A 72,089-nucleotide genomic window follows, 5' to 3' on the forward strand; every position below is an offset into this window, starting at 1 on the left:
GGATGGGGGAGAGATCCCACAGGAGGAAGGGGGATGGGGAAGACATCCCACAGGAGGAAGGGGGATGGGGAAGAGAGATACTACTGAAGGAAGGGGGATGGGGGAGAGAGATCCCACAGGAGGAAGGGGGATGGGGCAGAGAGATCCCACAGGAGGAAGGGGGATGGGGGAGAGATCCCACAGGTGGAAAGGGGATGGGGGAGAGAGATCCCACAGGAGGAAGGGGGATGGGGGAGAGAGATCCCACAGGAGGATGGGGATGGGAAGGGAGATCCCACAAGAGGAAAGGATGAGGGAGAGAGATCCCACAGGAAGAAGGGGGATGGGGGAGAGAGATCCCACAGGAGGAAGGAGCATGGGGAAGTGAGATCCAACAGGAAGAGGGGGCAAAGGAGCTGAGGACTCACAGGAGGAAGGGGTTAGGAAAGAGTGATCCCTCGGAAGGAAGGGTGATCGGGAAGAGAGATCCCTCGGAAGGAAGGGGGATTGGGAACAGAGGCCCAACAGCAGGAAGCAGGATGCGGAAGAGAGATACCTCAGGATGAATGTGTATGGAAAGGACAGATCCCACAGGAGGAAGGGGGATGCTGCAGAGAGATCCCACAGGAGGAAGGGGGATGGGGGAGAGAGATCCCACAGGAGGAAGGGGGATGGGGGAGAGAGATCCCACAGGAGGAAGGAGCATGGGGAAGTGAGATCCGACAGGAAGAGGGGGCAAAGGAGCTGAGGACTCACAGGAGGAAGGGGTTAGGAAAGAGAGATCCCTCGGAAGGAAGGGGGATCGGGAAGAGAGATCCCACTAGAGGAAGGGGGATTGGGAACAGAGGCCCAACAGCAGGAAGCGGGATGCGGAAGAGAGATACCTCAGGATGAATGTGTATGGAAAAGACAGATCCCACAGGAGGAAGGGGGATGGGGGAGAGAGATCCCACAGGAGGAAGGGGATGGGAAGGGAGATTCCACAAGAGGAAAGGATGAGGGAGAGAGATCCCACAGGATGAATGTGTATGGAAAAGACAGATCCCACAGGAGGAAGGGGGATGGGCAGAGAGATCCCACAGGATGAATGTGTATGGAAAAGACAGATCCCACTGGAGGAAGGGGGATGCGGCAGAGAGATCCCACAGGAGGAAGGGGGATGGGGGAGAGAGATCCCACAGGAGGAAGGGGATGGGAAGGGAGATTCCACAAGAGGAAAGGATGAGGGAGAGAGATCCCACAGGATGAATGTGTATGGAAAAGACAGATCCCACTGGAGGAAGGGGGATGCGGCAGAGAGATCCCACAGGAGGAAGGGGGATGGGGGAGAGAGATCCCACAGGAGGAAGGGGGATGCTGAGGAGAGATCCAACAGCAGAAAGGGGGAGTGGAAACAGAGAGCCCAGAGAATGAATGGGGGATGGGAACGTGAGATCCCACAGGTGGTTTGCTACCCGTGCCACGTGATGGTGAGGCTAGAAATAATGCAGCTAAATACGTGGCTGAGGGGATGGTACATGATGGAGGGGTTCATGTTTCTGGACAATTGGGCTTTTTCCAGGGGAGGTGAGACCAGTTCGAATTGGGCAGTTTGCACCTGAACTGGAGGGGAACTAACATCCTTATCGGTAGGCTAGCAAGTTCTGCTCTGGGGGTTTTAAACAAGGTTGCAGGGGGACGGGGCAGAGTTTTAGAGCAGATAGTGATGTGGAGGAGGATAATGGTCTTGCGAGGACTGCCTGTTTCGATGGTTGGTACGTGATAAAAATGTTCTCAGGTGCATCTATTTCAATGCAAGGAGTATTGTGTGTAAGGCAGATGAGTTTAGGGCGTGGATTGACACATGATGATCTCGACATTATTGCTATTAGTAAGACTTGGTTTGCAGGAGGGGCAGGACTGGCAGCTTCATGTTCCGAGGTTATGTTGTTTCAGACGTGATAGAGGGGGAGGGATGAAAGGGGGAGGAGTGGCATTACTCGTCAGGGGAATCTCACAGCTGTGTGCAGACGGGACAGCCCGGAGGGCTCGTCTACAGAGGCCGTATGGGTGGAGCTGAGGAACGGGAAAGCTGTGACCACACTAATAGGGTATTATTATATAAGGCCCAATCGGAGGAGCAAGTCAGTTGAGAGTTAGCACACCAATGTAAGAAACAGAAATTTGTAATCGTAGGGGATTTTAACTTCCCACATATTGACCTGGACTCCCACTCTGTGAAAGGGTTAGATGGCGTGGAGTTTGTCAAATGTGTTCAGGAAAGTTTTCTAAATCAATATATTGAGTTACCAACAAGAGAGGGTGCAGTACCTGATCTATTAGGGAATCAGACAGGTCAGGTGACAGAAGTATGTGTCAGCGAACATTTTGGGTCCAGTGACCATAATGTCATTAGTTTTAAGATAATTATGGATAAGGATAGGACTGGTCTGCCAGTTAAGGTTTTGAATTGGAGAAGGGTCAATTTGGTGGAAATGAGAGAGGATCTGTGAAGAGTGGATTGGGATAAGTTGTTTTCTGGCAGTGATGTATTCAGTAAGTGGAGTTACTGAACTGCGCTTACATCCTGAGTTTGCATGTTACTGCCAGGATTAAAGGCAAAGTTAACAGGGATAGGGAACCTTGTTTTTCAAGGGATATTGGCGATCTGGTTAAGTAGGTGTTTAGCAGGTACAGGCAACAAGGAACAAATGAGATACTTGAAGAGTATAGTGAATGTAAGGGAATACTAAAGAAGGAAATCAGGAAGGCAAAAAGAAGACATGAGGTTGCGTTGGCAGATAATGTGAAGGTAAACCCGAAGGGTTTCTACAAGTATATTAAGAGTAAAAGGATAGTAAAGGACAAAATTGGTCCCCTAGAAGATCAGAGTGGTTGTCTATGTGTGGAGCATCACGAGATGGGGAAGATCTTAAACAGTTTTTTGCATCAGTGTCTACTTAGAAAACTGGCATAGTGGATATGGAATTAAAGGAAACAAACAGTAGTGTCATGGAACGCGGCCAGTGAGTGAGTGGGCCAGTGAAGGAGTGGAAATATGAGGCTTTGACTTGAGAGATTCTGGCAGTTTTGGCAATTGGACTGTGCAAATCAAGACAACCAAGATTTGAATAGCTCAGACTCAGCAGAAAACAGCTGATTATCCAAGCAGTTTGAAAAGCTCGAACAAATAAATAGAGGGGTAGCTCAAGCTGAGCGGCCCGTGGAAAGTGGCCAGTGAGTGAGTGGAGATTTGAGGCTTTGACAGGTCTTTACAATGCCTCCTGAGACGGTGATGTGCCTCTCCTGTGAGATGAGGCAGTCTTGGGGAAATCCCCTCTTCTGCAGAGTCACATCTGCCAGAAGTGCTTGCGGCTGGGCGATCTGGAAGACCGTGTGAGGAATCCGGAGCCGCAGCTGGATGACCTTCGACTCATAAGGGAGAATGAGGCTGCCATAGATGAGAGCTACAGGGGGGTAGTCACACCTAGGCTGCCGGAAGCAGGTCGTTGGGTGACAGTCCGAGGCGGGAAAGCGAAGGAGAGTAGACAGGTTGTGCAGAGCACCCGTGTAGCCATTCCCATGAATAATAAGTTTACCGTCCTGGATACTGTTGGTGAGGACGACCGACCAGGTGTGAGCCACGGTGGCAGGGCCTCTGGCACTGAGTCTGACCCTGTGGTGTAGAAGGGTGGGACGGAGTGGAGGAGAGCTGTCGTCATTGGAGACTCTATAGTCAGGGGAGCAGAGAGGAGATTTTGTGGACGTGAGAAGGAAACCCGCATGGTTTGTTGCCTCCCGGGTGCCAGGGTCCGGGTTGTCTCTGACCGGGTACATGACATCCTGGTACGAGAGGGAAAGCAACCAGAAGTCGTGATACATGTTGGGACCAACGACATAGGCAGGAAGAGGGATGAGGTCCTGAAGTGTGAGTTTCGGGAACTCGGCAGAAGGTTGAAGAACAGGACCTCAAGGGTGGTGTTCTCAGGATTGCTGCCGGTAATGCGTGATAGTGATGGTAAGAATTGGAGGAGATGGCAGTTGAGGAGTTGGTGCAGGGGGCAGGGTTTTAGATTTTTGGACAACTGGGATCTCTTCTGGGGAAGGTGGGACCTGTACAGATTGGATGGGTTGCACCGCAACTCAAGGGGGAGCAATATCCTTGCTGGTAGGTTTGCTAGCATGGTTCGGGAGGGTTTAAACTAATTTGCAAGGGGGATGGGACCCAGAGCGATAAAGTAGTGAAAGAAGTGCATGGAGTAAAGCCAGATCTGACACATAGAGAGGCTTTGAGGAAAGGGCAGCAGAATAAAGGGTATAAAGGCAGTAACGTAGAAGGGCTAAAGTGCGTGTACTTCAATGCAAGGAGCATGAGGAACAAAAGTGATGAACTGAGAGCTTGGATATTTATATGCAATTATGATGTAGTGGCCATTACGGAGACTTGGCTGGCACCAGGACAGGAATGGATTCTCAGTATTCCTGGATTTCAGTGCTTTCAAAGGGATAGAGAGGGGGGAAAAGGGCAGGACGGGTGGCATTACTGGTCAGAGATACTATTACAGCTACAGAAAGGGTGGGTAACATAGCAGGATCCTCTTTTGAGTCAGTATGCGTGGAAGTCAGGTACAGGAAGCAAGCAGTTACTCTACCAGGGTATTCTACAGGCCCCCAGGTTGCAGCAGAGATACCGAGGAGCAGATTGGGAGGCAGATTTGTGCCAAAATAACACGGTTGTTATCATGGGTGACTTTAACTTCCCTAATATTGATTGGCACTTGATTAGTTCCAAGGGTTCAGATGGGGCAGAGTTTGTTAAGTGTGTCCTAGATGGACTCCTGTCACAGTATATTGACAAGCCGACGAGGGGGAATGCCATACCAGATCTAGTATTAGGTAACGAACCGGGTCAGGTCACAGATCTGTCAGTGGGTGAGCATCTGGGGGACAGTGACCACCGCTCCCTGGCCTTTAGCATTATCATGAAAAAGGATAGAATCAGAGAGGACAGGAATATTTTTAATTGGGGAAGGGGAAATTCTGAGGCTATAAGACGAGAACTTGCGGGTGTGAATTGGGATGATGTTTTTGCAGGGAAATGTACTATGGAGATGTGGTCGATGTTTAAGGATCTGTTGTCGGATGTTAGGGATTAATTTCTCCCGCTGAGGAAGATAACGAATGGTAGGGTGAAGAAACCATGGGTGACAAGTGAAGTGGAAAATCTAGTAAGGTGGAAGAAGGCAGCATACATGAGGTTTAGGAAGCAAGGATCAGATGGGTCTATTGAGGAATATAGGGTAGCAAGAAAGGAGCTTAAGAAGGGGCTGCGAAGAGCAAGAAGGGGGATGAGAAGGCCTTGGAAAACCCCAAGGCATTCTTCAATTATGTGAGGAACAATAGGATGACAGGAGTGAAGGCAGGACCGATTGGAGATAAGAGTGGGAAGGAGTCCCTAGAGGCTGTGGAAGTGAGCGAGGTTCTCAGTGAATACTTCTGTTTGGTATTCACCACTGAGAGGGAACTTGATGACGGTGTGGACAATGTGAGTGAGGTTGATGTTCTGGAGCATGTGGATATTAAGCTCGAGGAGGTGTTGGAGTTGTTGGGATGGATAAGTCCCCGGGGCCTGTCGGAATATTCCCCTGGCTGCTCCACGAGGCAAGGGAAGAGATTGCTGAAACTCTGGCTAGGATCTTTATGTTCTCGTTGTCCACGGGAATGGTACGGGAGGATTGGAGGGAGGCAAATGCTGTCCCCTTGTTCAGAAAAGGTAGTAGGGGTAGTCCGGGTATTTATAGACCAGTGAGCCTTACATCTGTGGTGGGAAAGCTGTTGGAAAAGATTCTTAAAGATAGGATCTATGGGCATTTAGAGCATCATGGTCTGATCGGGGACAGTCAGCATGGATTTGTGAAGGGCAGATTGTGCCTAACAAGCCTGATAGAGTTCTTTGAGGAGGTGACCAGGCATATAGATGAGGGTAGTGCAGTGGATGTGATCTACAAGGAGGTTAATAAGGCATTTGACAAAGTTGCACATGGTAGGCTTAGTCAGAAAGTCAGAAGGCATGGGATCCAGGGAAGTTTGACATGTGGATTTAGAATTGGCTAGCCTGCAGAAGGCAGATGGTCATGGAGGAGGTAGAAAAATCAGATTGGAGGGTTGTGACTAGTGGCGTCCCACTAGGATCTGTTCTGGGACCTCTACTTTTTGTGATTTTTATTAACGACCTGGATGTGGAGGTAGAAGGGTGGGTTGGCAAGTTTGCAGACGACACAAAGTTTGGTGGTGTTGTAGGTAGTCTAGAGGATTGTCGACGATTACAGAGAGACATTGATAGGATGCAGAAGTGGGCTGAGAAGTGGCAGATGGAGTTCAACCCGGAGAAGTGTGAGGTGGTACACTTCGGAAGGACAAACTCCAAGGCAGAGTACAAAGTAAATGGCAGGATAGTTGGTAGTGTGGAGGAGCAGAGGGATCTGGGGGTACATGTCCACAGATCCCTGAAAGTTGCCTCACAGGTAGACAGGGTAGTTAAGAAAGTTTATGGGGTGTTAGCTTTCATATGTCAAGGGATAGAGTTTAAGAGATGCGATGTAATGATGCAGCTCTATAAAACTCCAGTTAGGCCACACTTGGAGTACTGTGTCCAGTTCTGGTCACCTCACTATAGGAAGGATGTGGAAGCATTGGAAAGGGTACAGAGGAGATTTACCAGGATTTTGCCTGGTTTAGAGAGTATGGATTATGATCAGAGATGAAGGGAGCACGGGCTTTACTCTTTGGAGAGAAGGAGGATGAGAGGAGACGTGATAGAGGTGCGCAAGATATTAAGAGGAATAGACAGAGTGGACAGCCAGCGCCTCTTCCCCAGGGCACCACTGCTCAGTACAAGAGGACATGGCTTTAAGGTGAGGGGAGGGAAGTTCAAGGGGGATATTAGAGGAAGGTTTTTCACTCAGAGAGTGGTTGGTGCGTGGAATGCACTGCTTGAGTCAGTGGTGGAGGCAGATACGCAAGTGAAGTTTAAGAGACCACTAGTCAGGCATATGGAGGAATTTAAAGTGGGGGTTTATATCGCAGGCAGAGTTTGAGGTTCGGCACAACATTGTGGGCCGAAGGGCCTGTAATGTGCTGTACTATTCTATGTTTTATGAAACATATAGAGATTAAAGAGGAGGAGGTGCGTACTGCCTTACAGCAAATAAAGGTAAATAAATCCCCCAGGCCTGACATGATATTTTCTCGGACCTTGGGAGAGACGAGAGTAGAAATTTCAGGGGTCCTGGCAGAAATATTTAAAATGTATTTTGCCACAAGTGCATTGCCGGAGGATTGGAGGGTAGCTCATGTTGTTCCGTTGTTTGAAAAAGTCTCCAAAAGTGCACCAGGTAATTACAGGCCAGTGAGCCTGACATCGGTATTAGGTAAATTATTGGAAAGTGTTCTGAGAGATCGGATATACAAGGATTTGGACAACCAAGGGCTGATTAAAGATAGTCAGCATGGCTTTGTTCATGGAAGATCGTGTTTAATGAATCCTGTAGAGTTTTTCGAGGAGGTTACCAAGAATGCACATGAAGGAATGGCTGTGGATGTTGTCTACATGAACTTTAGTAACGCTTTTGACAAGATCCCACATGGGAGGTTAGTTCAGAAGTTTCAGACAGTAGGTATCCATGGAGAGTTTGTAGATTGGATTCAAAATTGGCTGTGTGTGAGAAGACAGAGAGTCTTAGTGGATCATTGCTTCTGAGACTGGAGGCCTGTGACTAGTGGTGTGTCTCAGGGATCTGTGCTGGGACCATTGTTGTTTGTTGTCTATATCAATGTACTAGATGATAGTGTGATAAGTTGGATCAGCCAGTTTGCTGATGACACTAAGATTGGAGGCGTTGTGGACAGCGAGGAAGGCTTTCAAAGCTTGCAGAGTGATCTGCACCAACTGGCAACATGTGCCAGAAAATGGCAGATGGAAATTAATGCAGACAAGTGTGAGGTGTTCCATTTTGTAAGGACAAATCAAGGTAGGACATAGACAGTAAAGGGTAGGGCACTGAGGAATGCGCAGGAAGAAAGGGATCTGGGAGTTCAGATACATAATTCCCTGAAAGTGGCATCACTGGGAGACAGGGTTGTAAAGAAGGCTTTTGGCATCCGGGCATTCATAAATCAAAGTTGAGTATAGGAGTTGGAAAGTTATGGTGAGGTTGTACAAGACATTGGTGAAGCCAAATTTGGAGTATTGTGTGCAGTTCTGGTCACTGAACTATAGGACGGATATCAGTAAGACTGAAAGTGTGCAGAAAAGATCTGCGAGGATGTTGCCGGCTCTTCAGGAGTTGAGTTACAAGGAAAGATTGAACAGGTTAGGACTTTAATACTTGGAGTGCAGAAGAATGAGGGGAGATTTGATAAAAGTTTACACAATTACGAGGGGCATAGACAGGGTAGATGCGAATGGGCTCTTTCCACACGGATTAGGAGAGATAAATTACAAAAGGACTTGGCTTCAGGGTGAAAGGGGAAAGGTTTAGGGGGAACGTCCTCACTCAGATCCCTAAGAATCGAAGGGGGATTGGGATAAAAAGTCCCACAGGAGGATTCCAAGGGTAAACGATAATCCTACAAGACGAGAGAATGCAGAAATTTTTGTATGTGTGTTGGGTCTGAACAGAGACCCAGAGGAGATGCGGCCTCGCTCTCTGTGTATCTGGTAGTGAGCAAAGTCACAAACAGGAAAGGGCAGGGGAGGGCAATCTGACAATGGTATTTCTTTCCTTCTCACTGGGACAGTCTGCAGACGGTCTCTTGTCCCTCACCGGGAAGGGGGTGTGAATCTCTGACCCACCTCCTGCAGTCAGTGTCGGTCTGGGTGTCAGTAACAGTGAGAAGGAACATTGTCAATGGACGTGTCACAGGCAGCAGGAAACACGGCCATTCCTGTGATTTACTACCATTAAACCAATGGTCGTTGTTCACTGACCTGATGAAGTCTCCAACATCCCTTCACAAGGAACCACAGAACCCTCCCGTCCTTGGGGAATTACTGACCGATCCCCTGGCCATTTGTCACAATTCTTCACAATCTGATTTATCACAGTTTATCCGAAATCCATTTACATTGAAATGACACAATAGAACAGTTTCACTGTTCCGAGTGAGAGATAAATCAAGTTACCTCAACTCCTGGCACTTGTGTAGCCCGGATCCCAGCCGCTGGATTCCTTCACACTGAATGTGGCAGTCCTGCAGGTTGAGGTGTTTTATTGTATCACAGAGTACGATGGCATGAGACAGGACCGCGCAGTCAATCGGGGTCAGTGTCATTCCACTGAATGAAAGTGTTTCCACAGATCCCAGTGTTTCCTGAGCCAGTCCACGATTCTGAGACTCAAACAGGTAGTGCAATGTGTTCAGGAGGCTCCTTTTACCAGCTTCACTCCCTGTGTTTCCAATCTGACGTTTAACCTCCTCCTTCACCCAGTCAATCACCCGGCAGGTTGTTTCATTTGGAAATGGACCCAGAAACTCCACCAGGCCCCGAGTTGTCATTGGGGAGGAGAGACCAGCAAAAAAACGGAGAAATACCTCAAATTGTCCATCTCTCCTGTTGTGGGCATCAGTAAGGAATTTCAGGATTTCCTCGGGATGTATAGTTAGGAATTGTGCGACTGCAGCTACAAACTCTTGGATGGTGAGGTGTGGGAATGTGTACACCACGCTCTGGGCAGAATCCTCTCTCTCCAAAAGCTCCATCAGGAACCCGGACAGGAACTGGGAAGGCTGAAGATTGTACTTGATCAAATCTCCATCTGTAAACACAATCTTGTTCTCGGACACTCCTCTGAAGGCCATCTGACCAACCCTGAGTAACACATCACGGGGTCTCTCAATCTCACGGCCGTGGTTTTTCAGGATGTTGTAAATATAGTAGGAGTACAGTTGGGTGATGGTCTTGGGAACTCGCTGTGGGTCCCTGACTCTTTGTGTGAAGAAGGGGCCCAGTGCCAGAGCGAGGATCCAGCAGTAGGAGGGGTTGTAGGTCATGGTGTACAGGATCTCGTTCTCCTTCACATGTTTGAAAACAGCTTCCGCAACCATCTGATCTTCAAAATGTCTGATAAAGTATTCCTTCCGTTCCTCATCAACAAACCCCAGGATTTCAGCCCGGACACTGATATCCGCCTTTTCCAATAAATGTAACGCAGTGGGGCGGGTGGTCACCAGCACTGAACACCCTGGGAGCAGCTTGCCCTGGATTAAACTGTACACAATGACAGACACTTCACACCTCCACTCGGGATCTGGGCACTGGTGCTTTGGTTCTGTATCTCTCCGACTGTCCGCAAAATCGATTTTGTGTTTGAATTCATCTAAACCATCGAATATAAACAGTAATCCCTCTGCGTTCTTCCAGACTTCTCTCAGGAAATTCCCAAAGTAAGGATACTGATCCAGAATCAGTTCCCTCAGGTTTATTCTACAATTAATGGTGTTTAAATCTCGGAATTTGAAACTGAAGACAAACTGGAACTGTTGGTATATTTTCCCCATGGCCCAGTCATAAACAATCTTTTGTACCATCGTTGTTTTCCCGATCCCCGGGACTCCGGCCACTGCTGCTGAGCTCCCAGATTTGGATTTACTCCGGGAAAAACTGCTCTGGAATAACTGATCAGTACGGATTTTTTCCAGCTGTCTGCGGAGTTGTTTCTCTCTATATTCCTCATGGTCTCTGCCTCTTGCCAGCAGCTCATGTTCCACCAGTCTCCGATCTCGAACAGTAGAAATGACCGTGAGCTCAGCGTAACGATCAGCCAGCTGGAAAACCTTCACCTTCTCCGTCATCAGGATCGTGTTCACTCTCAGTGTTTCAGTTCGTGTCCGCAGAGTCTCCTTGTGTTTCTGTTGGACATCTTCCATGGGAACAGAGAACATATTCAAAACGTTAAATGGCTCATCTGACAAAGAACTTTATAACGGTATTTCAGCATTCAGTGTTTGAGATTACATGAATCAATTCAATGCTTCCATGGATATTAGGACAGAAAGTAAAATTCTGTTCGCAGACACGGAATTGACAGCAATGGATGTCCCTGAAAATGTCCAATCCTCAGGTTCTGGTTCTAGTTATTTGTGAAGGTGAACATTCCCCTGATTGCACTTTCTCAGGAAGCTTAAACAAGCATCACTCCCCACTAACATCTTAACTACATTCTACAGAGGCGTGGTTGAGAGTGTGCTGACCTTTTGCATCACAACCTGGTACTCCAGCTGCAGTGCTGCCGACAAGAAAGCCTTGCAGGGGGTGGTTAGGGGAGCAGAGAAGGTTATTGGTGTCTCCCCACCTTCTTCCAAGATCTCTTTCAGAGTCGATGCCTCCATTAGACACGGTACATAATTAAAAACCCCTCACACCCTCTCCATGAACTGTTTGTTCTTCTGCTATCAGGTAAACGTTACAGGAGCATCAAAACTAAAACCACAAGGCTGCTAAACAGCTTCCTCCCACAGGCAGTCAGACTGTTAAATAGCTGCTCTATCTGACTCTGCTTTGGACACTTTTAACTTGCATCGGACACTTATAACTCGATTTAAAGCAACATGTGGCTGTTGTGTTTTATTATTTATTGTTGTGTTTATTATTTAGTGTTGTGTTTGTTATGTTATGATTGCACTGCTCCTGGGAAACGCTGTCTCATTCTACCCTGCAGAGCTGATGTACGGTTGGAACGACAATAAAGTTTTTGAATCTTAAATACCCTATTGCAATCCTGACTGCACTCCCGTTACAACAATTCACTATATTTAAAGCATTGTTTGACTCATTAACAGACGATGTTAATGTTGATCTGGTTTGGAACTATGGAGAGCAGGTCACTGTGCATTTTGGCAAGGCTGCACACTGGGGAGTCACAGGTGTCCACTGCTCTTGCATCAAAACAGGAGCAGAATACGCGGGAAATACTCAAGTCGGGCAGCGTCTGGGGGAGAATCACAGTGAAGTTGTGGATCGATAACCCATCGGAATGACAGTAATGAAAAAGGGTAGTTTTCAATCGCAGTGATGGAGGATTGGTGGAAAGATGGAATCTCTGTTAATGGAAGAAGCCACAAGGGTCTGTCTCAGTGATGTACATCGTGTCTGTGGGAGAGGGTGGTGAAGTCTTGGCAACTGCTACTCATCAGTCTTGCTGTGGGGGTGTGGGGCTCTGTCTAATGAGGCCTCCGTCTGTCAGAGTCGACCATGGATGTCCTGCCCCTGCAAGCCGGGACACTCCGATATGGAGAGGAAGCTTCTGCCGAAGTAGCAAGCTCCCTCTCTCCATGCATCTGATGTGCACAAAGGAACAGCAGAGACTGACACAGCTTGGCACCAGAGGTGTCGCAGGAGATGCCAGTCTGCGTTGAACACCATTTAACACTGACTCAGGGACTCCAGCTCCAGGCTTTCCCACTGGGTTTACTCCCAAGCTCTTCCCCATGAGGGGTTACAGTTGCAAAGCAGTGGAGTTTTGAGATCAGAGTTTTCTTGTTCCTGGGTGAGCTGCCAATCACAGCCGACAAGCCCCATCTGCCCAAAGCGACTGGTTGTAAGGCACCAGTAACCCACCTCTGCCCCTTCTCCTGTCAGAAGAAACGCTTCCACCGGGATTAGTGGCTAAACCGCACGTGAAGGCCAAGAGCTGGACAGAGGCTACTCGACACAGGGAGCATTTAATAGGTCGTGGCAGCTCATCCGCACTGTCACCCCCCCTCCCCCCCCCCCGGTTATAACAATCTTAAGCAACCGAGGGGCGCTGTATTATTGACAACGAATTGATAAATTGGTTTATTATTGTGACATGCACCACTGTAAAATGGAAAACTTTTCTGCATGCGATCCAAATAGATCATTACATCACATCGGTGCAATGAGGTTGTACAAGGAAAAATGGAACAGAATAATTCAGGGAAACAGTGTTTCAGTTGCCGAGAAAATGCAGTGCAGGCAGACGATAAGGTAGAAGGCTAAAGGATCATTGGGAGGTCAGCGTTGAGTTTTTTTGGGACTATGTTACTAAACTGTAGAATTCAACAGCTTAAACTACAGTACTGTGCAGAAGTCTGAGGTGTATATTAGGACTGACACATTCTGTCTTTTGTTTTCTAGTTTGCACGTTATCCCGTTGTGATGCGGTTTGAACGGCATCGTCTGGATGAAAGGTGCTTTATAAATAAGTCATTATTATTATTATTATTATTATTATTATTATTATTATTATTATTATTATTATTATTATTATTATCTTAGCCTAAACTGGTAAAACTTGAGGCCCAGGCATAGCCAAGCACACTCATGTCTCAATTGATAGGAGATTTCAGACTATTCTCGTGGTGTATAATGCTATGGGTTTGCGAAGATTTACACGAGTATCGCCGTGTGGGCCTAATTTATTAACACTTTTCTGTAAAGCCTTTAGGATGATACCAGTTATCGATATTACGATTGGGATAAATAATACCCTGTTCGTGTTCCATAGTCTTTCATTTTGCCCTTTCAATTCAACATATTTCTGGTATATTTTTTATACTAATTCATTTCTGTAAGTTTGTGTGTTTGGAATGGCTATATCTATTTAAAAGGTTGCTTTTGCTTGTTTATCCTGTAAAATTACATCCGAACACAGATCATATATTATCCTATCTGAAATAATGATTGGATGCAGTATGATATGAAGGACTCCAAAAGTGGAAGAGGCTTGTATATTTAGTAAATTATGGGGTTTTTCATCAGTTGCAGTTTAAGCAACGTTTTTGTGAATGTTGTTCGCCATTTTATTTTGCTTGTGCAAGTAATGAGATTCAGTTGAACTACTGCAGGATCTTTTAAAGTCGGATTGTTTGTAGTTTCTCTTATAATTTTCAGCATATATCATCATGGACCTATTAGTCGTTTATTCTGTATTATTGATAACTACATGTGTAAACAACCTTGTCCTGTATTGCTACAGTGATCTCTTCTGTTTCTGGGAAGAAGTCTCCAACTCTGAGCCAGGAGCTCGACGCTTCCTTGTCGACATCTATGTCAATGGAGCTAATTGTGGATTTCAGAAAAGGCGAGATGAGGGAGCACGACACACCAGTCCTCACAGAGGGATTTGATGTGGAAAGAGTGAGCAATTCCAAATTCCTGGCTGTCAATATCTCCGAGTATCTAACCTGGACCGAATATATCGATACAGCTACAGGGAAGGCACAACAGTGGCAATATTTCATCCGGAGTTTCCAACATCACTCGAATATTTCTGCAGATGTAACTTGCCGAGCATTGTAACTGGCTGCATCACCGTGGCAGTCCGAATGGACATTGAACCCATCGATACTGCCTCACTAATCTCTTTTTTAAATTTCTATTTCTGCACTACTTATTTAGTTTAATATTTCACATAAACACACAGACATGCACAGCTATATATGTTCAACATCCAGGCCCTGAAGCCACTTCGCTGCTCAGCCAGATCCACCGTCTGACAGGCCACATGTCTCGCATGGACAACTCCAGGTTACCGAAAGCAGTACACTACGGAGAACTCTCTCAGGGCAAGAGAGATCGTGGTGCCCCGCGCGGGCGGTACAAGGGCCAAATTAAGCAGAGGCTCTCTCAGGCAAATATGGAGGTCAACGAGTGGCAGCCGCTGATCCACGGAAAAGCCAAGAATTTTGAGGAACCCCGAAGAGCTACTGCTGAAAAGAAGAGGCGATACAAGAAGGATCCAACTACCCAAGCGCCTGCATCCCAGCTGTTCCTGTGTCCCAACTGCTCCCGAGTCCACAGATCCAGAATTGGCCCCTACCGTAACCAACAATCGTGTTGTCATCCAGTAACACTACACACACACACACACACACACACACACACACCTATTTGGGAAGAGAACAGGATTTAGGGTATGTTTCATGATCATTAATGCTTGGTGGAACCCCGGAATGTCCATGCCCTCAAACCCTTTTGTTCCCCGGATCTGGAGTACCTGGTGCTGCTGTGTAAACCTTTCCGGCTGCCAAGGGAGTTCCCGGATGTTATTATCACAGCTGTGTAATAACAACATCCCCCAGTTGTGTGTTATTGTCACAGAGGGGAGATGATTTCCTTCAGAAATCGGTCAGGACTTTCCAAACCACAAAATTTGTATCAACAGTTCCGTGTGAACAGCACTTGCCGTGTGACCGACTGGTTACATTGCCGGTGATCAGCAGGAGCTCAAGAAATTCAGCTCCGATCTGTGTAAAGTCATCCAGGCAGCGAAACGACAATACAGAGATCGTATTCAGGCACAGCTCTCCACCAACAACACACACAGCTTATGGCAAGCTCTGCACCCCAATGCAGACTTCAGAGCTAAGTGCAATGGTGCTGCCAACATCGCTGCCTGTCTCCCAGAGGATCTAAGTCTCTTTACGTTCGGTTCGATATCGCCAACACTGAGACCCCGGGGAGAGCCGACAAAGCGACCTGCACATTGGTCATCTCTGAGGCTGAAGTTCGCAGGTGTTTCCAACGAGTGGACAGTCGCAAGCCTGCGGGACCGGACGGCGTCCCAGGGCGGGTACTCAGGATGCGCGCGCCACAACTGGCAGGTGTATTTACGGATATTTTTAATCTCACCCTCTCCCAGTGTAGAGTTCCCTTCAGCTTCAAATCATCCACCATTGTTCCTGTACCTAAAACAACTAAGGCAACATGTCTGAACGTCTGGCGTCCTGTCGCACTCAACTCAATAATAAGCAAATGCTTTGAGAGACTGGTCAACGACTGCATCTGCAGCTTGTTACCACCCACACTGGATCCCCTACAATTCACCTACCGACACAACCGATCAACAGATGACACAACAGCCACTGCTCTGCACACCTCCTTAAACTTCTGGAGAAGAGGGATGCTTGTGTGAGAATGATGTTATTAGACTACAGTTCAGCATTCAATACCATCATTCCCTCCAGGCTTGACAAGAAGCTCAGAGACCTCGGCCTTCACCCTGCCTTGTGCAGCTGGGTCCTGGACTTCCTGTCAGATCACCGGCAAGTGGTAAGAGTGGGCTCCCTCACCTCTGCCCCTCTGACCCTCAACACAGGTGCCCCTTAGGGCTGTGTCCTAAGCTCCCTCCTTTACTCTCTGTATGCGCATGACTGTGTCGCCACCCACAACTCCAATCTGCTAATTAAATTTGCTGAGGATACTATATTTATTGGCCAAATCTCAAATAATAACGAGGCAGCCTACACAGAAGAAGTCATCACCCCGACACAGTGTTGACAAGAAAACAACTTCTCCCTCAATGTCGCAAAAACAAAGGAGCTGGATGCAATGTTTGAAAGACAAGAGGAATGGAGACGGGCCAACCCCTATTGACATCAATGGATCTGGGGATGAGAGAGTGAACAGCTTCAAGTTCCTCGGCATTCACATCACTGAGGACCTCATGTGGTCTGTACACATCAACTGTGTGGTGAAAAAGGGCACAACAGCACCTCTTTCACCTCAGATAGAAACATAGAACATTACAGCACAGAAACAGGCATTTTGGTCCTTCTTGGCTGTGCCGAACCATTTTTCTGCCTAGTCCCACTGACCTGCACCTGGACGATATCTCTCCAGACCCCTCTCATCCATATACCTGTCCAGGTTTTCCTTAAATGTCAAAGTGATCCCGTATTCACCACTCCATCTGACAGCTCATTCCACACTCCCACCACTCTCTGTGTGAAGCAGCTCCCCCCTTAATGTTCCCTTTAAATGTTTCCCCTTTCACCCTTAACCCATGACCTCTGATTTCTTTTCTCCCCTAGCCTCAGTGGAAAAAGTCAGCTTGTATTCTCTCTATCTGTACCCATCATAATTTTATACACCTCTATCAAATCACCTCCCATTCTCCTACATGCCAGGGAATAAAGTCCTAACCTATTCAAACTTTCCCTGTAACTCTGTTTCTCAAGTCCCGGCAACATCTTTGTAAACCTTCTCCGCACTCTTTCAACATTATTAATATCTTTCCTGTAATTAGGTGACCAAAACTGCATACATTACTCCACATTCGGTCTCACCAATGTCTTATACAACCTCACCATTACATTCCAACTCTTATACTCAGTACTTTGATTTATGTTTTATGATTTATAAAGCTCTCTTTATGACCCTATCTACTTGTGACGCCACTTTTAGGGAATTATGTATCTATACTCCCAGATCCCTCTGTTCTACTGCCCTCCTCAGTGTCCTACCATTTACCTTGTATGTTCTAACTTGGTTTGAGCTTCCGAAGTGCAATACCTCACACTTGTCCGCATTAAACTCCATCTGCGGTTTTCCAGTCAATTCCTCCAACTGGTCCAAATCCCTCTGCAAGCTTTGAAAACCTTCCTCATCGTCCACTACACCTCCAATCTTTGTATCATCAGCAAATTTGCTGATCCAATTTGCCACATTCTCATCCAGATCATTGAGATAGATGACAAATAACTGGACCAAGCACTGATCCCCATGGCACATCACTAGTCTCAGGCCTCCACTCAGAGTAGCAATCCACCACTACCACTCTCTGGCTTCTTCCATTGAGCCAATGTTTAATCCAATTTACTACCTCTCCATGTATATCTAGCGACTGAATCTTCCTAACTAACCTCCCATGCGGGACCTTATCAAAGGCTTTACTGAAGTCCATGTATACAACATCCACTGCCTTCCCTTCATCCACTTTCCTGGTAACTTCCTCGAAAAACTCTAATAGATTGGTTAACCATGATCTACCACGCACAAGGCCATACTGACTTTTTCTAATAAGTCCCTGTCTATCCAAATACCTGGAGACCCTATCTCTTAGTATTCCTTCCATTAATTTACCTACTACCGATGTCAAACTTAGCAGCCTATAATTTCACGGCTTACTTTTTGAGCCTTTTTTAAACAACGGAACTACATGAGCTATCCTCCAATCCTCTGGCACTCGATCCGTGGATATCGACATCAGGTCATGCGGATTTATCTACTCTGATTTGCCGCAAGCACCTCCTCTTATTTAATCTGTATAAGTTCCATAACCTCCCTACTTGTTTGCCTTGTTTCCATAGACTCCATTCCATTTTCCTTAGTAAATACAGATGCAAAAAACCCATTTAACATCTCTCCCATTTCTTTTGGTTCCATACATAGCCGACCACTCTGATCTTCAAGAGGATCAATTTTATGTCTTATTATCCTTTTGCTCTTAACATACCTGTAGTTCTTAAAATTATCGTTCACCCTGACTGCCAAAGAAACCTCATGTCCTCTTTTAGCCCTCCTGATTTCTTTTTTAAGTATTTTCTTACTCTTTTTATACTCCTCAAGCATCTTATTTCCTCCCTGTTGCCTATACATGTTATACATCTCTCTTCTTCTTTATCAGAGTTCCAATATCCCTCGATAGCCAAGGCTCCTTATTCTTATTCATTTTGTCTTCAACCCTGACAGGAACATACAAACTCTGCACTCTCAAAATTTCTCCTTTGAAGGTCTCCCACTTACCAATCACAATCACAACCTGTCCCAATCTACGATTTTTAGATCCCTTCTCATTTCTTCAAATTTGGCCCTTTTCAGGTTTAGAACGTCAAGCCGAGGACCAGATCTATCTTTATCCATGATCAAGTTGAAACTAATGACGTTATGATCACTGGAACGAATGTGCTCCCCTACGCACACTTCCGTCACCTGCCCTAACCCATTTCCTAATAGGAGATCTAATATTGCATCTTCCCTCGTTGGTACATCTATATATTGTTTTAGAAAACGTTCCTGAACACATTTTACAAACTCTAACCCATCTAGACGTTTAACAGTATGGGAGTCCCAATACTTGTGTGGAAAATTAAAATTTCTGTCTCCTGCAGTTGTCTGTTATCTCTCTGCAGATTTGCTCCTCCAATTCTCTCTGACTATTGGGTAGCCCATAATACAACCCTATTAATGTGGTCATACCTGCCTGTTTCTCAACTCCACCCATATGGCCTCAGTAGACAAGCCATCTAATCTGTCCTGCTGAATCACTGCTGTAATATTTTCCCACCACCCACCCTTCATCCCTCTGTCTCTATCACGTCTGAAACATCGGAACCCTGGAACACTGAGCTGCCAGTCCTGCCCCTCCTGTAGCCAAGGTTCAGTAATGGCTATGATGTCATAATTCCATGTGTCAATCCAGGCCCTCAGCTCATCTGCCTTTCCCACAATACTCCTCGCATTGAAATAGACACACCTCAGAAGATTATTACCAACACACACAACCTTGCTATTTGTGACTTTGCATGAACTACCAACATCATTTATTTTTACCCCCGTTCCACTATCGACTCTGGCACTCTAGTTCCCATCTAGTTTAAACCCTCCCCAATAAAACTAGCAAACCTCCCTGCAAGTGTATTGGTGTCCTTGTAGTTCATGTGTAACCCGTCTCTCTTGTACAGGTCCCACCTGCCCCTGAAGAGGTCCCGATGATCTAGAAATCTGAAACCCTGCCCCCTACACCAGTTTCTCAGCCACGTGTTCATCTGCCAGAGCATCGCACTCTTACCCTCACTGGCACGTGATCCAGGCAGCAATCCGAAGATTACTACCCTCTATCTCCTGTTTTTCAATTTCCTACCAAGCTCTCTGTCCTCACTCTTCAGGACATCCTGACTATTTCTACCTATGTCATTGGTACCGATGTGTACCACGACATCTGGCTGATCACCCTCCCACCTCAGAATGCTATGCACGCGATCAGAGATATCCCTGACCATGGCACCCTGGAGGCAACAAACCATCCGGGAGTCTCTGTCACAACCACAGTATCTCCTGTCTGTACCCCTGACTCTGGAATCCCCTATCACTACCGCTCTCCTCTTCCTCCTCCCTCCGTTCTGCACTGCAGAACCAGACTCAGTGCCAGAGATCTGGCTGCCGCAGCTTGTCCCAGGTAAGCCATCCTCCCCACGCCCCCCAACGGTATCCAAATTGGTATACATATTTTGGAGTGGAATGGCCACAAAAGAACCCTGCATTAACTGCCCTTCCCCCTTCACTCAACTGACGGTAATCCAATTACCTGTGCCCTGTTCCTTAGGTGTAACTACCTCCTGGAAGCTACTATCTATAACCTGCTCAGTCTCCCGAATGATCCGGAGGTCATCCAGCTCCTGCTCCAGTTCCCTAAAGCGCTATGTTAGGAGCTGCAGCTGGATGCACTTCTTGCAGGGATCATTGTCAGGAACACTGGAGGTCTCCCTGACTTCCCACATCCTGCAAGAGGAGCATTCCGACATCCTGCCTGGCATATTCTCTCATCTGAACAAAAAAAAACAGAAAAACAGTTCGGTGAGATGGTTGAGGACGTTGGGATGGGCCCCTAAATGCAAACGATTTTCTATAAGGGCACCATTTTGTGTATCCTGACTGGCTGCATCACTGCCTGATATGGGAACTGTACTTCTCTCAATTGCAGTACTCTGCAGAGAGTGGTGCGGACAGCCCAGTGCATCTGTAGATGTGAACCTCCTACTACTAAGGTCATTTCGGACGGGGTAAAAAGGGCCCGAAGGATCATTCTGGACCCAAGTCTCACCAAGCACAAACTGTTCCAGCTGCTACCATTCGGGAAATGGTACCACAGCTTAATAGCCAGGACCAACAGGCTCCGGTACAGCTTCTTCCACCAGGCCATCAGACTGATTAATTCACGCTGATACAATTCTATTTCCACAATTGTGTACATAAATACAGACTCACTGCACACACTTTACTGTAATCGTGCTGATGGCGCAGAAAAACAACTTTCACGACATGTGTCCATGATATTAACCCTGATCCTGAAAATTTTTATCTGGCTGCTGTCTCATTTTTTTTAGAACTGTTATTCATCATCCTCATACTGTCCTCATTGATATCAATCCAAGTGCACTCCAGTGCACATGGTGTTTTCCAGAAATTGTTATTTAAATTCTTATTTTTTTGCATATTTTCCAGATCTGTTTCAGAGCAGGATAATTTACCAAAATTACACATCAAAATGGGCACAGTGAGTGTTTACTACCTTCGTTATATTTTTACTGTTCAGCTCTGTTTGGCAGATTTTCTTGATCCTTGATGTAAATTCAAAGTTTGTTCAGCCAAGCAGTAAATTCAGATTTTCTTCAGCCTTGAAGTAAATTTTGTTAGAAGGTTTTCCTTTATCACACGATGATCTATTTTCTTTGCTTATTGATATCCTAAATATCCGTTTCATATTCTGTTGCATTGCATCCCGATGCTCTGTTTGATATTCTACCGGCTCTATTGCACCTTTCTTTATGTTTAATCATGTTCTGTACTTTCCTAGTCTGAAGTTCATGCTTATATATTTGGAAATTAGTTCCAGTATTTGAAATGTTTGTTTCAGCTTTACTGATGCAAGAGCAAATAATTTCAAATCCTCAATGTATAGCTGTGTCAAGGTAAAATTTGTATTTTTTTCTGATTAGATACCTGATTTTTGTCTGTTTCAGTAAATTATGAGTGGGCTTAAAACCAGACAAAACCACAGTGGGCTTAGTGAGTCGCTCTGGAAAACCCCTCCATTTATTTTGATAGTGGTCGTTGTTCCTCTGTGGTTGTTAATAGGACGATTATTTTATGCGAATGCTTCATCAGTTCTAGAAATTTCACAAGCATTGTATGAATTTTATATATATTTGGAACTTCTCTTAAACACACGAGGAACAGAATCAGATGTGTTTTTTTAATTGACAATATAACACTGTAAGTTTTCTGCTTTCCACAGTGTTTGAAATAGAATTACATAATCTGTTATCTGTTGTTCAAACCCAAACGGTATTCTGTCTGCTCTCCTGTGAGTATATTGTGATTATCGAAGTTGTTATCTGAGTTGTTATTAGTTATGAGATGTACGATGCTATCATTTTAGATATAAAATTGTCTTATTATTGTTAAGAGCCAATAATAACATAGTAGGTGACCATTTAGCAGTCTTATGAATGCAGAAAAAAGCTGTCTTTGAGGCTGGTGGTATATACCTTCAGCCTTTTATATGTTCTCCCCCATGGGAGTATGACAGAGAGGATATATGAGGCGGTTTGGGGTTCAGTAGCAAGGCTTTGGTTCGGGTTTGTGTCTTGCCAGCTTGATTGAGCTCCTCCAGGAGGTGACAAAGGTGATGGATGCAGTTACACATGGATATTGTCTACTTGTATATTGGTAGAGTGTTTGACAAAGTTCCACATGGGAGGCTCATACAGAATATTGACATGCTTGAGAACTGTGGGGAATTGTCCTGGCTGCCGGGGACACAAACTGGGAGAAATTTCTTGGCAGCCGGGTGGTGAATCTGTGAAGTTATTGTCATAGACGGCTGAGTGAGGCACTTGATTGAATATATTTAACATGCAGCTCGATATGTTCCTGATTATGAAGAATGTCAACGTTTACTGGGAAAATGGGGTAGAGAGGAATTGAAGAATAAATTCACTGAGCCGAATGGCTTAGTTCTGCTACTAGGTCTTATGGTTTTAGTGAACATCGGGAGTCTTGTGTTCACTTCTGATTGTCCAGCTCTTGGAAGGATTGGAGAGGGTGCAGAACAGGTTCATCAGGATCTTGCCTGGAGTCGGTGACATGTGCTACAAGTAGAAGTTCGATAAACTTGGTTTGTTTATTCTGGAGTTAAAATAGAGATCTGACAGAGGTGTACAAGTTTGAGAGATGAGAGTTTGGTCGACAGCCTATATTTTGTTGTTTTATTTTTACATATGACTGGTGTCTGGTACCAGAGGGCATTTGGTTAAGGTGAGATGGGGTAAATTTACAGCAATTGTGAGTAGTTTTTTAACATAGTTGTGGGTGCCTGGAATTTACTGTCTGAGTCAACATGGCTTTGTGAAGGGAAGGTCGTGCCTCACGAGGCTAATTGAGTTTTTTGAAGAGGTAACAAAAAGCAATTGATGAAGGTACGGTAGTAAATGTGGTCGACATGGAGACACTCACGAGAGACTCATCCAGAAAGTCATGAGGCACGGGATAGGTGGAACCTTGGCTGTTTGGATAAATAATTGGCTTACAGGAAAAAAGCAGAGGGTAGTAGTGGAAGGAAAGTATTCTGCCTGGAGGTCTGTGACTAGTGGAGTGCCGCAGGGATCTGTCCTGGGGCCCCTTCTATTTGTGATTTTTATAAATGACCTGGATGTAGAGGAGAAAGAATGGGTGAGTAAATTTGTGGATGACATGAAGATTGGAGGAGTTGTGGATGGAGCTGTAGGTTGTCGAAGGTTACAAGAGGATATAGACGGTGCAGATTTGGGCAGAAAAGTGGCAGATGGGGTTCAATCCGGATAAGTGTGAGGTGATGCATTTTGGAAGGACAAACCAGAATGTTGAGTACAAGTTTAATTGTTGGTTACTTAAGAGTGTGGATGAACAGAGGGACCTAGGGGTTCAAATCCATACATCCCTTAAGATCGCTGCACGGGTTGACAGGATAGTTAAGAACTCCTATGGGATGTTAGGCTTCATTAATTGGGGGATTGAGTTCAAGAGTAGAGAGGCCAAGATGCAAATTTACAAATCTCTGGTGAGACCGCACTTAGAGTATTGTGTTCAATTCCGGTCACCTCATTATAGGAAGGATGTGGAAGCTATGGAGAGGGTGCAGAGGAGATTTACCAGGATGTCGCCTGGTTTGGAGAACAAGTCATGTGAAGCAAGGTTAGCAGAGCTGGGACTTTTCTCTTTGGAGCGTAGAAGGTTAGAGGTCTAATGAATTATGAGAGGCAGAGATAAGGTGGATTGCTGGAGCCTGTTTCCCAGGCACCAATGGTCAATAATATAAGAAAGGATACCAAAGTATATTTTTTTCTTTCCCGGTTATATAAAGAGTGAAAAAAGGGAGAGGGTCGATATCGCACCACTAGAAACTGCTGTTGTAGTTGCAGTAACGGGTGAAAAGGAAATGCCAGACAAACTCTGTGCAAGTCACTGGCAGAATTCCAAAAGGTAAAGAACATCAGCGAACAGAATTGCATGTAGTGCTATTACAAAGGAAAAGGGGCTTGAAAGATTAAAGTTCTGAAGATAGAAAAGTCACCTGGACTGGGTCATACAGTGCATCAGGAGTCTGCCTAAGGTGTGTTGGGATTCCCAGAGCGTTAGGACCTGGAGTGAAGGCTTCAGCAGAACCAACAGCTGGATTAATAGAAAAATATATTGTAGAATATTCAGGCTGCAAAGAGACACTCGTTGAACTGTTACTAAAATCCAGAGATCAGTGAATGATTAATGGCGAACTTTGATTCCCAGGTTTTGCCAAGTCACAGACTAACACTTGAGATGTGGTTTGAACTGTGCATTTCATCACTCACCTATCAGCTGAGTGGGTAATTCAGATAAACCTTGGCCGATGTTGAAGTATTCTTGTGGATCAGGACCTGTTTAAATATGAAAAAAAATCCATGGAAACAGAGCTAAAATAATTAAAATAACTAAAATGTTTATCTCAATGTGCCTTTGTGTTCAGTGCGTGGTTTTAACATACCGAGTTCCTGTATTTCCCTCAGTATTCTGTCCAACTTCGGTAACTCAGTCCTCCACATCAGAAAGGATTCCCACATCGCCCTCCGGGCCCGGGAGCCTTTGCCATTCACCAGACTGAGGAAGAGTCTGGAACTCTCTGCCCGGTTTCCCTTCTCTGTCAGTTCAGTGACTTTCTACAAAAGGAAACAATGAATTTATTGTGGAGCAGACAGACATACATGGAGAATGTGCAGGAAAGTATCTGTTCATGGCCCCCGTAGCTTCAGAACAGATGCAGTCACTGGGCTGCTGCCTCATCCTCTCTGGGTTCAGTCATTAACAGAGAAACAATAACTGAAGGAAATTCTAAATCAATAGTGTGTAAGAATAAGGATTTCCTGACACCCTGCAGTAGATGCAATGGATTAATTTCCTCGATCTGTCAATGTGCAGCATTACATCAACAAGATGTGACAACAAGAACGGGAGAGAGGGGAGAGAGAGAGCAAAAACAAATGGATGGCGGGCATCACTGAATCGTGGCTGACAAAAGTTTATAGTTGGGTGCTTAAATCCAAGGATAAATATTTAATCGAAAGGATACGCAGGTAGGTGAAAGTGTTGGGTCGAAGCTGCTGTCATTAAAAATGAAAAGTCCTGAGAAAGAGGTGATGTCGGATTAGACGATGTGGATGTTAAGTAACTGCGTAGGTAAAATGACCCTGATGGAAATTATATACAGGCATGTTAACAGTAGCCAGGATGTGGGCTACAAATTACAACGGGGGAGAGAAGAGTCATTCAAAAAAGTCAATGCTAAAATTCTCACGGGGAGTTTCAATATGCAGGTAGCTTTGGAATATCAGTTCAGTGCTGAATCCCAAGTGAGGGAATTTGTAGAATGCCTATGAGATGGCTTTTGAGAGAAGCCTATGGTTTTTTTTAAAACTTTTTTTATTGCATTTTTAAATGATTACAAAGTATGAAAAAACAATGTATATAACCCATACCCCCTCCCCTTAACCCCTCCCCCCTAACTGCCCTATAGAAAAAAAAGAAAGAAAGAAAGAAAGAAAGAAAGAAAGAAAGAAAGAAAGAAAGAAAGAAAGAAAGAAAGAAAGAAAGAAAGAAAGAAAGAAAGAAAGAAAGAAAGAAAGAATGAATGAATGAATGAATGAATGAATGAATGAATGAATGAATGAATGCCTGGTGGTTGGAAGATCTCCACATGCTCCATGGAATTCGTAATAATTTTAATATGTATATTTATTTCTTTCCCCTAATAACCAATTGTTTCATCTTCAAAGCATCTATATATTTAATCCTGTCTTTTGTAAATAAGGGCTCCAAATTTTCAAAAATGTTTCATATTTATCTCTTAAATTATAAGTATTTTTTCTAATGGAATACAACCATAGATTTCTTTCTTCCAAGAATCTATACTTAAATGTGTATCCGATTTCCAAGTAACTGCAATAGCTTTTTTGGCTACTGCCAGTGCAATTTTTATAAATTCTTTCTGATACTTATTTAGTTTGAGTTTCGGTTTTATCCCTTCAATATCACCTAGTAAAAATAATATTGGATTATGAGGAAATTGTGTTCCTGTAATTTGTTCCAGTAAAAGTCTTAAATTTGTCCAAAAAGGTTGAATTTTAGAGCAAGACCATGTCGAATGTAAAAAAGTACCAGTTTCCTGGTTACATCGGAAACACTGATCCGATAAATTTGGATTAATTTTTTTTATTTTTTGTGGTGTAATATATAATTGATGTAGAAAATTATACTGCACTAATCTTAACCGAACATTTATTGTATTTGTCATACTGTCAAGACATAATCTTGACCAATTTGTTTCTTCAATTTTAATATTCAAATCACTTTCCCATTTTTGTCTTGACTTATGGACTCCTTGCTTAATTACCTGTCTTTGAATCAAATTATACATGCAAGATATAAATTTTTTGATATTTCCTTTTTGAATTAAAATTTCTATTTCATTAGATTTCGGCAATAACATTGTTTGACCTAATTTTTCTCTTAAATAAGCCCTTAATTGAAAGTAACAAAATAAAGTGTTGTTTGATATTTTATATTTATTCTTTAATTGTTCAAATGACATTAATATACCTCCTTCAAAACAATTCCCTATATATCTAATCCCATTTTGAATCCAATTATATAAAAGTTGATTGTCCATTGTAAAAGGAATAAGTCTATTTTGAATTAAAGATCTCTTTGCTAATAAGGATTTTTTTATCTCATCATCAACATTTATCTTATTCCATAAATCAATCAAATGTTTTAATATAGGAGATTCTTTCTTTTCCCGTATCCATTTAGATTCCCATTTGTATATAAAATCTTCTGGTACATTTTCTCCTATTTTATCTAATTCTATTCTAATCCATGCCGGTTTATCTTTCTCGAAAAAAGATGCAATAAATCTAAGTTGATTTGCTTTATAATAATTCTTAAAATATCGGGTTATAAAATAAATTGGGATAAAAGTGAAATTTTACCTCTTACTAAAGGAGATTATAATCAATGTCGATTAATAACTCAATTTAGATGGCCAGCAAATGGTATAAAATATTTAGGTATAAGAGTTGATAATGATATAAAAAACTTATACAAATTAAATTATTACCACTTTTGAAAAACATTCAGGAAGATCTTGAAAAATGGATGGCATTACCAATAACATTAGTAGGTAGAGTAAATATTATAAAAATGAATATATTCCCTAGATTACAATATTTATTTCAATCATTACCAATACAATTACCCCAGAAGTTTTTTCAAGAGTTAAACAAATATCTGAGGAAATTCCTCTGGAAAGGTAAGATGTCCAGAATATCGTTGGAAAAATTGACATGGAAATTTGATCTAGGAGGATTACAACTTCCAAATTTTGAGAGAAGCCTATGGTTGAGCCCACTACAGGAAAGGCGGATCTGGATTCTGTGTTGTGAATTGAACCAGATTTGATTAGGGAGCTTCAGCTGAATAAACCCTTAAGAGGCAGTGATCATAAAATAGCAAAACTCAGCCAGCAGGTTGAAAGGGAGAAAGTAAATTTAGAGGTATCAGTGCGACACGAGAATAAAGGAATTACCTCAGCATGAGAGAGGAGCTGGGCAATAATAAATTCGGAAGTGACAATAACGGGGACAATGGCAGAGCAGGAATGGCTGAAGTTTCTCGGAGGACAAACAATCACAATGATGAAGAATTATTCTAAAGAGAGGATGATCAACCGTGGCTGACGAGGTAGTCAAAGCAGCACAAAAGCAAAGGTGAGGGCAAGATTTGTCTGACTGCCAGGAAGCACAGAATGGGAACACATAGGGCTTTCTCTGGTCGAATGTTGGTGACCAGAGGTGTTCTGCAGTGGTTGGTTTTGGGACAGTTTCTTTTTCCGTTATGTCAATGATTTGTAGGCTTTATGGCCGTTATTGTAGGCATTACGAAGATATGGGGAGGGAGGGGACGTGTTGAGGAAGCAGGGATTTCGCTGGAGGACATGGACCTATGAAGAAATGGACACATCAGTGGCAATTGGAATGTAGTATAGTGAGGTACATGGCCATATAGTTTAGCAGAAATAATGAAGACGGAGACTATTTTTGAATCTGGGAGAAAATTCAGAAATCGGAGTTGTAAAGAATCTCTGGAGATCCGGTGCAGGATTCCGTGCAGTTTGATTCTGTGTTCGGAAAGGCAAATACAATGCCGGCATTCACTTCGAGAGGATCAGAATATAAGAACAAGCACTGGCCAGACCGCACTCGCATATTTTGATCCCCTGATCGGAGAAAATGTGTGATGGCATTGTGAAAAATCCAGAGAGGAATCTAAACGAACAGAACCTGTGATATTAAACCAGATTTTGATGGGAATGGATCCTGGATGCACTGGTAATAGCCGGAGTGTGAGAGGATGAGGGGGAATCTAATTGTAACCTGTGGAATATCGGAAGACATTGAGAGGATGTGGAGATGATGTTTCTAGGTGGCGGAGTTTATAACCAGACGGAACAGCCTCAGATTAGAGGGAAGTCCATTTGGAACAGAAATGAGGATATTATTTAGCTGAGGAGTAGTGAAACTGCAGAATCCATTGGAACTGACAGCTGTGGAGACCAGGTCATTGAGGATATTTAAAACAGAGGTTGGTATCTTCTTGACGGGTCAGGTGAGCAAAGTTCACTGGGAGAAGGCAGGAGAATGGGGTTGAGAGGGATAGTAAATGACTCATGATGTAATGGGGGAGCAGAATTGATAGGCCTAATGGCCAATTGTGCTCTGATGCCTTATGGTCTCATGATGTATAAAGACAAAAGAAGACAAAGAAATGTCAGTGCGGCTATCTTATAATGGAGATGGTTACTGCCTGGCACTCATACCGTAAAATGGTAATGACTTCCTGAATGCAGGCATGGGTTTCCTGATTAACTGAGGAATTATGAATTAAATATTGAATAGTCTTCAAGCAACATACACCTATGATAGGATTAAGGTAACTGACTATGGATGGGCTTAGGATATTGCTCTGAGAAATAAGAGAGGCAGCGTTTAAGGGTAAGCACAACATTGTGGGCCGAAGGGCCTGTACTGTGCTGTACTGAAATAAATCAGCAAACTTCCCTGATGGCCCACTGCACTGTAAAATAATCCTTCAGTTTCACTGCTACCAGGTCTGAGGAGTTACAGTTGTGAAAGAAATTTAACCAGTAAAGCAGACGTCTCCAGATGATGAATTTATAGATCAGCATCATATTTACAGATTACCTCTTGCCTGTGTTTGAATAATGCCTGTGTGATTCATTACAGACAGAGCCAATGAATCCCAACGAGAACAGAGTTACTCACTGGTGTAACACACTTGATTTTCTAATACCACTCATGGCTGAATAGGTCAGATCTAGGACAAGACAATCACAGTTTGTGAGCTCCAAGGAGAGTGACCTGAAATGCTGTGTCCCTATCTCTCATTAGTCAGATATTCAGCAAGTTAGCAGATTTTTGTTTGTTTGCCCATTCCCTTTCAGGAAATCCTATTGAACTTCTTCCCTTTCAGGACAACCTGTTGATTTTTTGGGATCATGGGATATCAGCTAGTCACTAGATTTATTTTATGTTTTGTGCTTTCTTCTGCTCTTTTAAATCAAACTATTGATGTTTCTGGTCATAAGATATCAGCTTTGTGCGTGATCTTTCACATCCAATCAATCTCAGAGTTTTTCGAGGAAGTTACCAGGAAAAGGGATGAAGGCAAGGTTGTGGATATTGTCTACATGGACTTCAGCGCGGTATTTTACAAGGTCCCGTATAGGAGGTCGGTCTAGAAGATTCAGTTGCTTAGCATTCAAGAAAAAGTAGTAAACTGGATTAAACACTAACTTTTTGTAAATAATCCGGAGTGTCACTATAGACTGTTGCATTTCTGTTTGGTGCCTGTATCTCGTGCAGTGTCACGGGGATCGGTGCTGTGCCTGTTGTTGTTTGTCATATATATCAATGATCTGGATGAAATTACGGTTAAGAGCATCAGCAAATTTGCTGATGACTCCAACATTGGGAAGGAGCAGTGGACAAAGAGGAAGATTACACGAGCTTTCAGTGAGGTCTGGACCAACTGAAGAATGGACTTAAAAGAGGCCGATGCAATTTAATGCAGACAGGTGCAAGATGTTGCACTTTGGATGGACCGATCAGGGTAGATCTTACAGAGAGACTGGTAGAACAAAGTGATCGGGAATACAGGTACATAAGTCATTGAAAGTGGCGGAAAATGTTGCTAGGCTCTGAAAGAAAGTTTGTTAGCGCATTAACCTTGGTAAATGAAAATATCGTGTACGATATGATGTTGTATAAGACGTTGGAGAGGCCTCATTTGGATATTATGTGCAGTTCTGCACACCTAACTGCAGGACAGATGGAAATAAGTTTGAAAGAGTACAGAAAAAAAATAATTACAAGGATGTTACCTGGACTGGAAGATCTAAATTATAAGAAAAGAGTGAACTGATTAGGACTTTATTCATTGGAACATGAAAGACTGAGCGGAGATTTGATAGAAGTATACACAATTACATTGGGACATAGATCGGATAAATGCAAGCAGGCATTTTGTACTGAGGTAAAGAGGTACTACAACAAGAGGTTATCACTAAAGGGTGAAAGGTGAGAAGTTCAAAGGGTACAAAGGTGAAACCGGTTTACTCAGAGGGTGGTGAGAGTGCAAAACTAGCTAGCAGGGCAAGTAGTGCAAGTGGTTAAGAGAATTCTGAATAGATGCTTGCGTAAAGAGCGTATAGAGCGCCATCGCCCGGTGCAGGTCAATGGGAATAAGTGGATTCTGTAGTCTGGCATGGAATAGATGGGCCAAAAGGCCTGTTTCTGTACTGTGCTTTGCTGTGACTACAAGTCAGCCACACATTGTTTGGGAACTCACGGAGCCAAGACAAGCTGTGGTTAGCTGGTTTCCCTCCCTCAGGTACCACAGTGAAGCCGGTTGGCCCAATTGACAGTTTAATGCTCATCCTGGATTAATGAGATGAGGTGAAGCTACCCGCCGGTTCAGCCAAGATTTGAAATTAGTTTCAGACCGGATGCCTTTTGGAAGTCCTGATATGCAGTCACTGCTCTTATTTCACACTGATAAATACAGCAGGTGATACAGGAAAAGGTGATGCTAAACCTGCAGTTCCCAGTGCTCCCCACCTTAAAAACTGAAACCAGATCTGCGAGAGACAAGTCAGAGATCAAAGTCTCCATTCCCAAGTTGATCTCCTAAAACATGCAGGAGATTAATGTTGATCGCTATTCCCTCTGAAACCAGCAGATCAGTGACAATACACGAACTGCTCTCACCTCATTTTCTTCTCTACTGAAATGTCCCTCCTTTGTCAACATCCAACCCAGTCTCTCAACCTTTTCTTCAATTGCTTGTATGAGTCTGTCCCTGTAGAACTTTGTCAGTTGGTACAGTCGATATTCCTCCCCCTGTGCCAGGAGGTCGGAGATTGTAAACTCTGGCTCTGTGAATATAAAAAGGAAAATGTAGGCTTGAACTCAGATACCCCTCGTCTCCACCGCTCTCACCCAACTCAAAAAACAAAAAACCGTGTCTTGAACCTGCCAACAGATACAAAACTGAATTAATTCTCCATCTCCAACACCATCACACTGAGCACGGATTCCCCCAACGGCTGTGTGCACAGACCACTGCTGTTCACTCTGCTGACCCACGACTGTGCTGCAACACACAGCAAGAACGACGAGTCAGCTTACAGAGAGGAGGTGCAGCAGCTAACGGACTGGTGCAGAGCCAGCAAACTGTCTCTCAATGTGAACAAAACAAAAGAGATGGTTGTTGACTTCAGGGGAGCACGGAGCGACCACTCCCCGCTGAACATCGGCGGCTCCTCAGTAGAGATCGTTAAGAGCAACAAATGTCTTGGTGTTCACCTGGCGGAGAATCTCACCTGGTCCCTCAACACCATCTCCATAGCAAAGAAAGCCCAGCAGCGTCTCTACTTTCTGCGAAGGCTGAGGAAAGTCCATCTCCTACACCCCCCCATCTTCATCACATTCTACAGGGGTTGTATTGAGAGCATCCTGAGCAGCTGCACCACTGCCTAGTTCGGAAATTGAACCGTCTCCGATCGCAAGACTCTGCAGCGTATAGTGAGGTCAGCTGAGAAAATCATCAGGGTCTCTCTTCACGCCATTATGGACATTTACACCCCACGCTGCATCCGTAAAGCCAGCAGCATTATAAAGGATCCATGCACCCCTCATACAATCTCTTCTCCCTCCTGCCATCTGTGAAAATGCACCGAAGCATTGGGCCTCTCACGGCCAGACCAAATAACAGTTGCTTCCCCCAAGCTATCAGACTCCTCAATACCCAGAGCCTGGCCTGACACCTTATTGCCCTATTGTCACGTATATTATTTATTGTAATGTCTGCACTGTTTTGTGCACTTCATGCAGTCCTAGATAGGTGTGTAGTTTAGTGTAGTTGTTGTGTGTTTTTTTTTCTTTTCCTCTGTTGTGTTTTTTTTATGTAGTTCAGTCTAGTTTGTGTAATATGTCATCTAACACCATGGTCCTGAAAAACGACTCATTTTCACTATGTACTGTATCAGCAGTTATGGTTGAATGGCAATATAAAAGTGACTTGACTTGACTTGAATCTAACACTTGCCTTAAAGCCTACCCAACAATGTTCTAGGCATTACGTAATAGAAGGACCAAATTTAATATAAGCCAGTCTATCCCCCATACGACCCATTCACATATTTAAATTTGGATGGGCATAAAAGTTGGGACTGTTGGTAATATTCGCTTCCCGGAGTTACTCTCTCCATCCTGGCGCACACATTTCCCCGAATGTGAACCGTACATCCTGTCAGGTGATCATCCCGATAAGCCGGTGACCGGACACATTTACTCCCAGTAAAATAGCAGGATCGGCACAGTAATAGTAATCACAGCAGTTGAACGCACGGATGACCACGGGATCATAATGCAGCGGTGTCCCGTGATACTGGGAAATATCACTGTGATTATCTTCCACAAGCTAAAATCTCCCTCGGTCACTAACTGTCCAGTAGTCTGTGTCACACAAAGACCAGCAACGGGATTACACATGGTCCAGTCTGCTGGATCACACATTCTCCAGTTGCTTTGTCACACGAGGAGCTGGAGACTGGACAAGGGGACTGGAGTCCCCTTGGTCACCGACTGACCATTCCCTTGAGACACACGTTGTCCAGTCGCCGGGTCGCAGGCTGAACATTCCCTTGCGATCTATGCTGTCCTCTCCACTGGTTGCCATCTTCTCCCCCACCTGCTGATCATCATGTAACAACTATGCAGTTCATTGGCAAAGTCTTGGTTATAGAGCTTTGTGTGTAGTTGCAGTTGCTAATCTATAGGATGGAGGTGATGAAGCTGGAAAGTGTGAAGTGAAGAATGAACACTACGGTACTGGGCTAGGGTGTTGTTTTTTGTGTTGTATGGTTGGGCTGGGACAGCTTGCCCTGGAGCTCAGGAGCTTGAAGGGTGATCTTACACACACACCTACACATAAACACACACATACACACACACACACACACACACACACACACACACACACACACACACACACACACACACACACACACACACAGTAATAAGGGGTGCAGATAGGGTAGATGGTCACAGTCTTTTTCCCCGCGTAGGGGAGTCTGAGACTCGAGGGCAGAGATTTAAAAGGGACCAAAGGGGCACTTTTTCACGTGGTGGCTGATGGTTATAAATTACATTCATCCGGAAGAGGCCACAAGCACAAATAAAATTACAAAATGGAGAGCATGTGGGCAGGAAAAAGGGGAGTGCAAGTTTACGAGGGAAGTTTGGGCAAACTGCAGGAATATGGGAAATCTAGATCAGCTTGAATTATATGGGCCGAAGGATCCGTTTCCAGGCTGGAGCATCGTTTCTATTCCACCTGGAATCTCAGATTTGAGCACAATCACAATGTCTACAGGTGACAGAGATATTTGGTCATTGGGTATGCCGGATTTCCCAGCCAAGATCCTGGGAATTTAAATTCAGGTAGAAGATCGCATCAAGAGAGAAATACTTAGAAACTCAGGTTCACCATTTCTCCACAGCCCAGACATTCACTGGGGTGTTAAAACTCCGAAGCAGATCACAAATGTATCTACAATGAGCTGCCTCCTGATCCTCAGCCATTCCCAGCACCGGCAATGATCTCCGCTCCGCTACAGAAAACAGATTTCGGTGACACCCCTCCTCCTTTGAGTAGCAGGCAAGAAAAACCAGGGGGGAGTTGGCAGCTTTCCCTCCAAAACCTGAAATGCTGTGTTATCATAGAATCTCTGAAATACCTGAAATGCTCCTATCATCTGCTTCTGAATTTTATGTGAAAGTTGAGGATGTCTTACACATCAGGGCCTGTCTGGAGGTGAAATGGACCCTGACCCTGAACATGGACATAAACCACAAGATCACTGTCACATTCCTGTCTGTGTTTCACTCACGACCACCTGATTCAGGAGCCCCTGCTCCTTTCACTCAGCTGAAGCTTTGTATGATGAGCGGAGTGATTCGACCATTACTGGTGTCAGGTCCCTGCGCTGGAACTGTTGGGTTGATCAATTACTCAAGGCCGCTTTACCAGTGGGATAAATGACACTGCTGGATGAAACTCTTCTATGCACTGTTAACACCTCTGTCATTTCTTTCATCTGAATTATTGTGTACAAACGCGATAAAAGTTTAATTCAAAGACCCCTGTGATCATACCTTTGTCCATTCTGATTCTGACTGACGATTGTTGATTGTCGTCGTCTTGTTCACACTTTGGTCGCTCTGCAGGACAGCTCCACCTGCTGGTGAGGCTCTAAATTTCACAACAAGCAGACAGTGAGTCAGAGAGTACGACTACTTTGCAAATATGACAGTATTTCCATCCCCTGTAGCATTTGGCATGGGGACCAAACATTCCCTGTTAGTAACCACTTCCACACCATACCTGTTCACTGATACCTGGCGCATCTACTGACAGAGTCACAGAGCAATAAAATGCAAATTCAGAGTGTTCAGCCCAACGAGACAATGCCAACCACAGTGCCCACTGAGATGGTCACAATTTCCTGTGATGGGGCCATCTCCGTTCTGGCCTTTTCACTCCATCTACACACCCCAAATGCTTTTTGAATTATGGAACTGCACCTGCCTCATCCACTTCCTCTGGTTGTTTCCTCCACATGATCCCCAACATCTGCATGAATCCGCTGCTGATCAGATTGGGTTTGCAATCTCTTTACCAGCCCCTGTCCATTTAGATCCCCTAGATGCTACGATAATCTTCTCTGTGAACAGCAACTACTAATGTTGTGCATTCTGCGAACTTACCAGTCAAGTAATCCTTGTGCAACCGCATCCAAATTATTGCTACAAAATAACGAATATCAAAGGTCCCAACTTGTAGCCCCACGGCACACCGCTAATTACACGCCTCCATTGCGAGGAGAAATTTTCAACCACCACTCTTTGCTTGCTACCTTGAAGCTAATTTAGAATACATCCAATTTGCTCTCTCCGGACAGCGTGGAACCTGATCATCGAGACCAAGCTGCCATGTGGCACCTTGTCAAATGCTTTACTGAAGGCCCTTGCACAACATCCATGGGAACATAACTTTGAATTTCCACCTCTGCTTAATGTCACCTTCACAGGTTCTGACAATGTAATTAGCAGAAATGTACTTGATGAGGCCAAGGTATGTCAAGGGAAATTATGGTTTGCTATGTGCTAGTTAGGACTGAATAAAAGTCAGTGTTGGAATATTTTGCTTTATAAATGGTCTGTTCTCAGCAGAGGCCTACCCGACGATATATTCGAGGGTAAGTATATCACTGCAGATTGCAATAGCCAATGGGATCAAAGGCATGTTGCTGCAGTTCATGGTAATTCCACATTTCTACAATCACTACAACTCGACACACGTGAGACTTCCTATCAAGGGAGGAAATTGTCAACGCATTTTAAGATGATTATAACGTAACAAGGAAACATCAGAACTAACCAAAAGCTTCTTCAAATGATGCAGCACCTTCAAATGAGCAAACACTCAGAGAATGTGAGTGACTTTAAAGAGCTGGGCTTCTGAAAGCACATTACCAGACCTGGAGTGATTGCAACTTGCTCTGACCGAGGCATTCCACCTATTTCGTACCTTCCTTTGTAAAGATATGTAATGTTTGCAGGACCAGTGTTCGAGTGAATGAAACTCACCAAACTTTCTCCTGACTGAATCAATGAAAACTCTTTTTCTCTTCAGTTGGTACTCTCAGTCCTCGGGCTGGTTCACTTGTCGCTGTTCCCTCGTTCTCAGTCGTGGCTTCTTTCCAGCTGTGGGCTTTTCTTCCAATAAATCTCTCACCGCAGGTCTAACTTTAACCAGAAAATGAAGCACATTAACAATACAAAGGAGAAACGATATTTCTGCTCATTTTTTTTCAAAAGCGAATCTCACAGAAATTTAAACGCTGAAGACAAATAAGAAGATCTCATGGAACAAATCATTAATTGTCCCTCACACGTCACAAATCCTGATACGGGATACGAAGGACTCATCATTCAGTCATGATAAGATATCAGAGCAGAATGAAGTGATTCATTCCATCGAGTCTCCTCCATCATTCAATCATGGTTGATTTTTTTTCGCCCCAATGCCATATTCCTACGTCCTCTTATAAAGTGCTGGAAACTCGGTACAGCAGATTGCATCTGTGGAAGACCCAGTATCAGAACTGGGATTATCCAGGATGATGCGTGATATGTTGAAAGCTTAATTGCGCAATTTGGCCCAGATCTCATCCTTGCTCATACCTATAATGGGGGTTGTACTACACACAGTGTTCTGAAAATGTAGTAAAAGTGATTATCGGGGCATTAATAGTCATATTTCGAGAGACGAAAACGAAAAGCTCTTGAATTTATAGTAAATGGACCGTCTAGTTATTCGCTGCTCAGAATTAATTCTATATTGTTAAGCAGCTGAGCATCTTTGCCTCACAGTACGCCCCCACGGACAAGGCGAAATTATTAATATTTTTTCTTGCGTTATTCATTATTATTTCCTGGATACCAGAGAGGTTCCCGGTGAAACTGTTTTGTCCACTCTATTGACTTTTAACATCTCCTCTATAACAGGAAGCACGATAATGTACCATATTCAATCGTGATTAATATGTATAGAATGCAACGTGCTTCGTCCCCAATGTTCCCTCTAATTACTATTTTTGCCGCTGCGTGGATCAACCATTGCTCTGAGCCGGGAATTTTCACACAGCCTGAAAAAAGCACAACATCGTTGATGTGTCCTCTTCTGTAAAATTCATCTATGAAAATTTTAGGATGAAGACAGACGAGATAAAAACAAACATTCTTTTGATTTTAATTACTAAATAAAGTATAGGATAAAATTGCTGTACAAAAAGAAAAAAAAAATCAGGTTTCATAAACGTTTATCCGACAGTGTTTAATTCCATCTGCGCTTCAACAAAGGCTCCGTTTGCGGGAGCATTTTGGTTTTGCAGACGTGCAGTTTAGAGGGAACAGTGACGGGTCTCTCTCTCTCCAGATTATCCCCACCTTGTAATTGTGTTTTGTCCACTGCCTTGCCTGAGACAGCCTGTTGTTAGAAACATGCAAATCGTCAACAATCAGGCCCGAACTCATCCGTGTTCATATTCGAGATGGGTGAGGGTTTGCCTAAATGGGAAATGTATTAAATGGCCTCTTCGGTAGGTACAAGAGTATACCAGCTCATTAATGCGAATCTCTTAATCATCTGCTTGCAACTCAAAGCACAAGCACATGCAGATATGGTCAACGGGTTCAGTTGTTATTCAGGCCAAACATCTGAAGAGGAAATAAATGTGATATAAGTGACGTTATCCGTGGAATGATCGCTGGTGCCAGACCGGGAGGTCTGAGTGTTACGGAAACTGATCAGCAGCTTAGATTCTCAAGTATAAATCTCTCGGTTTACTGAGAATGGTCCGGAATCAAACCAAAGGAAAATCCAGTGAACAGCGGTTCTAAAGGCGGCGTTAATGAGAGAGCTCAGTGAGATTGGGCAGACTGATTGAATCCGACAGGAAAGCGGCAAGAACTCAAATAACCACGCACTCCAACAGGGGAGTGCAAGAGAGCGTCACTGAGCACCTAGCATAGAGACCCAACACTGTCTCCTCCCGTACTTCAAAATACCCTATACTCCGTGCAGATGGACTTTAAACACCCTCCACATGTCAGATGTGGACTTGCCAGTGTTACGAAGAATGAACAGCTCTGATGGGCAGAAGGGTGCAGAGTTGTCCATGTCCCCCCCCCCGCTGGCCCCCTGAGTGTAGACTTCCATACTTTTATCAACTGGTAGTGAGATTTATTATAGGAATTTCTATCCTAAATATCACTGCCAGATATATAAAGTATTTGTAAAAACAAAAAAACACACAAACAGAATAAAACACAGATATTCGTTAATCCACGCAACCCTAAGGACAATATTGAACTGACAGAAACAATAGCATTGCGAGGGCGACCAGTGGGCGCAATAAAGCACAATAGCATTTCCCCTATGACCCTGTCCAGACCTGGTGCTGGACTCCAGGTCTGAACATCTGAATTTTGGGACAGGTTTAAATCACTGATTCTGACTCAGTCAGAGGGTTAGTTTTGCTGCAAGGAAGCAACATTAATCGATGAAGACAAAGGAACGTCGTCAATTGCCAGTTGTGTTGCTGAAGTGTCCAATCTGTATATTACCTTGACAGAAACAGATATTCGCAGTGGTGACAAAGGGATTCAGTCTGGTTTATTTCAAATTGGAGAGGTGTGTGGAGTTTTGAAATCCATGCCTTGTGGTGCCACCATCTTTAATTCAGCGTGTTCGGAGTGGAGGGTCACACAGCACGGGAACAGCCTTTGGCCGGCCTTACCTGTTCTGACCATCCACTCACTGTCTACACTGGTCCCATTTATCAGCACTTGGTTCATATCCGACTGTATCTCGGCAGTTTCAATGTTCATCAGGATTATTCCCTGGATCACGTCTTGAATGACGGATCAATATGAGGTACTAGCCAGTTCTCCCGGAGTTTGCTTGTGGCTAGGCTGGTCACAAGTGTATTGGTCAAGGCCCCAGCAATCTCTTCACTTGCCTCTCTCTGTAACGTGTGGTATATCCCATCAGGGCCTGGAGACTTTTACGTCTTAATGCACTCTAAGAGACCCAACACTGTCTCCTTCCTTACGTTAAAATGCCTGTGTATACTTGTACTCTCCGCACTGATCTCCCTATCCTCCTTGTCTGGGCGACCAGTGGGCGTAATAAAGCACCATAGCATTTCCCATCTGAACTTGTCCTTACCTGGTGCTGGACTCCTGATTCTGTTTCCAGCGAATCCGAACATCTGAAGATTATGTCCCTGCAAGTACGTGAACACACCCTGAGCAATATTCAGTTGATAACACGCTCATAAACCTGAACTTCAGCCTCTTCAGCATGTAACGCCACACCTTGTTCCACAATGGTTGTGTTAAACCACATAAAAGCTTTATTTCCATGAACAATGTCACTTTTAACCAGAATTAATACTACAGTGCAAGCGGGACAGTAATTTCCTCTCTCCAGAATACTTGATCTGCTCTGGAGAGGAATCACAACCCGCATCCTGGTCCGGTTGGGTTGGCGTCGTCACTTCTATTTATTGTACCAGTTAGGACCAGTTTATTGTCAGATTATAAACTCCAGCGACAGCTCAGGGCAAAGATCGCCGTGGGTTTATTGCACAGAGACAGCAGAAGGAAGGGCGCTCTCAACTCTGATGGAATATTATGTATTTGGAATAATGTTCTCTTTTGAACAGTAGGCATTCCTTTTCTCCAGATTTAACTGTGTCCCCTCTGCCTGGAGCAGACTTCAAGGTCACCCTGTTTATAACGAGCCATCTTTCACATTAGTCCGCAGTTGGACCGTTGCAGTAATGGGCCGACTGGAGAGCAGCTGTCCCGAGATAACCATCTCCCAGAGATAACTACCGGTCAAAGTCAACAGCGAGATATGGACGGCCTTCTCCTTCAGCTTATTGCTCACTTACTGGGAACAAGTTACCACATCAGAGTAGCAATCAAATGAAATTATCATCATATCTCGCTGGCGAATTTGCCTGGCAACCCGTTTACTTCGCACATACATCCACCAGCTTCGCGTTTATTTTACAAGAGCTTGTACCGTTCCTCGTCAGAGAACGATGGGTAAAAACGTTAATTTCACTGCGTTTCTTCTCTGTCAGAGTGTGCTGCTGTTATGTTGAATTAGTGACAGGGCATTCGCCCCCTCAGTCCTGTTCCGTCATTCTCTATGAACACAGGGGACTGTGATCTCAGCGACTCATCCCTGCGACAGTCTGCAACATCTCTCTCCCTTGCCTGTCAACAATCTCTCCGCTGCGGAATTAAACTCGCTGGAAATAATCCCTGCTTCTCGTTTCCTTTCAGAAAGAGAATTCCAAACACACACAAGTTACACCACATAGGGTGTGGAATTAGTAACAGGGCATTCGCCCCCTCAGTCCTGTTCCGTCATTCTCTATGAACACAGGGGACTGTGATCTCAGCGACTCATCCCTGCGACAGTCTGCAACATCTCTCTCCCTTGCCTGTCAAAAATCTCTCCGCTGCGGAATTAAACTCACTGAAAATAATCCCTGCTTCTCGTTTCCTTTGAGGAAGAGAATTCCAAACACACACAAGTTACACCACATAGGGTGTGGAATTAGTAAAAGGACATTCACTCCCTCATCCTGTTCCGCCATTCTCTATGATCACAGCTGGACTAAGAACTCAGAGACACGTCCCTGCGACCGCCTGCAACACTTCACTCTCTTGCCTGTCCAGAATTTCTGCCCTGCGGAATTTAAAACATTGAAAAAACAAAACTCTGCTCCTCATTTCCATTGAAAATTGTTCCACCTCATAAAAATAACCTCATCTGTCTTCACCTGTTTCAGCTTCCCCTGGAACAACAACTGATAGTATTGATACGGGAGAAAAACTAGAAATAATTCCCGTGACAAGTGGGCTTATTGAAACACCATAACACAGCCCAGTACAGTCCCTGTTCTTACCTGGTGCTGGACTCCTGAGTCTGGTTTCTGTGAATCCGAGCATCTGAATTTTATTGGCCCTAACAGTAAGTGAGCACACCCTGAGCAATGTTCAGTTGATAACACGCTCATAAACCAGATCTTCAGTCTATTCAGCATGTAACACCGCATCTTGTTCCACAACGCTTGTAGTGAAAAACGCAAAAACTCGTTTCTAACATGTGGTTCGAGCCAAAAGTGCGACTTCACTGCCCGATCCAATGATTACATTCCTCTCAAAAATTTGATCTGCTCCAGGGAGGGAGCACCACCCGTATCCTGGTTCGGTTCTGTTGGTGTTGTCCCTTTGATTTATTGTTCGCCTTGGGAGCAGTTTATTGTCGGGTTATAAACTCCAGGTACAGCTCAGGACAAAGATCGCTGTGGGTTTATTGCACAGAGAGAGCAGAAGGAAGGGGGATTGTAAAATATTATGCGTTTGGAGTCATTTTTATATTTGGTTTATTTTTGAACACAGGACATTCCCTAAGTCTGCCCCAGCTGCCTGGAGCTGACTTGAAGGTCAGCCTGTTCAGAAAGAACCAGTTTTAACAGAAGTCCACAGTTGGTCCATTACAGTAATGGGCCGATTGTGGAGCAACTGTACCGAGATAACCATCTCCCAGAGATAACAACCGGTCAAAGTCAACAGCGAGATAAGAACGCCCTTCTCCTTCAGATTATTGCTCACTTACTGGAAACAAGTTACCATGGCAAAGTAGAATTATATGAAATTATGATCATATCCCGCCGGCCAATTTGGCAGGCATTGCACTTATTTTACAAATACATCTACCGTTCCTCGTCTGAGATCGAAGGAAAAACACCAAATGTTAAATACACCGAGTCTCTTATTTGTCAGAATGTGCTACTGGTCTATTGATGTAGTAACAGGACATTCGTCCCCTCAGCCCTGTTCCGCCATTCTCTATGATCACAGCTGGACCGTGATCTCAGTGACACGTCCCTGCGACCGTCTGCAACACTTCACTCCGTTCTCTGTCGAGGATCTGTGCGCTGCCGAATTAAACACATTGACAGAAAACTCTTCTTCTCTTTTCCACTGAGGAAAAGTGACACTAGTTCCACCTCAGTGGAAAAAAAACTGTTTCCCCTTACAGCAGCAAACATGTTCCCCACATTCCTGTTCGGAATCCAGGTGATGTTCGATGTCCCCAGCATAAGCTTAATTCATTTATGAAACCACCAGCGGATAAAATCTCCTCACATTCATCTAAATGACAGCGAATACAATCAACTCCCCGTCTTTATCGAGTTCCAGCGAACACAGAGTAGAGGTCAGCATTGAAGCGGCCTGATAACAGCAGCAGATGCTCCCAGACATGCACTCAGTGGCCACATTATTATGTACAGTGGGTACATAGTAAAGCGCCCATTGAGTGTAGAATTTGCTATTTTGGTCTACGGCCAGTAAGAATTATCACATTATTTGTTAATATAATTATCACCGTCAGATCTACCTCGTCTTCGCTGAAAAAACACATACAGAATAATCGAGCTCGCAGATCCGTAAAGCCGCGCGATTTCAGTGGTAATATCGATATGGTAGAAATAATAGAAGTACTGCCGTTACAAGTAGGATTATTAAAACACCATAACATTCCCGAAAACAGTCCATGTTCCTACCTGATGCAGGACTCCTAGGTCTAGTTTCAGTGAATCCGAGTATCTGAATTTTATGTCCCTACCAGTAAGTGAACACACCCTGAGCAAAGTTCAGTTGATAACACGCTCATAAACCAGAACTTCAGTCTGTTCAGCATGTACCGCTACACCTTGTTCCACAACGCTTGTGTTAAACCACACAAAGACTCACCTTGCTTGAATGAGTCTTTCAAACTTGTGGTCCGAACTAGAATTAATACTTCAGTGCGCGACATTTGACCACCTCCAGAGAGGAATCATAACCCGCATCCTGGTTCCGTTCGGCTGGTGCCGTCGCTTTGAGTTATTGCTCAACTTGGGACCAGTTTATTGTCAGATTATAAACTCCAGCGACAGCTCAGGGCAAAGATCGCTGTGGGTCTATTGCACTGAGACAGCAGAAGGAAGGGCGCTCTCAACTCTGATGGAATATTATGTATTTGGAATAATGTTCTCTTTTGAACAAGAGGCATTCCTTTTCTCCAGATTTAACTGTGCCCCCTCTGCCTGGAGCATACTTCAAGGTCACCCTGTTTATAACGAGCCATCTTTAACAGTTGTCCGCAGTTGGACCATTGCAGTAATGGGCCGACTGGAGAGCAGCTGTCCCGAGATAACCATCTCCCAGAGATAACTAACGGTCAATGTCGACAGCAAGATATGGACGCCCTTCTCCTTCAGCTTATTGCTCACTTACTGGAAACAACTTACCACATCAGAGTAGCAATCATCATATCCCGCTGGCGAATTTGCCTGACAACCCGTTTACTTCACACATGCATCCACCAGCTTCGCATTTATTTTAAAGGAACTTGTACCGTTCCTCGTCAGAGAACGATGGGTAAAAACATTAATTTCACTGCCTTTCTTCTCTGTCAGAGTGTGCTGCTGGTATGTTGAATTAGTAACAGGGCATTCGCCCCCTCAGTCCTGTTCCGCCATTCTCTGTGATCACAGCTGGACTCTGATCTCAGTGACACAACTCTGCGACAGACTGCAGAACTTCCCTCCCTTGCCTGTCAAGAATCTCTCCGCTGCAGAAGTTAACTCACAGAAAATAATCCCTGCTTCTCGTTACCTTTGAGGAAGAGCATTCCAAACACACACAAGTTCCACCACATAGAGTGTGGAATTAGTAACAGGACATGCACCCCCTCAGTCCTGTTCCGCCATTCTCTGTGATCACAGCTGGACCGTGATCTCAGTGACACATCCCTGCGACCGTCTGCAACATTTCACTCCCTTGTCTGTCAAGGATCTGTGCGCTGCCGAATTTAAAACACTGAAAAAAAACAAAACCCTGCTTCTCATTTCCTTTGAAAACATTTCCACCTCATAAAAATAACCACAACTATCTTCACCTGTTTCAGCTTCCCCTGGAACAGCAACTGATAGTATTGATACGGTAGAAAAACTAGAAATACTTGCCGTGACAAGTGGGCTTATTGAAACAGCATAACACAGCCCAGTACAGTCCCTGTTCTTACCTGGTGCTGGACTCCTGAGTCTGGTTTAAGTGAATCCGAGCATCTGAATTTTATTGGCTCGAACAGTAAGTGAACACACCCTGAGCAATGTTCAGTCGATAACACGCTCATAAACCTGAACTTCAGTCTATTCAGCATGTAACGCCACACTTTGTTCCACAACGCTTGCAGTGAACAACGCAAAGTCTCGTTTCTAACATGTGGTTCGAGCCAAAAGTGCGAATTCGCTGCCCGATGCTATGATTACCTTTCTCTCGAAAATTTGATCTGCTCCAGGGAGGGAGCACTACCCGTATCCTGGTTCGGTTCTGTTGGTGTCGTCCCTTTGATTTATTGTTCGCCTTGGGAGCAGTTTATTGCCGGATTATAAACTCCAGGTACAGCTCAGGACAAAGATCGCTGTGGTTTTATTGCACAGAGAGAGCAGAAGGAAGGGGGATTGTAAAATATAATGCTTTTGGAGTCATTTATATATATATATATATATATATATTTCCTTTTGAACACTGGGCATTCCCTAAGTCTGCCCCAGCTGCCTGGAGCTGACTTGAAGGTCAGCCTGTTCAGAAAGAACCAGTTTTAACAGAGGTCCGCAGTTGGTCCATTACAATAATGGGCCGATTGTGGAGCAACTGTACCGAGATAACCATCTCCCAGAGATAACAACCGGTCAAAGTCAACAGCGAGATAGGAATGCCATTCCTCTTCAGTTTATTGCTCGCTTACTGGAAACAAGTTACCATGGCAAAGTAGAATCATATGAAATTATGATCATATCCTGCTGGCCAACTTGGCAGTCATTGCACTTATTTTACAAATACATCTACCGTTCCTCGTCTGAGATCGAAGGAAAAACATCAAATGTTAAATACACCGGGTCTCTTATTTGTCAGAATGTGCTTCTGGTCTATTGAAATAGTAACAGGACATTCGTCCCCTCAGTCCTGTTCCGCCATTCTCTATGATCACAGCTGGACCGTGATCTCAGTGACTCATCCCTGCGACCGGCTGCAACATTTCACTCCGTTGCCTGTCAAGGATCTGTGCGCTGCCGAATGAACCACATTGACAGAAAACTCTTCTTCTGTTTCCCTTTGAGGAAAAGAGACACTAGTTCCACCTCAGTGGATAAAAAACAGTTTCCCCTTACAGCAGCAAACATGTTCCCCACATTCCTGTTCGGAATCCAGGTGATGTTCGATGTCTCCAGCATCAGCTTAATTCATTTATGAAACCACCAGCGGATAAAATCTCCTCACATTCATCTAAATGACAGCGAATACAATCAACTTCCCGTCTTTATCGAGTTCCAGCGAACACAGAGTAGAGGTCAGCATTGAAGCGGCCTGGTAACAGCAGCAGATGCTCCCGGACATGCACTCAGTGGCCACATTATTAGGTACAGTAGGTACATAGTAAAGCGCCCATTGAGTGTAGAATTTGCTATTTTGGTCTACGGCCAGTAAGAATTATCACATTATTTGTTAATATAAATATCACCGTCAGATCTACCTCGTCTTCGCTGAAAAAACACATACAGAATAATCGAGCTCGCAGATCCGTAAAGCCGCGCGATTTCAGTGGTAATATCGATATGGTAGAAATATTAGAAGTACTGCCGTTACAAGTAGGATTATTAAAACACCATAACATTGCCGGATACAGTCCATGTTCCTACCTGATGCAGGACTCCTAGGTCTAGTTTCAGTGAATCCGAGTATCTGAATTTTATGTCCCTACCAGTAAGTGAACACACCCTGAGCAAAGTTCAGTTGATAACACGCTCATAAACCAGAACTTCAGTCTATTCAGCATGTAACGTCACACCCTGTTCCACAACGCTTGTGTTAAACCACACAAAGACTCACCTTGCTTGAATGAGTCTTTCAAACCTGTGGTCCGAACTAGAATTAATACTTCAGTGCGCGACATTTTACCACCTCCAGAGAGGAATCATAACCCGCATCCTGGTTCCGTTCGGCTGGTGCCGTCGCTTTGAGTTATTGCTCAACTTGGGACCAGTTTATTGTCAGATTATAAACTCCAGCGACAGCTCAGGGCAAAGATCGCTGTGGGTTTATTGCACAGAGTGAGCAGAAGCAAGGGCGCTCTCAACTCTGATGAAATATTATGCATTTGGAATAATGTTCTCTTTTGATCAGCGGACATTCCCTTTCTGCAGATTTAATTGTGACCCCTTAGCCTGGGCTGGCACTGATTTTTGAGTTGGCCCATTTAAAAGCCATCTTTAACAGTTGCCCGCAGTTGTTAATGTCGGGTAATGGGCGACTGTGGCGAGATTGCTATCTCCCAGAGATAACTACGGGTCAAAGTCGACAGCAAGATATGGATGCCCTTCTCCTTCAGTGTATTTTCCACTTACTGGAAGCAAATTGCAGGATCGCAGCGCCATCATTTGCATTTCAGACCATTTCCCGCTGCTGAATTTGCCTGACATCGCATTTACTTTGCACATACATCAATCGTTTTCAATCAGTGAACGATGGAAAAACTCGAAACATTAAATTCACGGGGTCTCTTATTTGTCGGAGGTTGTTGCTGGCTTATTGAATTAGTAGCAGGATGTTCGGCTATTTTTATTTGAAGAAAGAACAAGCAGGACAGAGAGAGGTCACTACGTTGATGTTGGGTACTTGGATTTTCGAAAGGCCTGTGACAAGTTGCCACACTTGAGGCTACTGAACAAGCCAGGACCCCATGGTATCACAGGAAAGGTTCCAGCATTGATGAATCAGTGCCTGATTGGAAGGAGGTCTTCTGGTCTTACGGAAATGCAGCTTCCCTGGAGGTGGAGGAAAGAGGTGGAAGAGGCAGTGGGAAGACATGTTTTGTCAGCTCTGAGAACGAGTTGAATGTACCATAACCTTCAGGGTGAATCGGAAAACCATCTGAGGGAATTGGAAAAGTCAGAAGCAGAGGAGTTGTGATCACATGTGTTGAGGGCAGGGGTTGTGTCTCCATCAGACCCTCAGTGAAATGGTTCAAGTTACAATGTGCAGGGAAATGTGCAGATGAAAGCATAGTGTTTGGGGTAGGTTTAAATGACTGATTCTAACACAGTGAAATGGTTAGTTTTGCTGTCAGGAAGCAAGATTAATCGATGAAGACAAAGGAACTTCGTCAATTGCCAGTTGTTTAGCTGAAGTGTCCAATCTGTATATTACCTTGACAGAAACAGATATTTACAGTGGTGACAAAGGGGTTCAGTCTGGTTTATTTCAAATTGGAGAGGGGTGTAGAGTTTTGAAATCAATGCCTTGTGGTGCCACCATCTTTAATTCAGCGTGTTCGGAGTGGAGGGTCACACAGCACGGGAACAGCCTTTGGCCGGCCTTACCTGTTCTGACCATCCACTCACTGTCTACACTGGTCCCATTTATCAGCGCTTGACTCATATCCGACTGTATCTCGGCAGTTTCAATGATCATCAGGATTATTCCCTGGATCACTTCTTGAATGACGGTTCAAGATGAGGTACTAGCCAGTTCTCCCGGAGTTTCCTTGTGGCTAGACTGGTCACAAGTACATTGGTCAAGGCCCCAGCAATCTCTTCACTTGCCTCTCTCTGTAACGTGTGGTATATCCCATCAGGGCCTGGAGACTTATACGCCTTAATGCACTTTAAGAGACCCAACACTGTCTCCTCCCTTACTTCAAAATGCCTGTGTATACTTGTACTCTCCGCACTGATCTCCCTATCCTCCTTGTCTTTCTCCTTGGTAAATACTGATGTGAGTTACTCATTAAGGACCTCACACACATTCTCGACGGCTCTGTTTGATTCGACCTTCCTGAGCTTTACATACTTTTCCTTTTCCTGATTGACTAAATTCATCACTTCTCACGATATTTTAGGTTATCTGACGCTGCCAATCTTGTCATTTCGTCATACTGGAATATACCCGTCCTATACTCGGTGCAGATGGATTATAAGCACACTCCCTATGTCAGATGTGGACGCCAGAGATACGAAGAATGAACAGCTCTGATGGGCAGAAGGGTGCAGAGTTGCCCATGACCCCCCCCCCCCGCTTGGAGAATCACAAACCGTTACTGTTGCTATCCTGCTAATGAGAGAGAGAGAGATGTAAGAGAAAACATGCTAAAATTGGAACATCTGCTACAGATAAGAGAGATAAAGCAGGGGAGTGAACTTGTTGATCTACCATATTATGACTTCTGAAAAACTTATGGGTTCTGAGAGGGTTGTTCACCTTGTACCATCCTGTTCATTAAAATTCCTCAGTGGACGGCCGCAGTGGGCTGGTTTGATGGACACAGCTATTCAAAATTGATGGACAACTGAGACCACGTGAGTAAGGATAAAAGTGAGGTCTGGGGAGACACCCTTCAGACACACCTGGAGAAAAACTATTGAGCACTGCTTGAGTGTTGGAACCCACGTGAAGGTGTGGGGCATCGGAGACCGAAAAAAGGATCGGTCAGTTTAACCCACAGCTTTATAGCAGGGCCGGTGGGGGCTTGTGTGTGTGTCCACTCATGCCAGAGTGACGAGTCCACCACAGGAGAACGGTCTAGCTGAAGGACAGAGGGGTCATACCTGAATGGCCACAACACATCGACGGATCAAGAACGTAAAGGAAGGTTTGCCTGCCTGTAGTTGTTACATCTTGCTCTCTCTCTCTCTCTCTCTCCAACAATTACAACACAACGACCAACGTCTACCCTAGCATGTGTGAACTGAACTGAACCTTATATTGACATATGACAATTCATTATCCACTAGACATTGATAGAGCTTGTTTATTATTGATTATTATTGTACCCACACTTTTAGGTTTAGTTTTGCTAACGTGTATTGTCAATATATTTGCATTATTGATATTGATTTGTGTATTTTACTAATGAACACTATTTGAAAATAGTACCAGCAGACTCCAACGGATACTTCCTTCTCTGCTGGTTAGACACGCAGTTAAGGGGCACGTAAACAAATTGGGGACTCGTCCGGGATTCAAATAACAAATAGGGAGCCAGTGAATCGGGGTATATGTCCGTTATCTGATCTGGTTGCGTAGGTAACCAGACGGGAAACAAGAAGAGATTGACATAGACAAATTTATAAAGAACCCGACTTTGGGTGCATTGGAGAATGCCAGGAAGTTAGAATTGGTGAGTGTTGCGAGACGATTAAATCTCTCGGCGGTGAAATCGTCGATGAGAAAGTGGGAGATAAAGAGGGCCATTGTCCAGAATTATATATCCAAGGCTGTGTTCATGCCTGATGCATTGAACCTGTTCCCTGGGAAGAAACCAGTTGATGGGGGGGGGGGGGGGGGGGGGCTCAGTTAGAGATTGAAAAAATAAGGTTGGAGATGGAGAGGAGGAAAAGGGAGTATGAGATCCTGCTAAAGGAGTTGGAGGCGAAAAGGGAGAAAGAATGTGCTGAGTTGGTTGAGAAGGAGAAGCAGAGGCAGCATTTACTTCAGATGAGGCAGCTGGAAGCAGAGGAAGGAAAGCTGAAAGGAGGAAAGAGGAAGCTGAAAGGAGGATAGAGAAGGAAGAGAAACAACGGCAGTTCGAGAGGGAGTGATGGCAACATGTCGGTAGCGGTGCAGATCGAGCGGAGAACTTTAATGTTAGTAGGGTGTTTAGGTTAGTAACTCCGTTCGAGAAGTCGGACTTTGATAGTTACTTCTTGCATTTGGAAAAGGTGGCCTGAATCAGAAGTGGCCCAGAGATCAGTGGGTGGCGTTGTTACAAAGTGTATTAAAAGGAAAGGCTCAACGGGCATATGCGGCATTGTCCATGGAAGAGTCTGAGGATTATGAGGAAGTAAAACAGGCTATCCATCGGGCCTACGAGTTGGTAGCTGAAGCGTATAGACAAAAGTTCAGAGATTTAAAGATACTGTGGAATCAGACGTATACAGAGTTTGCCTATGAGAAGGGTGAGCTCTTGGATAGTTGGTGCGCTGCAGAAAGGGTGGAGGAGGATTTCTATCGTTTAAGAGAGTTAATTCTGATTGAGGAATGTAAAGGTTGTGTTTCGGATAATATCCGGACGTATCTGAACGAGAAGTCGAATAAGTCTATAATGGAATTTGCCAGGTTAGCAGATGAATATGCCCTAACCCAAAAGACAAAGTTTCCCCCAAATAAGAGTTACCAGAAAGGCAGTAGAGACGGTAGAGAAAGTCCACGGGCTAAGGTAGAGAATAAGCTGGGAGCTCGTGGTAAAGGTAAGGAGGAGGACAAGCAAGCTGGCAGGAGGGTTCCTGGCTTGACCTGTTATAATTGTGGAAAGGTAGGTCATATTGCATCTAAGTGCTTTGCTCCGAAGAAGGAGACGGGAAAAGGGAAAACAGCAATCCCTACAGGATGCATTGAGTCGGTCAGCAGATCAACGAGGAAGGCAAAGGTAGATAAGAGTCCGAGAGGGCCGTCAGAAATTTATTTCGGAAGGGACGGTGTCTGTGAAAGAAGGAGAAACCCCAGTTCTAGTGAGAATCTGGAGGGATACTGGGGCTGACCAGTCATTGATCCTAAGTAAGGTACTGGATTTCGGTCCAGAAACTGGAGAGGTGGTATTAAGAGGCATAGGAAAAGGGACAGAAGCTGTACCTTTTCAAAAGATCATTTTAAAATGTGACCTGGTATCTGCACCTGTCGAAGTAGGGGTGCGTTGAGAATTACCGAGAGACGGCGTGGACGTCCTTCTTGTAATGATTTAACAGGTGGTGACGTGTGTTCAGCAGTGAAGCTGACAAGCAAGCCTGTGAGTGCTGAGGACCCGGCCCTAAATTCTCAGATCTCTCCCGCATGCGCAATCACTCGCAGCATGTCGAGAAAGGCGGCTGAGAAAGAAGACAGTTTAAATGAGTCCACTGTTTATTTTGCTGAGACGTTTTTACCGACCCTGTATCTAGAGGGGTTAGGGGATGTTAAAGCGGGGAATAGGGAGGTGAAAGAAGGTAAATGAGAGGAGGTAGATTTACCCTTAGCCAACAGGGAATTTCTAGAGGCACAGAGTAAGGATGAGAAACAAATGAGGCAGCTAGAAGGTCCAGGATAGGACATGGATGATCTATCTGGCTTGATTTGACAAATTTAAATGTGTTCCCGATAATGATGTAAGGGCAGTCCTAGATGAAAAGGATGCCATTACCTTGAAGGAGTCTGCTGGGTTAGCAGATGAAGTTGTTTTAGCCCGCAGGGTTGAGTTAGCTGCTGCTGGGAGTTGCCCAGAGAGTAACTGGGAGGATCAGTGGAACTTACAATTTGAAAAGGGGACTGGTATTGGAAGCCTAGAAGAGGCAGATGTCCCGTTTGCTTATGTTCAGTTTGTTGAAGTACCTGTGGAGTCACAGGATACTGAACCTAGTGTTGAAACTCAGAAGAAGTCTGAGATATCTGATTTAGTTGACAAGGAATGCAGTCCATTTGGGTCAGATGGACTTGGTTTAGTGAAGAAAGGGTTAAACCTGGTACCAGCGGAAAGTGCGAATTCTCAGTTGTTTGTATTAAAAGGTGTGTTAAATGTTAGTGAGGAGATGAAAGCTGGTGATCTGAATATTATTGAATTAGAAGGGAAAGGTGTTGTTCCTAAATTGAATAAAGAAAATTTAAAGTCTGGATTGGTTTTAGAAGCAGTAACCAGGCTGAAGGAAAACTGGCTTGTTAGCAAGCTGCCTGTGAATCAATTACAGTTTGTTTTGGAATTTAAAGGTAAACAACTGCCTGATGTTATTCAAGGAGGTGATTTGGAGAGACAGAACCAAAAGTGTTGTTTTGACAAAGAGGGATGTTAAACTGAAAACTAATAGAGTGAAGGGTCCTGAAGATAGAATTAATGACTTGCTCAAAAACAAAGAAGTGTGTGGAAGTTCAGAGAATGGGCTAAGTTTGGAAAACATTGTTGATAATATAACTCCTATGAAAGGAGTATGTGAAGGCCTATTCCACACTGGTGAGCAAGCTAACCATGTGAGAGTTCAGTGGAAAAAGGGCAAAGGTTGACCAGGTGCCACGTTGAATGACAGGATCTTGTTTTGAGGGAATTTGACAGAGCATGTGAATAATCAAGACAACACCATGGAAGATTGACTGTTGGGTTTGAAAGTGAAATAGAGGTTGGTATTTGCACAAACTTCTGTATGTACGACAGTATAGTTACACATGCATTGGTTCAAATTTTGTAGTGTGCCCTTGGGCTAGGATCGCAGCCCTTTGGTATTTTATTTTGGATGACGAAAAGAATGGAGGTGTGTGATTGCTGGACTGGAGACTGATGCTACAGGAATTTGATGCTGAGATACAACATATTAAAGTTGATGCTGAGTTGAATCTATAATTGTATTACCTTTGTAGTTAAGAACACTTCTGTATTTTTGTTAAACTCTGTAATCCTGTAAGACGCTGTATTAGTTAATTTTCATCTTAGTGAAAATTCTCAGAATGATGGGGGTGTTACGAAGGAAGAACAGCCCTGATGGGCAGAAGGATGCAGAGTTGCCCATGCCCCACCCCCTTTGGAGAATCACAAACCGTTACTGTTGCTATGCTGCTAATGAGAGAGAGAGAGATGTGAGAAAAAACATGATGGAATTGGAACATCTGCTACAGATAAGAGAGAGATAAAGCAGGGGAGTGAGACCTGTTGATCCACCAAATTATGACTTCTGAAAGACTTATGGCTTCTCAGAGAGTTGTTCACCTTGTACCATTCTGTTCATCAAAATTCCTCAGTGGACAGCCGGAGTGGGCTGGTTTGATGGACACAGCCATTCAAAATTGATGGACAACTGAGACCCCGTGAGTAGGGATAAACGTGAGGTCTGGGGAGACACCCCTCAGACACACCAGGAGACACACTATTGAACACTGCTTGAGTGTTGGAACCCACGTGAAGGTGTGGGACATCGGAGACCGAACAAAGGATCTGTCAGGTTAACTCACAGTGTTATAGCACTGTGGTGACTTGTCTTTGTGTCCAGTCTTGCAAGAGTGACGAGTCCACCACAGAAGAACGGACTTGCTGAAGGACAGAGGGCTCGCACCTGAATGGCCACAACACATGGACGGATCAAGAACGAAAAGGAAGGTTTGCCTGCCTGTAGCTGTTACATCTTCCTCGCTCTCTCTCTCTCTCTCCAACAATTACAACACAACGACCAATATCTAGCTCAGCACGTATGAACTGAACTGAACTTCATATTGACATATGACAATTCATAATCCACTAGATATTGATAGAACTTGTTTATTATTGATTGTTATTATACCCACACTTTTAGGTTTAGTATTGCTAACGTTTTTATCTATATATTTGCATTATTGATATTGAGTTGTGTATTTTACAAATAAACACTGTTTGAAAATAGTATCACCAGACTCCAACGGATAGTTCTTTCTCTGCTGGTTAGACACCCTGTTACGGGGTACGTAACACATTGGGGGCTTGTCCGGGATTTAATTACCAATTTGGTGTGCCTGTGAATGCGGCTATGTCCATTATCTGATCTGGTTGCGTGGGTAACCAGACGGGAAAGCAGCAGAGATGGAAATAGACAAATTTATAAAGAACGCGACTTTGGGTGCATTGGAGAATGCCAGGAAGTTAGAATTGGTGAGTGTTGCGAGACGATTAAATCTCTCGGCGGTGAAATCGTCGATGAGAAAGTTGGAGATACAGAGGGACATAGCCCTGAATTATATATCCAAGGCTGTGTTCATGCCTGATGCATTGAACCTGTTCCCTGAGAAGAAACCAGTTGATAGGGCGGCTCAGTTAGAGATGGAAAAAATAAGGTTGGAGATGGAGAAGTGGAAAATGGATTACAAGATCCTGCTAAAGCAGTTGGAGGCGAAAAGGGAGAACGAAAGAGCTGAATGAACTTCAGATGCATGAACTTCAGATGAGGCAGCTGGAAGCTGAGAAGGAATAAAGGAAAGCTGAAAGGAGGAATGAGGAAGCTGAAAGCAGGGTGGAGGAGGAAGAGAAACAACGGCAGTTTGAAAGGGAGAGATGGCAACATGTGGGTAGCAAGGCAGACCGAGCGAAGAAGTTTAATGTTAGTAGAGAGTTTAGGTTAGTACCTCCGCTCGAGGAGACGGACGTTGATAGTTACTTCTTGCATTTTGAAAAGGTGGCCGTGAATCAGAAGTGGCCCAGAGATCAGTGGGTGGCGTTGTTACAAAGTGTATTAAAAGGAAAGGCTCAACAGGCATATGTGGCATTGTCCATGGAAGAGTCTGAGGATTATGAGGAAGTAAAACAGGCTATCCTTCGGGCCTACGAGTTGGTAGCTGAAGCGTATAGACAAAAGTTCAGAGATTTAAAGATACTGTGGAATCAGACGTATACAGAGTTTGCCTATGAGAAGGGTGTGCTCTTGGATCGTTGGTGCGCTGCAGAAAGGGTGGAGGAGGATTTCTATGGTTTAAGAGAGTTAGTTCTGATTGAAGAATTTAAAGGTTGTGTTTCGGATAATATCCGGACGTATCTGAAGTGAATTTGCCAGTTTAGCAGATGAATATGCCCTAACCCACAAGAAAAAGTTTCCCCCATATAAGAGTTACCGGAAAGGCAGTAGGGACGGTAGCGAAAGTCCACCTGCATGTATCCATCCAGGAGTCTCTGAAAAGAGCCTAACGTCTCCGCCTCCACGAAAGCCGCCGGCAGCCCATTCCTCGCCCTCACCATTCTCTCCGTAAAAAAACATACCCCTGACATCTCCTCTGTACCTACTTCCAAGCAAGTTAAAACTATGCCCTCTCGTAATAGCCATCTCAGCACTGTGGAAAAGACTCTCTCGATCAACACGATCAATGCCTCTCATCATCTTAAACTCCTCTATCAGGTCACCTCCCATCCTCCGTCTCTCCAAGGCGAACAGGTCGAGTACACTCAAACTGTTCTCTTAAGGCATGCTCCGCAATCCAGGCAACATCCTCGTAAATCTCCTCTTCACCCTTTCTATGGTTTCCACGTTCTTCTTTTAGTGAGGCGACATAAATGAGCACCGTACTCCGAGTAGGGTCTCACCAGTGTCCTTTCTAGCTGCAACATTACATTCAGCTGTAAAACTCAGTCCGACGGTTGATGAAGACCAATGCACCGCCCGCTTTCTCAACCATAGAGTCAACCTGGGTAGCGGCTTTGACTGTTCTTTGGACTTGAACCACAAGATCCCTCTGGCCATCCGTACTACCAAGATCCTTGCCATTAATATGCATATTCTGCCATCACTTTGACCTACCTCAATGAACAACCACACACTTATCTGGGTTGAACTCCACCTGCCACATGTCAGCCCAGTTTTGCATCCTGTAAATGTCCTGCTGTAAACTTTGACAGTCCTCTATACTATCCACAACATCCCAACCTTTCTGTCATCAACAAATTTACGAGCCCAACCAACCAATTCTTCATCCAGTTCATTTATAAAAATCGCAAAGAGTAGGGGTCTGAGAACAGATCCCTGGGGCACTCCACTGGTCACCGGTCTCTGTGCAGAATATGACCCGCCTAACAATACTTTTTGCCTTCTGTGGGCAGCCAGTTCTGTATCCACAAAAGCTTTGTCACCTTGGATCCCATGCCTTCTTACTTTCCCTATGATTCTTGCATGGGCTACGTTATCAAATATCCTGCTCAAAAATCCATACATTCTACATCTACGGCTCTACCTTCATCAACGTGTTTCGTCATATCTTCAAAAAATTCAATCAAGCTGATGAGACCCACTGGTCTCTAATTTCCTGGGCTGTCCATACTCCCTTTCCTGAATACGAGAGCAACATTCGCAACGCCCCAATCCTCCGGAATCCCTCCCGTCCTCATTGATGATGCAAACATCACCGCTAGAGGCTCAGCAATCTCCTCCCTCGCCTCCCACGGTTTCCTGGGATGCATCCCTTCCGGTCCAGGTGACTTATCCAACTTAATGATTTCTAACATCTCCAGAACATCCTATTCCCTAATATTTATGGGCAAAGGGTTTTCAGTCCTCTTCTAATCATCCCTACAATCGCCAAAATCTTTAACCGTAGTGAATACGGAAGCAAAGTTTTCATTAATTACCTTTTCCGATCCCATACACCTTTTTGTACTGTCTCACTTGATTGGTCCTATTCTCTCACGTCTTATCCTCTTGCTCTTCACATACTTGTAGAATGCCTTGGGGTTTTCCTTAACCCTGTCTTGCAAGGCCTTCTCATGGCCCCTTCCGGCTCTCCTAATTTATTCTTAAGCTGCTTCCTGCTTATCTGACAGGTTTCTAGATCTCTATCATTACCCTGTTTTTTGAACCTTTCGTAAGCTCTTTTTTTCTTCTTCACTCGATTTACAACGGCCTTTGTGCACCAGGGTTCCTGTACCGTGTATGCTTGTACTTCCCACTGGTCCCGATGAATGGAACACAGTTAGCCAACCTCCAACCTTCGCAATTTTTCCCCGAGCCCTGTAACGTCCATCTCAAAACATCATGTCCATCAAATTGAATAACTTCTTAATGTTTACTATTCATGGAATAATAAATGTTTGATTTCATTTTCAGATTCGTAACGGAATTCATAAATCTGCAGATTCTATTCTTGTGTCGTGCACTAACCAATCCCCTATCTTTCAACAGGACCTGTTTCCAATGTCGCTGTTACATCTGATGCCACCAGACTGATTGAGTACAGCGACACCGTCAGACTAACCTGCTCCGCAACAGGCACGGATGTCTTTTACCTGTGGCTTGAGGAGAATAACAAGATCATTCCCGGCGGCAGCTTTGAGCTGAGCGCCGATAACAGCACACTCACAGTTTCTGGAGTGCTACGGACAGACGGAAGTTTCACCTGTAGAGCAAGCAACGTGATTAGCGAAATCACAAGCTCTCCGTTTTCTCTTCATGTCAACTGTAATTTTCCCGAGTCTCCAGTAGTTACATATAATATCACAGTTCCTCCGAGATACGGGATTCCGGGAGTGTGTGAGTACATTAGTGATCGTTGCCTGAGGTATTAACCACTATCGACTAACACTGGGACAACTGAACAGTTAATTAGGAGACAGATCCAGGTCTATCTCGGACGCTGGGGAATTAAAATTAAAATTTTAAATTTCAAATCCGAGACACATTACGGCGGCGGTTAAACTACCACTATGTCGGTTCAAATCTGTACTTCAGGTACTTCCCCTTTATCCTTAAACTGTGACCCCTCGTTCTGGACCTCCCCAATATCGGAAACAATCTTCCTGCATCTAGCCTGTCCAATCCCTTTAGAAATTTATACGTTTCAATAAGATCCCACCTCAATCTTCTAAATTCCAGTGAGTATAAGCCTAGTCGATCCAATATTTCTTCATATAAAAGTCCTGACATCCCACGAATTAATCTGGTGAACCTTCTCTGTACTCCCTCTATGGCAAGAATGTCTTTCCACAGATTAGGGGATGTATCTGCCTTTAATCCCTTCAATTTACCTAACACCACATCCCATATCACATGTATTTCCCTCAGTTCTTCCATCTCACTAGACCCTCGGTGCCTTACTATTTCCGGAAGATTATTTAAGTCCTCCTTCGTGAAGACAGAACCAAAGTAGTTATTCAATTGGTCTGCCATGTCTTTGTTCCCTATGATCAATTCACCTGTTTCTGACTGGAAAGGACCTACATTTGTCCGGAACAATCTTTTTTCTTTTCACGTATCTATAAAAGCTTTTACAGTCAGTTTTTAAGTTCCCTGCCAGTTTTCTCTCATAATCTTTTTCCCTTTCCTAATTAAGCCCTTTGTCCTCCTCTGCTGGTCTCTGAATTTCTCCCAGTCCTCAGGTGTGCCGCTTTTTTTTTTTTTGCTAATTTTTATGTTTCTTCTTTGGACTTGATACTATCCCTAATTTCCCTTGTCAGTCACGGGTGCACTGCACTGCCTTCCCTGGTTTATTCTTTTGCCAAACTGGGATGAGCAGTAGTTCTGTTCAATTATATTGAAATTATCTCTTTAAAATTCTAATTCAGGTTTGTGTTTTTTTTCCACAACATAACGGAAGGTGATCCGGACTTGGTAGAGTGAGGGCAAAGATCTTACTTTATAGACAAATGGACCATTGAATCTCCGGCGCAGTGTAAGGCCGTTTAGGGAGTTTGATAATATTTCCGTTCACCGGAAGGGACAGTGGAAGTTCAGAGTGTAAAACGCCCACTGCCCTTATCAGCCACACAACCCTTCTGGCAAATGTCCATAGATACTACGAGGTGGGGATACATTGCTTTAGTGCACATGTGGAAGCGGGAAGTTACAGCTGTTAGATCTGGATGAAAATCACAATGTGCAGTGGTGTTACAGCCACCGGCCCTCACTGATAGAGACTAAACCGAGAATATTGGAACTGAAAACGTGTCCTACTGTAACACGCTGTAACTGGAGTGTCCCGATAATTGCACACGTGGTCAGAGACTTGACAGTATAGTATGTGCCCACATGACGTTAGGCCCGAACCCTGGTTACATGAGTTATTGTATCTACACACTGCAAGTTGCCTTACCTATCCCTGCAGAGCAACGCTTTGTATTTTGTCTGGAACGATATGCTCAACTCTCTTCCACAAAACACACACTTAGGGAAGTTGTACAAAACGATACGCTTATGACTGGCGTGCATTGTATCCAGCTTGGAGGAGGAGACGGGTTTGGGGATATGAGGTAACTGTGCAGTTCATAGTTTCGGAAGACGTGGATAATCTGACACTGTGTCCCGACTCTCCTCTTTCCCGCGCGTGGCTTCCAGACGTATGCATTCTCCGGTGTGTGGGAGCGCTTTCTCTGGTGGTGGGCTGTTCTTCTTCTTCCGCTGAGGAACGCTGTTGTATCTCCTGTCTGATTTGTTGCAACCCCTTTTGTCCTTTTCTTTTAGACGGACCGTATCGTCCATCCAACATCACTCAACCGCACTCGTCTTTTTACATTGCCGGATGCACGATCAGGTTAACATGTTTCACAGAGTTCCGCCCTACATTTGCATTCGTTTGTTCTGTAGCAGGGTCTAACACTACACAGTCAGATAATAATAGATAAGTCAGTGTGACGAACCTCCCGCTCTCTCTCTCTCTCCAGCGCTCTCTCTCTCGCTCTCTCTCTCTCTCTCTCTCTCTCTCTCTCTCTCTCTCTCTCACGCACTCTCCCCCCAGCGTTACACCAGCAGCTGCGTCGACCTGAGCTGAACTGAACTGAACTCTTCACCATCGTAAGACTATCCATTTACCCCTTGACTTTGAAACCGCTTGGTTTTGATTACTGTGTCTACACTCCTGTATATATCATTGCTAACCTGTTTCATATATTTGCACTTTTACAGTACTGTATTAGTTAGTTTACCAATAAACACTGTGAGTTACAGGAATACCAGACTCCAAAGTGTATTCCATTTCGCTGATTCGGTAACCCGTTCACGGCGTACGTTACAAATAGGGGGCGCGTCCGGGACAAAATTGAATTAAGGACAAAGGTAGTGTTTACTCTCCTTGTTCCACTTTTTTCCATGCTGATCTTCGACTTCAGCTCTCGATCATTAGCGAAGGTGGGGGTGGGGTAGTTGGTAGTGGTGGGAGTGATGGTCCGGAGTTTCTCGTAGAATACTCGTGGTCGGTTACTGTGCTACATTCTGTAGTCTGTGCCCAAATCGGCCATTACGTGCCGGTTGTGGGGGAAAGGAACTTGCATGTTGCATTTGCATTCGTTTGTTCTGTAGCAGGGTCTAACACTACACAGTCAGATAATAATAGATATGTCAGTGTGACGAGCCATCCTCTCTCTCTCTCCCTCTCTCTCTCAATCCAACTCTCTCTCCAGCCAACGTTACACCAGCAGCTGCGTCTACCTGAACTGAACTGAACTGAAGTCTTCACCATCGTAAGACTATCCATTTACCCCTAGACTTTGAAACCGCGGGGTTTTGATTACTGTGTCTACACTTCTGTATATATCATTGCTAACCTGTTTCATATATTTGCAATTTTACAGTACTGTATTAGTTAGTATATTAATAAACACTGTTAGTTACAGTAATACCAGACTCCAAAGGGTATTCCATTTCTAACCCATGCACGGGGTACGTTACAAATCGGGGGCTCGTCCGGGACAAATTGTATTAAGGACAACAGTAGTATTTAATCTCCTTGTTCCACTTTTTTTCCTTGCTGACCATCGTCTCAGCTCTAAGACATTAGATAAAGAGAGGGTGGGGTAGTTGGTAGTGGTGGGAATGATGGTCCGGAGTTTCTCGTAAAATACAGTTTTAGTTATAGTAATACCAGACTCCAAAGTGTATTCCATTTCTGCTGGTTCGGTAACCCGTTCACGGCGTACGTTACAAATCGGGGGCTCGTCCAGGACAAAATAATATTAATGACAACAGTAGTGTTTAATCTCCTTGTTCCACTTTTAGTACTTGCTGATCTTCGTCTTCAGCCTTAGATCATTAGATACGGTGGGGGTGGGGTAGTTGGTAGTGGTGGGAGTGATGGTCCGGAGTTTCTCGTAGAATACTCGTGGTAGATTATTGTGCAACATGCTGTAGTCTGTGCACAAATCGGCCATTACGTGCCGGTTGTGGGGGAAAGGAACTTGCATGTTGCATTTGCATTCGTTTGTTCTGTAGCAGGGTCTAACACTACACAGTCAGATAATAATAGATATGTCAGAGTGACGAGCTTTCCGCTCTCTCTCTCTCTCTCTCTCTCTCTCTCTCTCTCTCTCTCTCTCTCTCTCTCTCTCTCTCTCTCTCTCTCTCTCTCAATCCAACTGTCTCTCCAGCCAACGTTACACCAGCAGCTGCGTCGACCTGAACTGAACTGAACTGAACTCTTCACCATCGTAAGACTATCCATTTACCCCTAGACTTTGAAACCGCTTGGTTTTGATTACTGTGTCTACACTTCTGTATACATCATTGCTAACCTGTTTCATATATTTGCACTTTTACAGTACTGTGTTAGTTAGTTTACTAATAAACAGTTAGTTACAGTAATACCAGACTCCAAAGCGTATTCCATTTCTGCTGGTTCAGTAACCCGTTCACAGCGTACATTACAAATCGGGGGGCTCGTCCGGGACAAAATTGATTTTTGAACAAAAGTAGTATTTAATTTCATTGTTCCACTTTTTGTCCTTGCTGACCATCGTCTTCATCTGTAGGTCATTAGATAGGGTGGGGTGGGGTAGTTGGTAGTGGTGGGAGTGATGGTCCGGAGTTTCTCGTAAAATATTCGTGGTAGATTGCTGTTCTACATTCTGTAGTCTGTGCACAAATCGGCCATTACGTGCTGGTTGTGGGGGGAAGGAACTTGCATGTTGCATTTGCATTCGTTTGTTCTATAGCAGTGTCTAACACTACACTGTCAGATAATAATAGTTAAGTCAGTGTGACGACCCTCCCGCTCTCTCTCTCTCTCTCTCTCTCACGCTCTCTCCCCCCAACGTTATACCTGCAGCTACGACGACCTGAACTGCACTGAACTGAACTCTTCACCATCGTAAGACTATCCATTTACCCCTAGACTTTGAAACCGCTTGGTTTTGATTACTGTGTCTACACTTCTGTATATATCATTGCTAACCTGTTTCATATATTTGCACTTTTACAGTACTGTGTTAGTTAGTTTACTAATAAACACTGTTAGTTACAGTAATAACAGACTCCAAAGCGTATTCCATTTCTGCTGGTTCAGTAACCCGTTCACAGCGTACATTACAAATCGGGGGCTCGTCCGGGACAAATTGTATTAAGGACAACAGTAGTATTTAATCTCCTTGTTCCACTTTTTTTCCTTGCTGACCATCGTCTTCAGCTCTAGGACATTAGATAAGGTGAGGGTGGGGTAGTTGGTAGTGGTGGGAGTGATGGTCCGGAGTTTCTCGTAGAATACTCGTGGTAGGTTACTGTGCTACATTCTGCAGTCTGTGCACAAATCGGCCATTACGTGCCGGTTGTGGGGGAAAGGAACTTGCATGTTGCATTTACAATCGTTTGTTCTGTAGCAGTGTCTAACACTACACAGTACGATAATAATAGATATGTCAGAGTGACGAGCCTTCCGCTCTCTCTCTCTCTCTCTCTCTCTCTCTCTCTCTCTCTCTCTCTCTCTCTCAATCCAACTGTCTCTCCAGCCAACGTTACACCAGCAGCTGCGTCGACCTGAACTGAACTGAACTGAACTCTTCACCATCGTAAGACTATCCATTTACCCCTAGACTTTGAAACCGCTTGGTTTTGATTACTGTGTCTACACTTCTGTATATATCATTGCTAACCTGTTTCATATATTTGCACTTTTACAGTACTGTGTTAGTTAGTTTACTAATAAACAGTTAGTTACAGTAATACCAGACTCCAAAGCGTAATCCATTTCTGCTGGTTCAGTAACCCGTTCACAGCGTACATTACAAATCGGGGGGCTCGTCCGGGACAAAATTGATTTATGAACAAAAGTAGTATTTAATTTCATTGTTCCACTTTTTGTCCTTGCTGACCATCGTCTTCATCTGTAGGTCATTAGATAGGGTGGGGTGGGGTAGTTGGTAGTGGTGGGAGTGATGGTCCGGAGTTTCTCGTAAAATATTCGTGGTAGATTGCTGTTCTACATTCTGTAGTCTGTGCACAAATCGGCCATTACGTGCTGGTTGTGGGGGGAAGGAACTTGCATGTTGCATTTGCATTCGTTTGTTCTATAGCAATGTCTAACACTACACAGTCAGATAATAATAGATAAGTCAGTGTGACGACCCTCCCGCTCTCTCTCTCTCTCTCTCTCTCTCTCTCTCACGCTCTCTCCCCCCAACGTTATACCTGCAGCTGCGACGACCTGAACTGCACTGAACTGAACTCTTCACCATCGTAAGACTATCCATTTACCCCTAGACTTTGAAACCGCTTGGCTTTTATTATTGTGTCTCCAATTCTGTATATATCATTGCTAACCTGTATCATATATTTGCTCTTTCTCAGTACTGTATTAGTTAGTTTACTAATAAACACTGTTAGTTACAGTGATACCAGACACCAAGTGTATTCCATTTCTGCTGGTTCTGTAACCCGTTCACGGCGTACATTACAAATCGGGGGCTCGTCCGGGACAACATTGTTTTAAGAACAAAAGTAGTATTTAATCTCCTTGTTCCACATATCGGCCATTACGTGCTGGTTGTGGGAGAAAGGAACTTGCATGTTGCATTTGCATTCGTTTGTTCTGTAGCACGGTCTAACACTACACAGTCAGATAATAATAGATAAGTCAGTGTGACGTGCCTCCAGCTCTCTCTCTCTCTCTCTCTCTCTCTCTCTCTCTCTCTCTCTCTCTCTCTCTCTCTCTCTCTCTCTCTCACGTTCTTCCCCCCCACAACGTTACACCAGCCGCTGCGTCGACCTGAACTGAACTGAACTGAACTCTTCACCATCGTAAGTCTATCCATTTACCCCTAGACTTTGAAACCGCTTGGTTTTTATTACTGTGTCTACACTTCTGTATATATCATTGCTAACCTGTTTCATATATTTGCACTTTTACTGTACTGTATCAGAAATACGAAATTGTGGTAATTACTCCCTCACAGTTCTACAGCTGTTTTAATTGAACCTGAAATACGGTCAAAACAACCCACTTTCACCTCTACCGATCACTCCCCCCTACCCCCAAGATAACGGTGAACAAAACCCACAGATTGTTTACACATCGATGTAAATAATAGCCTGTTTTTTCATCGTGGTTGGAGTTTGTACTAGGTATAATACTCACACCGCACTCAGGACCCTCTCAGCCCATTCTCAAGCTTTGATTCTATTCCGTAGGAATATAATAAATATTAAGATATAGGCTACAGAACCAATCCTCCTGCAAGTTTCCCATATTGGTGATATCAGCCAGGTCGGCGTTGTTGTTCAAACCCAGCTAGCGAGCAGTGCCTGACTCTAGTCCGTACCCCGTGAAGAAGCAGGGTCGCCAAAACTGAGGCCCTGCACGGAGTCGCAGAGATCCCAGGAGCCAACGGGGGGATGGGTTGAAAAATTCAAAATGAAATTCAATCTGAATGAAAATGTTTTACAAGGTAAAGCCTGCAATGCCTCGTTAATCTTTCAGGAAGGGAGTGGGCAGCGGGAAAGACTAGGCTTGTTTCCCATGTACGTGCAGAATTTACATAACATACACACAGAACGATTTCCTTGCTAGCAAAAGTGACGCTTAATCGCCTTGTTCCTCACTTTCCTTGCTGACCTTCGCCCTCTTATTTGACCTTGCTGACGAGCACGGTTGTTAGTTGGGGGTCAGGTAGTTGGTAGTGGTGTGAATGGTGGTCCGAATGTTCTTGCAGAATAGTCCTGGCGAGTAACTGTGCTGCATTCTATAGACACTGCACACATCGGCCATTCCCTGCTGGTCCTGGAGCAAGGGAAGGTGCATGTTGTAATTGAATTCGTTTGCTCTGCAGCAATGTCTCAAACTGCAGTGTCTGCTAATTACAGAAAACAGAATGGGAAGCTGTTGTCATCATTTCCTCATTTTTCAGCCGTTCAAAATTGAACCAGAAATACGGTCAGAGCAACTCAGTATCTCCTTTATAGAACATAGAACATAGAACAGTACAGCACAGTGCAGGCCCTTCGGCCCACAATGTTCTGCCGACCATTAATCCTTACTCCCATATAAACCCCATCTTAAATTCCTCCAAATACCTGTATAATAGTCTCTTAAACTTCACTAGTGTATCTGCTTCCATCACTGACTCAGGCAGTGCATTCCACGCACCAAACACTCTCTGAGTAAAAAACCTTCCTCTAATATCCCCCTTGAACTTCCCTCCCCTTAACTTAAAGCCACGTCCTCTTGTACTGAGCAGTGGTGCCCTGGAGAAGAGGCGCTGGTTGTCCACTCCATCTGTTCCTCTTAATATTTTGTACACCTCTATCATGTCTCCTCTCATCCTCCTCTTCGCCACAGAGTAAAGCCCTAGCTCCCTTAATCTCTGATCATAATCCATACTCTCTAAACCAGGCAGCATCCTGGTAAACCCCCTCTCTACCCTTTCCAACGCTGCCACATTATTTCTATAGCGAGGCGACCAGGACTGGACACAATTCTCCAAGCAACACACACACAAAATGCCGGTGGAGCGCAGCAGGCCAGGCAGCATCTATAGGGAGAAGCACTGTCGACGTTTCGGGCAGAGACCCTTCGTCAGGACTAAGGAAAGGGAGTAAGAGATGTAAGCGCTGTAATCAATACTGACAGTACGTCTATATTTTCCTGTGTCATTTCTGCTCAGACGGGTTATGTTCAGATTAGGTTTTTCAGAAAGCAGAGATATTCTCTCGGTCAGGTGTCTTCTAACCATCTCTTATCTGAATTGTGTCCTTAGCGTCACAACTTTATTGTTCACTTCCTGAGAACTGTAAGAGTTGATGTTTACATTGACACGAGACACGAGCTCTGCAAGTCGAACTGAAAGAGGAATGGAATTGCTCCTTCCCACAGCAGTCCGATCTTATCAGTTGGGCTCTGCAGACCAGGATACAATCGGGACCGACAGATTGGCCTGAATGGCAAATGACGTGGAGCTTATGAAAAGAGGTTCCCGGCTACAGTCGTACGGAATCATGGAGAAGACGCCTTTTATTTATTTTGCCTCTTTTTCCTTGCCTGCATATTTTAATTTGATTTAAGGTTGGTTCGTTCAGTATGCCCCGAGGCTACATTTCAGTCACAAAGGGATCGATTCCTTCTCTTCGTGAAGTCACGCCCGCCCTGCTCGGAGGTCTGTACTCTGAGAAACAGATCGAGGCGAGGTTAGTCTCCAGGCAGAGGCAAGGCGAGGCGAGGCAACGCTCCAGGCAGAGGCAAAGCGAGGCGAGGCAAGGCTGCAGGAGGGTCTTGAAGCGAAGGGATAAAGACAGGGTGCTTGGCCAAGGGCTGAATCCTGAAGCTATTTATGAGGCCAGCGCAAACAAGAATTAGCTGCCTCAACAGAAGCTGGGTAAACGCGGAAAACCTGGAATAAGGAACATGGACCGGACCGTGAACAGGAATGGGAATTTCACGGACCGGATCATGTCCGTGTCCTAAGGGCCTCTGGTATATCTGCTCCACCTTCCCCGTCCCTGACAACACAGCTTGCATTTCCTTTCTTGACGATTAAAGTAAACAGTACAGAATAGCGTGAAAGTTGCAAAATAAAATTGCTCGGATGTTGAATCGCTTGTTGGATGTGGAATGTTGACAGAAACCTTCACTTGCACAGCACTGTAATCGTTACTGACAGGCCGCTGTGTGTTATGGTAACTTTGTTCTCAACCTGACAAGTATAATTCTACGGTCAACGTTGATGACCGACTCGGTGGCGTAGTCCTGTCCTGTCTGCACATAACTTGTCCCATTGCGCCCTCTAGTGTCAGCTTCTGTAATCATTGTTTCTGTAATCAGTAATCCGGAAGGCAATTTGACGTAATGAGATACCTGCAAACTTACATTTCACTTGAAGGTAGATCTCAGCGCGGTCACAACTGAAATCGTTTATTTATATTTTCCTGTGTCGTTTCTGTGAAGATGGGTTATGTTCAGATGAGCTTTTTCTGAAGATTGAGACCTCCTGTCATTATCCTGGAAGGGTTTGTCATCATTTATCCATGTCCTTCTTTGAGGAATTCCCTTGTTCGTCACCAGTGACTTCAACCTTAACGTTATTTTCCACGGGACTTCAACTTCCACCCTGGGATGATTCCCGAAATCAGAACAGAATTTCCCAAACACAACGGATTCGATCGTGTAATTCTGTTCCATCCACAAATAGTAACGAAGCGGGTAAAAAAATGCATCTTCACAACAGAATGTTCACATTTCCCCGGGAATCTTAATTTTTTCATTAACAGTGTACAAAGTTGCAGAGATGGGGAAGGTTCTCGGGACCGGAGAGGGTTACAGAGACTGATGGGAACAGCAATGGAGGTGTTTACACAGACAGGGTGGTTGTAGGGGACAGAAATGGGAAGATATGTAGTGCTTGCCGTGTGCTTCAGAAACAGGAAAGGGTAAAGGGGAGGGGAGGTTCGGATAGAGGGGTGTACGGTCTTGACGGATTTACAGACGGAGAGCAGTGAGACCCGGCAAGGACTGGGAGACCCTGTTGCCGAGGACCTAAGCTTCGATTGCCTGAAAAATCGGGATCTCCCAGTGGTCACCCATCAGGACGGGTTACCTGAAGAGATCTTTCCTTTCACCTCTCAACTGGATTTGACAGAATTTCATGACAACGGAGGCGCTGAAGATATTGAAAATATCAAGAAAAATACACACAGGCAGTCAGGCAGTCTCTGTGGAGAAGGAACGTTAAAGATTTCAAGTTGACATCCTCCGTCAGAACTGCTGGACGAATGTCTTCGTTCCCATGTCCTCCCTCTTTAAAGATTAATTTAATATTTTAGTGCCGCTCTGTTGTTCCCCGCCTTCCCGTCCTGCATCGCAATGTCGACTGCTGCTTCTCCTTTCACAGATGCTGCCCGACCTGCTGGGTGTTTTCAGCGGTTTATGTTTCTACGCCTTAATGTTATGTTACTCATACCCCCGGCAAGATTGGTTCGCTCACTGTGTCCGGCGGCTGTATTTTATTCACAAAGGGGTAGCTTCCATAACTTAGTGAAGTCAGGTTTGCACTGCTCGGGGATCTGTATTCTGAGAAACGCATCTACTTCTCAAAACGTCAGGGATTTAACATTAAATATTATGCGCCTTGCTCTTAAAATAGTATTTTAAATATCCGGCAAATGACCTCGAAATAAATCCCTCCAGACCCTCCATGATACGCTGCTCCATATTTACCACATACTTTCTTTTTCCTCTGGTGACCGACGTCGACAGAAGACCACAGCATGAAAATTGCAAAATTGCAAAATTAAATCACTTGGACGATTAAGCTGTCCATTGATGTGGAATATCGGCAGAATATTTTTATTTACGCGGCAGGCTGATCTTTACGGAAAAGCCGCTGCGTTTCACCGTTACATTGTTCTGAACCTGGCAAGTACAATTTCCACTGGTAAAGTTGACAACTGACTCGATGGTGTCACCCTGTCCTGTCTGCTGTCAGACCCACTGCGCCATCTAGAGTCAGCATTGGGAACTGACTGGACATTGCAAGTTGATTTCAGTCTTGACAACCTGTGACAACCGGACCCTGCGGCTGAATCCCGATGTTGCCTGACCCATCTACAACAGAAATAGAGATTGTATGCTGTTTCTCTGATCGGTGATATTGAGTGTAAACTAACGTAATGATCTAACTGCGTACCTACAGCATGTCAGTTCTGTCAGATGTCTTCTAATCATGTTTTATCTGCATTGAGCCCTTAGACTCACAGGGGAATACAACTTTATCGTTGTTTTTTCTGAGAGGGAAATAGTGATGTTTACATTGACACGAGACTCGGGCTCTGCCAATAGAACTGAAAGAGAAATGGAATCTCTCCTTTCTACTGCAGTCCAACCACATCAGCTGGGCTCTGTAGACCAAGTTACTAAATGGAGTTTATGAAAAGGAGTTCCCGGCCACAATTCTACGGATTTATTTTGTCGGTCTCTTCTTTCACTGCTGGCTTAATTTAATTTGATTTGAATTTGGTTCATTCGGTATGTCCAGCAGCTGAACTTCGTTCACAAACGGATCGATTCCTTAACTTCGTGAAGTCACGTCCACCCTGCTCGGAGGTCTGTACTCTGAGAAACAGATCTGCTTCTGAAAACTTCAGCAGTTTCACTGCACAGTCGGTGATGATTCCAAATGAAGCTGCGGGTGTCAAGAGAAGCGATGGGCAATCCTGTTTACAAGCACGGGTACAGAACGGCCTTCTATAACAGAGGCAGATAAACCGGCACGGTTCTACATTATTTTTATAAATAAAGAGTTAAAATGTTCTAACAAGAATGAGACATTATTCGCTGTAGACTTAAATAAGCATCTAATTCAAATTGGTTTTGAAATAAACCTGGCTCTTTGACTTACAAATATGTCCCTTAAGGCCCTGTGGTATATCTGCTCCATCTTTCCCGTCCCTGACAACGCAGCTTCTTTCTTCTCTGACGATTAAAGTAGACAGAATAGAATAGCGTGAAAGTTGCAAAATAAAATTGCTCGGATGTTGAAGCGGTGGTTGGATGTGGAATATTGACCGAAACGTTCACTTGCCCGGCACTGTGATCTTAACAGAAAGGCCGCTGTGTTTGATGGTTACATTGTACTCAACCTGACAAGTATAATTTCTAGGGTCAACGTTGATTACCGACTCGGTGGCGTAGTCCTGTCCTGTCTATAACTTGTCCCATTGCGCCCTCTAGTGTCAGCATCCGTAATCATTGTTTCTGTAATCAGTAATCCGGAAGGCAATTTGACGTAATGAGCTACCTGCAAACTTACAGTTCACTTGAAGGTAGATAGATCTCAGCGCGGTCACAACTGAAATCATTGCTTACAGTACATTTATATTTTCCTGTGTCGTTTCTGTGAAGATGGGCTATGTTCAGATCAGCTTTTTCTGAAGATTGAGACCTCCTGTCATTATCCTGGATGGGTTTATCATCATTTATCCATGTTCTTCTTTGAGGAATTCCTTTGTTCGTCACAAGTGACTTCAACCTTAACGTTGTTTTCCATGGGACTTCAACTTCCACCCTGGGTAGATGATTCCTGAAATCAGAACAGAATTTCCCAAACACAACGGATTCGATCGTGTAATTCTGTTCCATCCACAAATAGTAACGAAGCGGGTAAAAAAATGCATCTTCACAACAGAATGTTCACATTTCCCCGGGAATCTTAATTTTTTCTTTAACAGTGTACACAGTTGCAGAGATGGCGAAGGTTATCGGGACCGTAGAGAGTTACAGAGACTCTGTCGGAAGCAGCAATGGAGGTGTTTACAGAGACCGGCTGCTTGTAGGGGACAGAAATGGAGAGATGTGTAGTGCTGGCCGGGTGCTTCAGAAACAGGGAAGGGAAAAGGGGACGGGAGGTTCGGATAGAGGTGTGTACGGTGTTGACGGATTTACAGACAGAGAGCGGTGAGACCCGGCAAGGATTGGGAGACCCTGTTGCCGAGGACCTGAAAAATCGGGATCTACCAGTGGTCACACATCAGGACGGGTAACCTGAAAAGATCTTTCCTTTCACCTATAAACTGGATTTGACTGAATTTTATGACAACGTAGGCGCTGGGGTTGTTGGAAATATCAAGAAAAAGGACACCCCGGAATACACACAGGCGGTCAGGCAGCCCCTGTGGAGAAGGAACATTAAAGATTTCAAGTTGAAATCCGCCGTCAGAACTGCTGGACGAATGTCTTCATTCCCATATCTCTCCAACTCCGGCGAAGGTTCATTTAACATTTTAGTGCCGCTTTGTTGTTCCCCGCCTTCCCGTCCTGCATCGCAATGTCGACTGCTGCTTCTCCTTTCACAGATGCTGCCCGACCTGCTGAGTGTTTTCAGCGGTTTATACTTCTACCCCTTAATGTTATATTACTCCTACCCCCGGTAACTGACTCCAAGATTGGTTCGCTCACTGTGTCCGCCGGCTGCATTTTATTCACAAAGGGATTGTTTCCTTAACTGAGTGAAGTCAGGCTTGCACTGCTCGGGGATCTGTATTCTGAGAAACGCATCTACTTCTCAAAACGTCAGGAGTTTCACTCGACAATATGTGGTGATGTCAAGTGAAGCTGCTACTGTGAAGAGCGGCTTTGAGCGATCCTGATGTCAAGCATCGGCCCTCGGTTACTGAGGCAGAAAGGCCGACGTGGCACTCCATAATTTTAACCGGAGAGTTCTACCCGCTCTTTAGTTCTCTATCCTTGGGAAACATGAAATATTATGCGCCTTGCCCTTAAATTAGTATTTTAAATATCCGGCAAATTGACCTCGAAATGAATCCCTCCAGACCCTCCTTGATGTCTGCAGCTCTGCTCCATATTGAGTACATATATTTTATCCCTCTGGTGAATGACGTCGATAGAAGACCACAACATGAAAATTGCTAAATTGTGAAATAAAATTACTTTAAGCGGTCCATTGAAGTGGAATATGGGCAGAAACTTTTATTTACGTGACAGGCTGATCTTTAGAGAAAAGCCGCTGCGTTTCACCGTTACGTCGTTCTGAACCTGGCAAGTACAATTTCCACTGGCAAAGTTGACAATTGACTCGATGGTGTCGCCCTGTCCTGTCTGCTGTCAGACCCACTGCGCCATCTAGAGTCAGTATTGGGAACTGACTGGACAGAACAAGTTAATTTTAGACTTGTGACAGTATGTCTGACAACCGGACGCTGCGGCTGAATCCCCAAGATGCCTGACCCATCTACAGCAGAAATAGAGATTGTATGCTGTTTCTGTGATCGGTGATATTGAGTGTAAACTAACGTAATGATCTATCTGCGTACCCACAAAATATCAGTTCGGTCAGATGTGTTCTAATCATACTCTATCTGAATTGAGCCCTTAGAGTCACAGGGGAATACAACTGTATCGTTGTTTTTTCTGAGAGTGTAATAGTTGATGTTTACATTGACACGAGACACGGGCTGTGCCAATAGAACTGAAAGAGGAATGGAATTATTCCTTTCTACTGCAGTCCAATCATTTCAGCTAGGAAGCTCTAGACCAAA

General features: G+C 44.4%; 1 protein-coding gene across 1 annotated transcript; it reads right to left on the reverse strand.

Moving 5' to 3' along the window:
• Positions 1–9,142: 9,142 nt before the first annotated feature.
• LOC132390416 (NACHT, LRR and PYD domains-containing protein 3-like) lies at positions 9,143–36,361 on the reverse strand (the record flags this gene model as incomplete). The annotated part of the gene is made up of 6 exons (XM_059963027.1): positions 36,343–36,361; positions 34,849–34,945; positions 31,399–31,565; positions 24,543–24,714; positions 24,370–24,435; positions 9,143–10,880 (listed from the first exon to the last, which is right to left on the reverse strand). Coding segments are annotated over exons 2-6 (2,153 nt in total), but the record flags the coding sequence as incomplete, so codon positions are not given.
• Between the last annotated feature and the right edge of the window lie 35,728 nt (positions 36,362–72,089).

This window comes from Hypanus sabinus, unplaced genomic scaffold, assembly GCF_030144855.1.
Source record: "Hypanus sabinus isolate sHypSab1 unplaced genomic scaffold, sHypSab1.hap1 scaffold_887, whole genome shotgun sequence".
Classification (NCBI taxonomy): domain Eukaryota; kingdom Metazoa; phylum Chordata; class Chondrichthyes; order Myliobatiformes; family Dasyatidae; genus Hypanus; species Hypanus sabinus.